Here is a 72,089-nt window from a genome sequence, read left to right as displayed (position 1 = left end):
ATAGAAAAATGGGTCATATTGAGAAGAATTGCAAGGCCAAGCAGAATAAACCACAACAACATTGTTCAGCAGGCAAATTACAGTGAAGAGTTGGAAAAGGAAGAAAGCTTGTTTATGGCTACTCATAAAGAAAGCACAACCAACCAATCCAAATGGTTCCTAGACAGTGAATGCACAAATCACATGTCATATAATGAGCTCATGTTTCACACACATGACAAGTCACTTAAAGCTAAAGTTAGGATGGGAAACGGTGCAACATTAGAAGCACATGAAAAGGATTCAGTTCCCTTTCAAACTAACCAAGGTACAAAGCTTACACATGATCTGTTGTATGTTCCTTCTTTAGCATCTAACCTGTTGACTGTTGGCCAAATGATGTCTAAAGGTTACTCCTTACTTTTTAAGGGAAAGCATTGTTTGATTTTTATGTTGATGATACTTTGATTGACCTTTAGAGGTAGAGGTATGGATTGCGTACATCTTACCCTCCCCAGACCTCACTATGTGGGAATACACTGAGTTTGTTGTTGTTGTTAATACTTTGATTGACAAAGTAGAAATGGTGAATAGGATCTTTCCAGTAGATGGAAAGTTTGATAGTGCCAATTTTGTAAGATTGGACGATTCGTGATTATGGCATAGAAGATATGGGCATTCTAACTATGCCACTTTAAAATCTATGTATGAGAAGGGCTTGACTAAGGATTTACCTGAGATCTCACTATCTAAAGAAGTGTGCGGGTCATGTCAGATGGGTAAGGTTCACAGGAAAGCATTTCCTAAAAGTGCTACTTAGAGGGCAACTGAAAAACTTGAACTTGCTCACGCTGATGTATGTGGACCTATGAAGACATCATCCTTGGGTCAAAATAAATATTTTGTGTTGTTTATTGATGACTTAACAAGGATGACCTAGGTGTATTTTTTGAGTAACAAGTCTCAAGTATTCTTAGTCTTCAAGAAATTTAAAGCTTTTGTTGAAAGGTAGAGTGGCTGCAAGCTGAAGGCTTTGAGGTCAAACAATGGAGGTGAATACAACTCAAATGAGTTCAATAAGTATTGTGAAGATGCGGGGACTGATCACACGCTGACAGTAAGTTATTCACCAGAACAGAATGGGGTTTCAGAGAGGAAGAATAGGACGGTAGTTGAAATGGACAGATGATTGTTGCTTAAAAAGAAACTACCGCAAAGTTTTTGGGCAGAGGCTTTTTCTACTTCAGTTTATTTGTTGAATAGGCTGCCAACTAAAGTGGTGGGTGATAAAACTCCTATTGAGGCATGGAGTGGAAAAAGACCATCTGTCAAGCACTTAAAAATCTTTGGTTCAATATGTTATTCTCATGTTCCTTCGGTGAGAAAAAGCAAGCTTGAACCGAAAGGTGAATTGGGGATCTTTATTGGTTATTCATTGCAAACCAAAGGTTATAGAGTTTTCAACTTGCAAACAAAAGGTATTTCCATCAGAAGAGATGTAGTAGTGGATGAGCATGCTTATTGGAATTGGAATAAGGAGCAAGTTGAGGAAAAAAAATGCAGGTTATCTGAACTTGAATCCGCTGCCTGAAAAACAACCATTCCGCTCTGAAAATTTGGAAGAAGCTGAAGAATCAGATGGTGAATCCTCACTTGATTCGCCAATTTTGAAGACAAGGTCCCTTTCCAAGATATATAAAAGATGCAATGTTGCAATCTTGGAACCCAATACATATCAAGAAACATCAAAACATGATGTTTGGATTGAAGCAATGAAGAAGGAGATTGGTATGATAGAGAAGAACAACACTTGGAAGTTGGTTGATAAACCCAAAGACAGAAATGTAATAGGGGTGAAATGGGTTTATAGAACCAAATGTAATCCAGGTGGTTCAGTTAATAAACACAAAGCAATGCTTGTTGTGAAAGGTTATGCGCAAGTTGCGGGTCTGGATTATGGAGACACATTTGCACCTGTTGCAAGACATGATATGATACTTCTATTTGCTTTGGCAGCTCAATCAAATTGGAAGTTGTATCATTTGGATGTGAAGTCGGCATTCTTAAATGGACCATTGCAGGAACAAATTTATGTCGACCAACCTGAAGGATTTCAAGTTGAAGGAAGGGAGGATAAAGTTTACAGATTACACAAGGCATTGCATGGATTTAAACAGGCTCCTCGAGCATGGTACGGTAAGATTGATGATCATCTCATTCATTGTGGCTTCAACAGAAGTGAAAATGAAGTCACTTTATATGTGAAAGGGGCTAAAGGTGGAGATGTTCTTGTGTATCACTCTATGTTAATGATCTTCTGGTAACCGAAAGCAATAAAGCTATGGTGAATCAATTCAAGCAAGAAATGGAGACCAAGTTTGAGATGTCAGATTTGGGTGAAATGAATTACTTTCTAGGAATGGAGATTCATCAAGCTACTGATGGAACCTTCATTTCTCAGAGGAAATATGCATGGGATGTTCTTAAAAAATTCAAGATGGAAAAGTGTAAGTCTGTATCGACCCCACTAGTTCACAATGAAAAGATCTCGAAGTCTGAAGGAGGTGATAGGTTGATCCAACAATTTACCGAAGTCTAATTGGTAGTTTTCTATATTTGACAGCAATAAGACTTGATCTCATGTTCGCAACAAATCTTTTGTCAAGGTTTATGCATTCTCCAAGTCAAGTTCATCTTTGTATTGCTAAACGAACATTGAGGTATATCAACGGAACTGTTAATTATGGTATTTGGTTTAAAAGGGAAGAGCAAGGGCAATTGATAGGTTATGCAGATAGTGATTGGGCAGGAGTTGATGACATGAAAAGCACTTCTGGATATGCTTTTACACTTGGTTCAGGCATGTTCTCATGGAATTCAAAGATGCAAGATGTGGTAGCTCAATCATCTGCAGAAGCAGAATACATTGTTGCTGCTAGTGCAACTAATCAGGCTCTATGGTTACGAAAAATTCTACGTGATTTAGAGCAAAATCAAGTTGAAGCTACTGTCATTAAGGTTGACAACAAGTCAGCAATTTCTATGGCCAAAAATCCAGTGCAACATGGTCGTAGCAAGCATATAAATGTGAGGTTTCACGCTATCAGGCAAGCAGAGAAGGATGGCGAAGTTAATCTTGTTCATTGCAGCTCCGATCAGCAAATTGCAGATATTTTGATCAAGGCTCTTCCTAAGGGGAAATTTAAAGTTCTAAGGGCTATGCTGGGAGTATCCAAGAAAAATCTCAAGGAGGAGTGTTAGACTATGAGATTTTTCTAGATAGTCTTTTGTTTAACATTTTCTTTTAATATTATGTTTAGTTTTATTTTAAAAAATAAATGATAGTCCTTATTTTGAAAAGTGTGTCTTGTAAGATAGTGTGTCTTGTAAGACATTAAGACATTATGTGAAGTGTGTCTTGTAAGACTCTTATAGCTATAAGTGTAGTCTTTTGTAAGATGTTGGTATGTATGAATGTATGAATGGAAGCTACTGTTGAACTTCATCTTTTTCCTTCTCTTAAGCTCCAAATTCTAACATAACCAGTGTTTGAGTGGTTGTTTTCAATTTCTTATTGTAATATCAGTGTATTTAGTATAAATATTAATATTTGTTACTTTATTTTGTATTTTCTTCAGAGAAGTCTATCAATTTGGTATCAAAACAGTAACGTTCGGAAATGGTGAGTAAAATGGAAGGATGATTTGAACAAGTGGAGACTAATTTAGCAGGGGTAAGAAAAGATGTCAGAAAATTGAAAGGATGGTTTCAAGAAATGAGAGTCTCTTGTGAGAATTGAAGCACAAGGGAGAACTATGATGGCAGAAGCATCCCCTTCTCAAACCAGATCTATTGGAAACCAAGAAGAGGGAAGCAGTGTCAACTTGGTTGGAGAAAAAGATGGAAAGATGGAAAAAGACGTATGAGATTCTCCACATACACATTCAACTTCAGGGAATTGGGTGTTCTTCGTATATAGTTATATTTTCATCTCCACCCTGTGTATCCATCTTGTATGCTAGAACTTTCCTCATTAATAGAAATAGTTATTTTATCAAAAATTCTGATTAAGGTTGAGTGTTCTTACTCTCAAGTTGACTCCAATTAAGGTGTGAGCTCGACTAATTGGTTACTACTAGAAGGTACCTAAGTGTATCTTCCACAGTGATGGGACTGCTGTAATGAAGCGGCACATGGTCTTGGGTTGGTAATCTTTTCCAATTTCTGATTGTTCTACAAGCATGGAAAGACTATGATATCTTTTTCTTCTTCTTACTTTTACTGAAATACTTCTGTTTCAAAAGAAATATATCCAATTGACAGAAAGTGGGGATACCCCAAAGACAAGCAATACCACTATAATCTAAAGTTGGTCAATAAAATATTTCACTGTTATGAAGTGTGGATTCCTCAAATACAAGCAACAGCCTATAATCTAAAGACCATAAAATCATCTTTATAAGTACAGATACTTCAGAAATAACATAAAGGAGCAGATTGATATGACTTTTTTCCATATATGGGAAGTTTCCCATGTCCACATGTTTAAACTAATCTTTGTGAAGATTTTTTTTTTTTTTGAAAGGGAAAGAACATCTTCACTGACCTAGTATTGTGAAAAAAAATACTAAAATGAAGATGTTGATGTACAACTACCATCACCAAAAAATTCCAAAATCTCATACTGAAGCTCCAATGTCAATTAGAACTAATGCACAATCTTGCATTCGTTTGTGCTTATGTTGATAGGTGCACACCATAATTTGGACTCTTACCTGATGGAATTCCTGAGGCTTCTGCAGTAGTAGCTGAGGACTTGTAGCTATCACCTTGCCCAACTTCTGGTTTCTAATGCCGAAGTTACGCAACTGTTCCACAACCAATTTCAGCTTGTTCACCGACAACCCCAAAAGGAGCGGGCAGCTTTTGATTGCCTGAGCTACACAAATTTTTGGCACCTGCCCAAAACATGCAATAGCAAAATGACAACCATATTATACTCTAGCTTACTGCAACACAAGGCGTATAGTGAAACAGAAACCATTCCACGGCTTCTTACAGTGGATACACCACTTAATTAGAGACCACAAGTCAAGGCTATAAAATGCAGAGGAACAAGGGACTTCCAGAAAGTTGCAATGACTTTACACAGAAGACCCACTAGAACCAAACATATTTCATAGCAAAAACTAACGGCTCAAATGAGAAACTTGGCCTCATGTGCAAAATAGTGTATTCAAGATTAATACCTTTTCATCATCAAAGAAACTCAGAATGTTCTCGTAGTTTTGCAGAATGCTCCTTGAAAGAATCCATGGATATTTCAGCAACATCTGCCCAAAGTCTTTTCCCTCAATACCATCCTTGCAATAAATGAACAACAATCACACCCTCTTAGAACTGAATGCTCCTAGATTGCCCAACTTATTCACATATAAATTAATTTTTGACTAAGAAAGTATGTAAACTATTTTAGACCTACACTAACATTTCTACTGAACTCTAAAGCTATGATTCAGTTCTCCTCAGCAGAGTTATAAAGAATTATGTTTGGCATATTAGTTCAAGGCTGAAAACTGATGTAATATCAAATAACTGTGAAAATTGTTCAAAATCATCTATAAGTAAATCTTTGCCAACGGGCTTCGGTGCAGAACTTCCACACATACCGGGGGGCGCGCGGGGGGATAAAGATCTAAAATGACCTTTGTCTCTCGTTCTAGGAATATTAACAGAAGTCAATAGAGCATATTGCTATCATATTTATGTGATAACCATCAGCCGTTAAACTTGAGGGCGAGTTGGAGATATGTAAGGAGGGAAAAATATTAGATCAGATATTAATAAATAAGCTGATACCTTAAGGATCGCCTGCAATCTTGGTCTAACATCCTTTTCAATGTCATAGAAAATAATAGGCGGAAACAAAAGAAGAATTTGTCTCTTACATCCTTCCACCACTCCAATATCATCAAGAAATACCATCAGACGCTTCATATGACTCTCTCCAGGTAGTAATAGAAGTCGTGGAAATGATTCAATAAGATGTCGGAAAGATGAATCTTGAGAACCTAACAAATGTAGACCTCCACGTCTTGCTTGAATCTACAAAAAGTACAATATCATTATATAGTTGCTGGCAGGAAGTATCATTCCAACTCGCTTTATTTGATTTAAGTGGACGATGGTGGAGAGTAAGGGATTGACTGGATGTTAGAGTTAGACAAATATGTTAAGATTAGTTGGAGCTGGATGAATTGCAGAGAAGCAGTCATTTAAAGGCTATGACATAAAGTAGTGGTTCACCATAAGTTATTTCAGTGGTCTGTAGATGACAGACTTCACAATTTAGGAAAAATAGTCATAAAAGGAGAATATGAGAGAGTATACCAAGATATAGTTGTAATAGATTTTAGTTCCAGAGACTTTAGGGCAGCTCAATGAAAGTGAAGACACATCGATACCACAAATGTCATGATAGGCGCAGTAAATCAGCTTCATTAATCATCCTGATTTTAGCAGGCAACTGACCTTTTCAAAAAATGACAAGGTCTGCTGGACATCGTCATCAATACTGATGGACAAGTGCATCATCATTTGCCGGGCATTTCTAGCAATAAGTCCTCCATCATCGCTGTTTGCGAAGAATATTTTCCTCACATACTTAACCTATGAGCAAGTACAAGAGGTATGAGGACATGTAAGAAAAAAATAAAAAAAGGGTTCAAGCCTCTTTATCTCAAGAAAGAGAGGACATTATGCCCACTCCTGAACCTTTTCAACTGCCTTGACCGTGGCATGAATAGAATTTATATAGGCAACTGTGGACCAAGATTTAGAATTCCAGAAAAATGTAGTGGTATTACCTTATTGATAAGGTTAGGCAGTGTCTGAGAGGAAAGATAGCGAGCTAAGTGGGTTGCGGAAGAGAGAGTGAGGCCAATACTCTCCAAGAAGGGAATGATGCCGTTATCACCTTTTTGTTTTGCGATGAGGTAGACCTTCCTCTTGAAAGGTGGAAGATATGGTTGTTGTTGTTGTTGTTTTTCATGGGTAGTGGTGGTCCAGGAATTCCATAAGGAAAAGTCATCGAGGTCACGGACGCCGTGTATCAACATGGTAAGGTAGTTGGGCGAGTTGAGGGCTATTTCCATGGATTCCTCATTAGAAAGGCCAAGTTGTTGAAGATAATAGCTGACAGCCTCCCTAGCTTCACATTCTTCTTCTTCGGCTCCGTTTGAGTTTGACCGAGCAGCAGCAAGCGGAACAGGTGGCGCAGAACTCAAGTAAAGACGAAGAATTGGCGGCTGTGGACATCGAATAAGATTGAAGTAGAAAGAGGTATTATTGCAATGGCAAGGGAAAGGGGAAGGTTGAGGTTTTGAGTTAGGGACCAAACAATTTTGAAGGCAATTTGAAGACATTATCCCTTATTATTATTATTATTGTGAAGGTAGGTCTCTCAGCTCCCTCATAATTCCTACTTCCACTCACACCGCTCCTAATCTGTTCCTATGCTATGTTTCTCCGCTCTGCATTTCTTCTCACCCAAACATACTACGGAAAAAGAGTGACGGAATTTGTGTTTTTTGTTTCCAACATCAAAATAGAACGGTGGTGGAGAGATTATATAGATTGGTACTTTCAGTTAGATAATTTAAATGGAAAAATTACAGTTTATAAATAAAAATTTTTTATAATTATCTGGGTAATATTTTAAATTATTATAATTCACAGATAATTGTTATTTAAAATTCAGTTTTATGTGGGTCAATTTATACAAATATAATTTCTAATATATATAATAAAGACAAATTAATTTTTATCTCTCATAATTAATATTTTATTCTCACTCCTATGTGATTGGGGTAATATGTGGCAATAGAGTACATGTTGAATTTTTTAGGTGGCAATAGATTTTTATTGTGCTAATCTCAAACTTCTTTTAATTGAAATATCCTAGAATATATTTCTTCCTATTTTTTCTCCCAAAATTTCTCAAATATTATCTTCTTCACCTACAAATATTAGCTGATTTTTGTCCATTAAAGATTACGTTGAAGATTTTTTTATTCCTATAAACTCCCATAGATTTGATTTTTGCGATAAATTTTATATCTTTACGGATATATATGTTTGTTCTTCTTTATTTTTTTAAGTTATTATCTACATTACCCACTAATTTTATCAATTTTTCATATATATATATAGTGTTAATTAGGTGTGCAAGTAACCAATTTCTAATTTTCAAATGAATGAGGAAACCCTTTTAGGAGAGTAAAAAGAGGTATTGAACATGTAGATAAGACTAATTGTGTACACCATTGTTTGATTTGAGAGTTTCTCAATTAGAAAGTGAGAATGCAGGTTTTATAGCGGAATTGAAAGAAGTCAAGTTGAGAGCAGGACTCGAAGGAAAAGTGGCAATGATCATGTTAAAATTTGAAATAGCATGATAGATTGTCAATCAAAAGACGATTCAATCAACGCTTCAAAAATATCAATGGTCAGCACAAGTGAATCAACGAAAAAAAAAAGAAATGGCAAATTCTAGCAATGGTGAAAGAGCAAAATGTTTCAAGCTTTATCAATCCAAAGCGGAGATTAATGAAGTTGAGATTCAACATAAGGTATTTTTGTATATTTATCAATTAGATTTTTTTGTAATTTAATTGTGTAGAATCTCATAATATTAAAGTTTTGTATATGTGCGATTGTATTCGATGTAAAGATATATACATATATCAACATCATACAGTTATACTTATGTAAATATAACTATATATGTACACACACACATACACACATATATAGAGAGAGACAAAGTTATATATTCAATTCGATTAGCATATAAAAATTTTATTTATTTTATGATATGTAGTTGTATACAATTAGTTTATGGATGAGGCTTTATAAATATTTGATAATTTTTTTGTGATCATTTATATTTTTGTGGTTGATCATTTTTGTTCTTCCTACAAATATAAGGTTGGGGGTGTTTCTTGAACAATAGTGCAACCACACCATGTGCACATGGTATGCCCTTTAACTGCCACAACCTACAACTACATGTCTTCTTCACAATATCCACTCTGTGTTGGCAAAGACCTTCTTTGACTTCAAAATCAGCCACTCCATTAAACCCAATGTTACAATCCATAGCCCTGTGGATGTTCTCCTCTATAATCTTCAAACACATTGGTGAATAATTACTACACCAGGTATTTGGAAACTCCCTTAGAGTGCCTATTCTTGTCATCATCTTCACTCTTATTTCTTCAAGCATGGAAATGATGGTCTTGTGCCTAGTTGCCAAGATCCATGCATTAAAACACTCACTCATGTTGTTATCCACTGAATCACGCTTCACTTCAGTGTTGAAGTAAAGCTTGCACCAATAATTAGTGTTGTAGTACATTAAGTCTTGCATCATTTTTTCAGGACCAAGCAACTACATCTTCTGTATGTTCTTCCTCAATTGAGACTCAAATTTACTTTTTGCTATCTTCCAAAACTGTTGTCTTCTTTGGAGGCCTCTTCAATCCTTCGCCCAATTAACTAAGATGTGCCTTACGCATCTTCTATGTTCAAATTGAGGTAAAACCTCCTCAATTGCTGCAAACAGTCCCTTAAGTAAACATACATGACAAAAAAAGGGTGAAGTTAGGGAATAATTACATATACTAAGTTACAGTAAAAGGAAATGAGTTTAAACATAAAATAATGTACATACCTTCTGCATATCTGTAATCAAGGTGAGACCTTCACCTTCTCCAAGTCTTAGGTCATCCCTAATGCACCTAACAAACCATGTCCAGGTATTTGTGTTCTCTTTTTCAATCACAGTCCAAGAAAGTGGCAGCATCTGGTTGTTTCCATCCTAGGCCACATCAACTAACAATTGGACTTTACAAATACCCTTAAGAAAACAACCATCTAAACCTATACACTTCCTACAATGTACCCATGCATTTTTCAAAGCATCAAAGCAGATGTAAAAAGTCTAAAATTTTGGTTTACCAGCTTCATCAGCCTCACCAAGTTTGACAACACAACTGGTCCCTGGGTTTGTCCTCAACAGTTCATCTTTATAGTCAAAAATTCTTTCAAATTCTACAACACTCTTTCAAGACTTTAGCCTTTGCTCTTCTCACAGTAGTCTTACCATAATAAAGTTTGAACTTTTTCCTAATCAACTCTTGCAACTTGAAAACTCTTATGTTGGGTTGCTCAACTATTCTTTCTCTGAAGGTTTCAGCTAAGAACTATGCATTGCACAAGTAATTTCTAGCTGTCTTATTGCAAGTTACTTTGGAATGTAAGTTTTTATCATGAAATCATTTGTTGTCTTATCAAGACCTGCATATAAAAGCCATGGACAACCATCCTTGCACCTAACTCTAACTTTTTTAGGCTCATTAACCCACTTCTCCATAGGAACCCTTTTTCTTACTGCATATTTAGTCACTGCTCTTCTAAATTCACTCGCATCTTTAAACACCATACCCAACTGCCAAACAACTTCCTTTGCAGTTGGGTCATGAATGATTTTTTGATTTGTTATCCTCTTTTTTGACAACTTCACAGTTCTTGCTCTACCAGAATCAACCACTTCATGTTCATCATCATCACAACAATCATCTTCATCTAATACAAAACTATTCTCATCAGAACTCGCAAAGTAAGGCTCATCTCCTCCAAGCCTTCCTTCATGACTTACTCTACCTGCTTCAATTTCATTAAAACCTAGATTTAGTCCTGCTTCACCTACTGGTACCTCTGCATTGTCAGCTGGTACTATCTCACTTCTTTTTCTCCTTTGAAACTTTCTCTTTTCAGCTCTCAACTTCCTAACCTCTTCATGTACATCACTACCATACTCATCTTTATCATCATCTCCAACTAATTCTCCTTGTGACTCAACACTATCCTCAGTAGAATAATCAGAACCCTCTACTTCTTCTTCTGAAAAATCAGATCTAGCAAGACCAACATCTATATCATCTACTGCAACATCACTTTTTGCAGAAGCACTAGGTGCAGCAGCACTTGGTGCAGTAACATTAGATACAACAGCCTTCGGTGCAGCACTTGATGCAGTAGTGAAAAGAGGTATGGTATTGAAAGAAAATATGGTTGGAATAAAAGAAGAAGTAGGGTCCTCCACATTTAAATAATCCTCACCTACCCTAAAGTTAGGACTAGCATTAAAAGATGCACTAAATTCCTCCAAATCCCCAAGACAAACATTTTTTTAAAATAAAGGTTTGGGGGGAGGGGGGCCACAACATCTGGCTTATCAACTAAATGATTGACAAAGACCTCCACTACATCCCCATCTTCCAAGGAACACATCATATAAAAAATATTCATATCATTATCAACATTTACCAAAATGCCATAGTTACGTGCTTTAATACTAAAACTGCAACTTGTGCTATGTAACAATTTTCTAATATAGTCTTTCAACTCAAAATATGACATCTTATGTATATCAACATCCAAAATTCTATTACTAACCCCCTCTTATAAACTGGTTTCCCCTACTATAATGTAAGACCCCACCATGGTACCATCTTAGAGTTTTCAACGAAAAATCATTCATGTCTTACCTGATGACAATAAAGAATCAAATAAGATGTAGTAGCATAGCAGAAACATTATGGAAAAATAAAAATAAAATTTTATGAACATGATACAAAATTAACAACAAAATAACAAGATATTAACAGGCACATGCTATTAAATACGATTAATTTTTAAATTTTGTCATGTTAACAACAAATCGGAGAAAAGTCCCAATTTCTAATAAATCAGTTTTGGAAAAAAATCACTCAAACTAACAACATATTTACCACGCACATCCTATTAAATACAATTGCATTTTTAAGTTTTCATATTAACAACAAATTAGAGAAAAGCCCTAATTTCTAATAAAGCCCTAATTTCTAATAAACCTACTTAAACAATCAACAAAAAATGTATTTACGAACCTATTATGCTGTTAATCAAACACTTAGACAACGTCATTAAAGAAACAATCAGTTAATTTCACTCAATTAATTTGTGAATTTGGAGATTAGCTAAAAACCCTAATTCAATTTTTTACAGTTTAGGGAAGAAATCACACCTTGTAACAGCAACAAGATGATTCTTTGAAAATCCACAATCAAAATGAATCGATTAGAACAAAAATTCTCCCCCCCCCCCCTCCAAAAAAAATTGATGAAATCGCGGTTTTTACAAAGAAGATAGATGAAAGAGGAAGATGAAACGTTTAGAGAAAAGAGAGAGGAGAGAAAAGAGAGGAGAGAGGAGAGAGGAGAGAGGAATTTAAAAAAGAAATGAGATGTGAAAACGATATTTTATTTTGTTTAGGCGTGGGCCAGGCGCGTGAAATGCACGAACGTCTTATTACTTGGTTTATGATGACAGGTCAGCATTTGGGGGTAATAAATATACAAAAAAAATAGATCAGGAGGGTAATAGGTCACCTTTAAAGGTTGAGTGTGTAGTTGGAATTTCGACTAAAGGTTGGGGGGTAATAGACCATTTTCTCTTCTTTTGGTTAAACAGGATAGTAGTTTTGTCATCACAGATCTTCCTAAGAAGTCACTGCGTGTTTCGTGTTATGTGGATATGAAGATATTTGATGCTTTAAAATAAAAGCTATCCAGTATTCAGCTTAGAAGATTTATGGGAACATGCTTTGGTCAATATGCCTAGGGGTGGGCATGGTATGGTATATACTGAATTACCATACCGAACCAAAATTGGTATTATGGTATTTGGTATGGTATATGGTACACATTTCAATTTTTTTTGGTATATGGTATGGTATTCGGCATTTATGAATGACATACCGAAATATCGAATATCATACCGAAGTATATATAGTTACATAACTTGTGTATATATATATATATATACACACACACACACACACTCATAAAAAAATACTTAGTATTAGTATAAAAATGTTTAGACATTGAAACTTTCGCTACTCTGTCTTGATTGAAATGTCTTTTTGGTGTAATTGACTAATAAAAGGAATTGTTTGTACTTCTTTTTCAATATTTCTACATGTGTAATGTGTATTTATGATACAATTAAGACATGCTTTTGAAAAGTCGAAGTAATAATACTATAGTATACGAGTATATTTTATTAAAGTTAAACAAACTATGGTTACCAATTACCATACCGCAGAATACCGAAATCAAACGTCAAAATACCGAATCATACCGAATTAATACGGTATGGTAATGGTATAATATTTTTAAAAACCGAATACCGAAATTACCGTACTGAAGTTTCAAATATCATACCATGCCCATCCCTAAATACGCCACTATGCCGGAACATGGGTTCAGTCTCAATTGTTTAGATGCGCTATGTCCCTTGAGTTGAAAACTAATTCAACAGATGCTATAATGTTGCAATTTAACGGAAACACATTAAAATTTTCACTGAGGGATTTTGCAATTATATCTGGTCTGAATTATGTTTCTTCAGATTGTTGCACAGGCTCAACAAACACAGTAGAAAAAGACATTCAAATTCTAAATATTATTTGTAAAAAGATTGGCACATTAAATTTTTCCAAATAAAATGAACAATATTTAATTTTAACGCCTACTAAGTTTTATATATATACATATATATTTGTTTGAACTGAGTAGTATAAAAAGAACTAGTAACATTTTTTTGAATGTTAAAAGTATGATTGAAAATAGGTGTCAATTTAGATATTGAATTCCCCAAAGTGACATCATTTTACATACGGAAGTTATTATCCTTTATCCTCGATCAAACCAAATTAAACGATCCCAAAACCCATCGAACCAGAACATTTTAGAGCTAAACAAAGTTGTAGATGTACATTTATATACACTTCCAAACTATAGCGTCCAATAATTATGGAGTGGAAGACATCGATCGGGATGCAGGTCTATTATATATATATTAAGCCTTCAGTAACTTAGTGAAGTATACAATGAAAATGTGTACAAACATGGTATGTAATGCACTGGTGGGATAAGTTATATATGTATGTATAGATAGGGGACTCATCAATTAATGTGTGTGTATATATATATATATATATATATATAGTTGGACGTACTATCGATGTCAAATTAAGCTCCAACGTCAACTGGATTGGCCTCGTCATTTAAGGCTTGTATACTTTCAACAGCTTCCTTGAGATCCCACCTTGTATCCAAATCTTCTTGACAACAAGCCACTCCAATATTGAAGAGCTTTCGGATCTGTCCTTGAGTAGTTGTATCCTTTGTAGTGATATCCATCTCTTTGTCATAGGTTGATTCATTATCATTAATGATCGTTTCTACCCAAGTAGCCAATTCGGTGCCATAGCCAGTGCTGAGAGCGAGGTAGTTTGTTGGGAGTTTACCCGTGAGGGTCTCTAGTATTAGAATTCCAAGGCTCCAAACGTCACTTCTCCTCGTGATGCGGCCTTGTTGTGCATACTCGGGGGCTTTGTAAGCGACTAGAAGATGTTGGACTTGCGAAAGATTCACCAGGGGCACTAATGTGTAATCCATCAACAAGGGATTAGAATATTTGTCCAGAAGAACATTTGATGACTTGAGGTGACCATGCGGAAGTGCTAGGCTTGGCAGCTCATTGTGAAGGTATGCCAATGCATTTGCAACTCCTTTTATGATCTTCAAGCGACTTGACCAGTCCAGCCTAGAGTGATTGCCTGCATGCAATATAATAAGGGAGTAAGTACGTAATTAATAATTTAGAATAATGTACGTACGTATACTATTTACTAGCTACTAACTACGTCCATATATACATACATACCGTGGAGGTGACTGGCCAAGCTACCATTGGAGGCGTAGTCATAAACAAGCAGCTTCTCTTCTTTCCTATAATAATAGGCTACAAGGGGAAGTAGGTTGGGATGGCTTAGTCTGCCTAACCTCCTCATGTGCTCGTGGAAGTCTTCTTTAGCTACATGGTTCATTTGCTTAAACCTTTTCACCACAACGGCTTGGCCATCCATAAGTAGTGCCTTGTAAGAGGACCCTAGGTTCCCACTGCCAAGCACCTCCGCTGATGCTCTTAGCAAGTCCTGTAGATCAAATCGAGGCCTGTCGTCTCTAACAAACGACAGCTTACCCACTACTGCTGTTGCTGGTGCCTCTATCGCCTTGTTGCTGTTAATATTGTTGTCGTGTCTTGGGTAAGTTGGGTTGCCGCTCATTGTCATGTGATCATGAGCTAATTTCAAGGTGTTTTGATCCCCATCAATATTATCTGATCCGACAGCCCGGCTGGTGAATTCTGGATTATTTTGTCTCTTGCTATGGCTGCGGCGGCGCATGACAAGAATTAACACAATCACGAGACATAAGACCACCAAACAAATTGCAACGATCAATATTACTCTACTCAGGAGAGAGGGCGAGTTCTTAATTATATCACCAGATTGACCGCTGTTCGTGGAGTTGAGGCTATTAGGAGTAGGACTATTTGCTTCTGGACTTGGGGAGTTGCAAGTTGATTCCAAAGGCTTCCCACAAAGGCCTTTGTTCCCTGCGTATATTTATAAACTAGATTCACGTTCACAGGAGGCAACACGTATTTCTTTGTGTCAACTAGCTAATTACAAAAAGAAAACGATTGAAGATATATATATATATAGTTAGTACACTTGGCTAAATAATTACTTACCTGCAAATGTTGATGGATCCATCAAAGAAAGAGAAGGGGGTATTGGGCCCTCGAGTTGGTTGTTGGATACGTTGAGGAGTTTGACAACGTCTCGGGGGAAATGAGGTACAGAGCCAGTGAATTTGTTGTTTTCAAGAGTGAGCTCGAAGAGCCTGGGACAGGAGGTGGCGAGGGAGGAGGGAATGTTGCCTGTGAATTGGTTATTGGCTAAATAAAGTTTTTTGAGAGAATTCATACCCTTGAAGGCGTCATCGGGGATCTGACCTGAGAAAGTATTATTGGACAAGTACAATGACTTGAGGGCACCAAGTTTATTCCAACGAGGCATTGTCCCCTTGAAGGTGTTGTTCATAAAGCTAAGGGTCCGGAGGAAACGCAAAGGGAGTAGGGAATCTATATCAATTGCTCCGGACAGGTCCAAGTTTTCGAGTCGCAAACCCCATACGTCCCCTTCAAAGCAAATTACTCCCAACCAATTGGCATTGTTCCCGTTACACGGGGTTGTGGATGAGACCCAAGAAGCCAGCAACTCCTTTCCTTTAACTGAAGATGTAGATAGCGAGCTTTTAAAGTTGAGGAGGGCCTCCGAAGAGCTCTTTGCATCCGCAACATGATTATGACCAGCTGCATCGTCGTCATCGTTGTCGTCATCGTCCACATCTCCTCCTCCTCCTGGTTGAGCCGATACATGAGATACAAATGCCAACGACACAAGAAGAAGAAGGAAAATGATCATCAAGTGATGACGGGAAGATGATGATGATGATAATAGACGACGGCGATTATAGTTATTATATGATGTTGATCTTGATGATGAAGAACATGCAAACGACGTAATGGGTGCTTCTTGCTGCGGGCGGTCTCCTCCGTCTCCGTCTCCGTCTCCGTCAAAAAGCACTCGTGTCCGGCCTGCATCCTGCACCTCCGTCATCATCCTTCCTTTGCCTACCCGCAACAAACCACCATTAATTTGAGGCATAACCACTGCATACCTCTCTAACCATAGATTTTTACGGCTTTTCTTTTGGTTTTTGTTATAATAATAATAATTACTCTTTTCTCAATGTCTTCCGTCCCTTCTTTTTTTTTTCTTCAAAAAACAAAAAAAATTAAAAAATTATATATTCTCAGCTTTGTGTTCTCTCTCCTCTACTTTGGAGAAGGAAGAGAGAGCGCTAGCTATCGCAACGAATGAAAATTGCCAAGTAAAAAGCCTCAACTTATTTGAGGGTACTTAATTTATTCATCTCTACTTCTGATATAGTTTATGGAAGATTCCAAAACAACTTGTCTTCGAAATTTGATTTGGAAAGATCCTAAAAAGATGTTAAATTTAATTTACTCACAATCAGATTTGAACGGCTTCTGTTTATTCTAAAATTTTTATTTTTCAAAAGAGTTTAAATTCTGTGTGCACTACACTTTCGGTTAACTTAAATTTGCTATTGCAGTTTATTCAATTATATAAATAAATAAATAAAAAAGTCAAATTTGATCCTTTTCATTTAGTTTTTGGCTTATAGACCTAGTTAATCGTCCAACGTAGAATATTTTATACACTGACTGACGATGCAAAAAACTTAAATTCTTTTCAAAATTTTGTTTGAGTAAGATTTTCATATACTAGTTTAGCAATATGTGGCTCGCAAGTGTAATTTTTAATTATTTAAAATTAGACAATTTTATTTATTGCGAATATATTTAATGAAGTGCAAAAAGTTCAAATAATATCTTTCATACTTTAATACAATAATATAAGAATAACATATATATTTTACCACAAAAAATTTTAAGTTTTAATAATAGCACGTAAATGTTGAGACGATCAACTTCATTGATCGATTGTGCTCGGTGTAAATGAATGATGATTACTACTACAAATAATAATTAGTTATAGATAAATTTTATCGAAAAATAACAAATTTTCTTTTGTTGCTTCCGATGATAACATTGCATTTAGGGTTGGGGCCGGGGGAGCAGAAAGTTAGTTTTTAGAGGTAAAAACTATAATGGTGTGGAAGTTTGATGCCTAAAGATGAATTTCTGGATCGTATGGGATTTCCTGTCAAAGGGAATTATATATTGCTCAGCAAGTTAAGCAGCTGGGAACACAAAGGGATGAGACTTCTTTTAGGGTTTGAGGTATATCCAGGACTGGAGGTGAGCTAGCTTCAGAGATTGATTGCTAGATTTACTCCAAAAGCAATATGAATTAGTCGACAGATCCGATGCTTTAAATTGGGAGTTGGGAAATCAAAAAAGTATTTTCAACGCAAGTTCGATGATAACAAGTTCTGGTGACTGTATGGAGGATGATATTTTTTCATATGGTGCGAGGACGGTGTGCTTCGTCACTTGGTTAACTACTCGAGGGTGATCATTTTGATGGCATAGAATCTTAGGAAGTGAAAGGTTGTCCACACAAGCTGGTGTTTCTATGTAAAAAAAAAAATAGGTTGGTGAGGATGTGGATCATATTTTGTTACATTGCAATTAGCTACGAGGTTATCAGATGATATGTTTACATGGTTTGGCATCACTTGGGTAACGTCAAGACCAATGAAGGAGTTGATGATCGGCTTGAAGAGTAGAGTTTTAGAGAAAAAGGCACAAAGGTATGGAATGTTACTCCTCTCAACTCTAATTTGGGTTATTTGAAAAAAGAAATAGGAGAGAGCTTTTGAAGGAATGTCCAATTCCTTTATTTTCTTTTGGTGCACCCATGTGTTTTCTATTTTTCTAATAATCTTGATTAATATGATTTCATTGTTACGAGATATCGCTTCTCTCTCCACCTCCATAAATCAACACTATCAAGCACGGATTTTTGCTCGTATAATGGATCATCTAAGTTTTGAAATTCTCAATCCGACATCTCATTTCCCCCTCCATTTGATTTTTCGCATCTAAGAGAATTGTGTAAAATAAGTGAATTTATTTAACTGAGTCACTGAGACAAAACGCAAATAAGTATATCTCATTATGGTTTCTTTCCCTTCATTTTGATCAGAAGAATTGGATCGCTTTCGTTTTGCTTTATTTATGCTTCCTTGTTTTGAAGAACTTGACTTTTAGCTGGTAACCAATTATGTACTGGGAAATGATTGTGGTGATTTTTGTTTAAATGCTAATGAAGTTGATGTTGAATCTTGGGGTTTAGCGGGGCCGGCCGTCGGCTAATTAACTTCACGAAAATTTGGCATGGGATTTTTTTTTTTTTTTTGAGAAAAATCCTCTCAAGTCCTTAATTAAAAAAAGGAATAAATGGATCCACGCAATATTAGACTTAATTTTTAAGACTTGAAGGACTCTTATCTAATTGAATAACTAGATTGTCCCTTTTTTAACAGCATGTCTCGATTTTTTTCTTAAAGAAAAATATATGTACACAAATCCTTTTTCCATCTTGTCCGATAGTTTCAACTGCGAACTCATTGCAGGATGCCTAAAAACCAATACAAAAGTATAAATTGAATACTCTTTAAGGGGTTGTTTGGCGTGAGGTATACGGGATAAGTAGTCCCTGGATAAAATGAAGGATCATTTTATCCCATATTTTGTTGGAGACATTAGTCAAACCGGAATAACTTATCCCACCATTTACACCATTAACCCTTCTAAAAAGAAAAGGGGAAAAACAAAAACTAATTTCCCAGTCAAACCCATCATTTCTGCTCCCTCCACTCCTTCACTGGGCATACATCTTCACTACTTCCTCTTCTTTTTATCAAATGTCCAAAAATAATTTGAAAGCAGTGGATTGTTATTCAGAGAACCAAATAAAGACTTATTTGGGGAATGAAAAGTATTCATGCGAGTTGTGGTTTCCATTACTGCTTCCTGTCCTAATTCAGATGACTGTTTTCCAAAATTGTTCGTTTGTTCCCCCTTCTTTTCACAAGCAATTTGGAATAGTTTATTATTTTAACGTGAGTATTAGACATTAGAGAAAGCATAATAACCAAGAACGTGCAGTCACCAGATTTTTTGGAACTTTAGGAGACTTCATGTGATCCGACAGTACCAAGTTTAGAGCGAGCTGTAAATGATTGATCAATTCAAATAGATGTGTTGTGCAGCTTTAATCAAGGTACAATATCACTCAATTGACGGCCCTTTGTTTCAAATGGGAAAAGAAACACACACACACCTGATAACAGCAGAATACTCTCAAATAGAATAATGGCTAGAAATCGATGGCATGCATGCATCAGACCTACTGCCACGAGGGGGCATATCATTCCTCCAATCCTTCCAACCGAGCTCGCGATACCAACACCAGTGGTCCTCACGGATGTAGGATATATCTGAAATGAATGCATTGAGACCAATAGTTATGGCTAAGTAATTAAATACTTTCAGCAACAGAAGCGGTCTTGGTTATAGTATAGCTGAATATGATTTAACGAGAGAGAAATAAACACGTAACCAGGTTGTCTCTACCACGTCTGTCTGTTGAATATTTTTATTCACAGGTAACAAAAAATGTTTTAGACTCTTGAAGATCTACAAGGCTTACCTCTGGAGCATAAATATAGACAATCGTGAAGGTTGCTGTAATACACGTGCGAGCTCCAAATAGGAGGCCTGTTGTTAATACTTGAGGTTGATGATACAGAAGAGGGATAAGGAAGATGCAACAAAGGCAGAACATAATAAACATTGAGAGCTTACGACCAATTTTGTCAATTGTTGCTGCAGAAAGAATAAGACCTGGGAATTCTTCAAGTAAATGAAAGCAACCAGATCGTCAGCTCTATCTAATGAAGTCAAGTGACAAGAAACTGAAATTTTCTCCGACTTCTATTCAAGTAAAATTAGAAGTAAGAGACAAATACCTGCGAAGCTAGTTATGAAGACATCTCTGTAGCTAACATCATGAGACTTTTTGAGTTGCAAATCAGCTGGTAGGCATTTATTTTGTCCACCGCTTAACTCTGTGGTCAGTAAAACAAGGCCATAGTACGAAAATGCATTTCCAAAGAAGACCACCCATAAAAGAATGGTTGACTTAGCTAACTCTGGTGAAAGGAGAGTAGCTAGTGGTGAGACTGCCCCTTGACTAGATTCCACTTGTCCGGGTGTCACATCTCCACTAGCACTTGGGGATAGCAACTCTTTATCTTCTGATACAGACAAATGTTCATCTAGCTCAATTTGGTTATCAGAGACAAGAATACCACAAGGAAGCTTTTTACCATTCATTCTCGCAATTTTCTCCAAAACAACAAGTGCCTCTGTTTTTCTTCCTTTCATGCATAAATATCGAGGTGACTCAAGTGTTGCACCATAAAACAAAAGAAGCAAAGAAGAGGGGAGAGCTGAAAATCCAAGTAGCCACCTCCAACCCAACCTTGGCATGACAGCCTGCGAGTAGCATAAAACATGAGTTGCCGAATATCTCCCTTATAACCAAAAAATGCATGCTTCATGTGGTTCTTAAATATTATTCATGGTATACAAAGCATCAAACTAGAAATCTGACTTGGATTAGAGAGCCAACGGATTTTGAGATTTTTATTTGCCGCCCCACCCACCCACCACCCACCCCACGCAAAAAAATAAATAAATAAAGATCTAGTACACTACACTGAATGATCAAGCCGCTGATTAAGGCACAAAATGAAGTCACTGATCTCCGGCATTGGAAGTTGATCTGGGAAAACTAAATTGCATCCTAAAATCATCTGTTTCAGCTGGACCGCACTCTATGAGAAATGTTTGACTCAAGACAACCTTATCAAAAGGAAGATTTAGTTAGTCAACAGATATCATGTGTCACAACAATCACTTATTTCTATATTGTCTAGTTGCAACAGATCTTTGGAACATGTTCTGTTCTCTTTTTTGGAGTTATTGGGTTATGCCAAACAGTATCAAGGAGGATTTTGAATCCTGGGGCAGTTGGGAAGTTGACAACTCCGTCAAAACAATTTGGAGGATGGTACCTGCCGGAATTTTTGGTGTTTATGGCATGAGCGGAACGGAAGATGATGGACAATAAACTGCCAGCCACACCCTTAAAGCTAGATGTTTACTTTATTTAGGTGGGCGTAGATTCCCCAGATTCCTTTGCAACTTTGTTAGCTCTCTGTATCTAAGATAGTGCACCTGTAATGTAGCTAGCAAGGATTCACTTTTGCTTTTTTGCAGCTACGGTGTAAGGTTACCACACCCCTTTTATTATTCTCTGTCTAAGAGATTCAGCAAACCATTGTGTCTGACAGACATGAAAAGCACAATGCCAAAGAAATTCAGCCTGCTATTATGTTTGACAAACAAGAAGGCACTTATTCACAGTGTATACTGTACCGAGAGTATACACCAAAAAAGCAAGACCACTTGCTTGCTTCTTTGTTAGGAGGATAAAAACAAATGAGAATCAATTCCATGGCCATAATACAAAAAAAAAAAAAAAAAAAAAGACGTTCGTTAATCCAATGCACATTGCCTTACCCAAGCAAGTGAAGCCTCAAGAATTGTACCAACAGTCCAGAAACCTGAAAATACTACCATCCAAGTGCCTCGCTGAGGAGCAGGAATAAACTCCAAAAACCAAGCAGAGAGAACAGGCCCCCCTCCTAAACCAATACCAACTAAACATCGGAGGATAATCAGCAAAGGAAAATTTGATGAAAAAGCACTTAGAAAGCCAGCTGTTGCAGTAAATACTGCTGTCATAAGAAACCCTCTCCTGAATGACAAACCACAGGAAAAGCAAAAGAAGAAAAAAATGAGTACGCCAGAATTGATTTCGATATAGGAAGAGAAATGTCCAGTACATGTAATCCACAATGCTGTTGATCATGATTACCAATAAAACTATAGATGGATATAGACTAAAAAATTATATGACAACACAATCTACGAAAGGAGGGAGGAGCTTCCACAATTACGAAGATTGGCTATAAGTGAAATCATATGAGTAAGCATTTGGTATAAAGGAAGACAATCAACAATGTCATGGTTACTATGTATCTCACCGGTTGTAACTGACGGAGACAACCAAGGACTACAGAAATACTTTTGGAATGAGAATGCTAACATGGGCTGTCAATAATTGTACATTTTTTTTTCTCAGACTCTAGCATTCATTCATGATTCATCAAATAAATGTGCAACCGAAGTGTTTTGAGTTACAAAGACCATGGCTGTTGTATCCATCACTGTCCAAAAAAGGTCCTTAGAGTTCTTCTATAATGAATTTGAAGTAAAAGAAGTTCAGTTTATTGATTGAATCAATTTTACTTATTTCTAAATTTTGAAATAGGATATAGGGTGTGTTTGGTATGAAGGAAAATGTTTTCCATGGAAAATGTTTTCTTGGAAAACAAGTTGATTTCTTACTTGTTTTCCTATGTTTGGTTGGTGGATGGAAAATATTTTCCGAAAAATATTTTGTAATGTTTGGTTGGAAAATGAAAAAATAATTTTTAAAAAATACATTTTAATCTTTAGCTAAAGCATAAAAATACATTTTAGAAAAATATTTTTTGACCTCAAAAAATATTTTTTGGGGTGTGTTCGATATGAAGGAGGAGAAATATTTTCTAAGAAAATAAGTTGTTTCTTACTTATATTTAGGGGTGAGCATTTAGTTTGTTCGGTTTGATTGTTGAATGTCGGTACGGTTTTTTGGTTTTCAGATTGACGAAAATAACAATCATAACCAAACCAAAATTATTTCGGTTTGGTTCAGTTTTTACAGATTCAGTTCGGTTATTTCGTATTTTTATTTCGATTTTGAAGATTAAAGTAGTGACCATTTAAAATTGGTGATTTTTCTAGAAAAATAATCTTTTTTCAAACTTATTTTCATTCTCAAATATAATTAATCCAATACGAATGAAATAATCATAAATATCGACTTCGCCAAGTCATCACCGTTGGCGTGACCACAATGGCCGCACGCGGCAGCGACTGTCGACGGCAGTGACGAACTGAGCAAACAAACTGAGCAAACGACTGCAACTGTTGTTGGCAATATTGAAATTTCAAATGAACTGAGGATGGATGAGCGTCGTTGCAGCCTTCATGTTACTATTACGGTCAAAAGCAAAACAACATATTAGGATTTAGGTTTACTAAATGATTAGAATTTATATATTTATATATTTATATGTTATATTAGATTATATTATATTTTTAGTAAATTTACATATAATACAAAATATATATATATATGTATAAATTATAATATATTATTTATATAATTTTGATTTTTCGGTTTATCCGATTTTTTTTTGAAATTTCGAAAACCAAATCGTTTAACCAAATTTCTAAAATTTGAAACCAAAACCAATCCGTAAAATCGAAAAACCAAACCAAAATTAAATTTCGATTCGGTTTTTTCTATTTAAACCAAAACATGCCCAGCCCTACTTATATTTATGTGTTCGTTATGCAAATTGGATAAGTATATGTTTTCTAAAAGTATTTGTATATATTTAACAAAAAGACTGAGAACGAATATGATAAAAAAGGTGGATAAGAAAAAAGTTTTGAATGGTAGGGGTTGGGGGTGGGGGTGGGGTGGGGGGTTGGGGTGGGACATTGAGGGTTGGAGTAGTGATGTTGAGAGTTGTATGAATATTTCAATTTAATAGTGATGTTGAAAGAGAGTTTTGGAAAATGTTTTCCTTACTTTTTTAAGGGAAGTCATTTAAACTAAGGAAAATGAGTTGATTTGGAAAATATTTTCCAAAACCTGCAAACCAACCAAACAAGAGAAAACTGAAAAACATTTTCTAGAAAATGTTTTCCTTCATACCAAACACCCCCATAATGAATAATTGTATCCATATAGAATTGTTCTCATGATTGCTTACTTACTTCAATGATATATACTGAGAGTGGTGATTGCTTCAATAGTGTCGAAGAAACAACAATAATACCATAAAATTAATGATAACGAAAAAAAGAACAATAGAAGGGACTATCCCTACTACCTACCTAGGAGTGTTGATCAAGTATCTTGCCACTTGGAATCAGGTCAGTAAAAGGGTACAAAAGATACATGTCCAAAGAAGTGCTTATTAAGAGCACGCTATCAAGTATCCCTACAATTATATGTCCCTATTCAACGAACCTTTCCTTGTTATAGGTAAGCTGGAGAGGTTGCAAAGAGATTTTCTTTGGGATGCGGTGAACAATGCAAAGAAGTTTCACTTAGTTTGATGGGAGTATGTGACATCTCCTACACTTAGGGATTGCTTGCTGAGAAGGATAAGGGATAACTAATCCCAAAATTAAATTTAGGATAAGTTTATCCCTTATTAGGTTGGGATATAGTCGCAGAACAATTTATCCTGAAATTAGTTAATTTTTTCCCACAATTAGGGTGGAATAACAATCACAGGATAACTAATATTGAGATAAGTTATCTCGAGTTAACTTGTTCCCCAACCAAACAAGCCCTTAGGGTTTGGGACGAAGGGAGAAAAGCTTTATGGAGAAGGGTGATAGCAAAAATATACGAAAAATGAAAGGGGGGTGGAGAACAAATGCGATCAGTACCTTTCAGGAGTGGTGCGAGGAGGAATATGATAATGGGTAGGATGATTTCAATGATAACATTACATTTAGGGTTGGGGCGGAGCACAGAGTTAGTTTTTAGAGGCAAAAGTGGTGTGGAAGTTTGGTACCTAAGGATGAATTCCAAGATCGTATAGTGTTTCCTATCAAAGGGAATTGTTTGTTCAACAAGTTAGGAGGACACAAAGAGACGGACTTTATGGGTTTTGAGGTATTTCCATGACTAGGAGGTGGCCTAGCTTCAGAGATTGCTAAATTTACTCCAAAAGCAATACGAGCTAGTTGGCAGATACCAGTCGAGATGCACCGCTTAAGCGGGAGATTCTGATCCGAAAGTATGGGTTTTTTCAGGCAGAGCGGTATTTCTACTTCCATGGCTTTTCTAAGGATTTGTGGCTCTCTCTTTCTTACCTTTACTTAGATGGTGAAGTCCTCGCTTGGTTTGATTGGTTGTATCGCAATAACCAGTTCTATGATTGGAAGCATTTCACAGAGAAATTGGCTTGCCATTACAGCAGACTCATTGCTCCAGAAATTAAATTGTCTCCCATTACTGATCTACTATTGAAAATGGATGAGATTCAATCTCATTGCGCCGTCACCTAGACAACTTCCAGAATACCCTCTCTGCTTGCTCCCAAAAGCTTGTTGATACTCAAGCATGTTCGGATGCGACTACATCTTTGGACGATAAGTAGGAAACAGAGGAGGTCCTAGTCTCGGATTGCGTCTGATTTGGACGATGGAAACTCACACTCTATATGCAATTTTGATGTCCCTTCTGAGATGTACGAAACTTCAATCGGTAATTTTCGAACACCGCTGAATTTCCTTCTTTATGATTTCAATTGGTCGCAACTGCAATATGGATACACCGATAGAAATTGAAATTGTGGAGGAGGAAAAGTTAAGAGGACGCGATCAATTGCTCAACAATTGGTAATTTTAAACCTCTGACTGTTCCAATCAAGCCATCTGTTGACGGTGATAGCGCAATCGAAGTGAACGGTGACAAAGCTCTAGGTTTATTAGGCAGTGGGCACCACCTGTTTGATGGATTTCCTCAAACGAAGACTTAGTCCCAATGTTTTTTCACTTGACGATCTTACATGTAAACATAAGGCAGTTGGCAGTGCACACAGTCTTTACCAATATATTATGGTTTGCACGTGATTTCAACATCTATTTGTGCAAATGGTACGATACTAGACAGTTTCCACAGACTGTATTGCCATTTAATGTTGCTACGACAAGGAGAGAACTATTTGGAGTAAACAATCTGGTTCTCTGATTAAGACGCAATATATCCTTGGTTCTGTTCATATTGTCGGGGAAGTAATGTTTTGTGTGAGGCTTGGAGATAATATTGACATTTCTAATCTCTATATGGTTAAGGAACATTACACAATGGAAACGTACTTTGATAAACTTACAGGAGCTTAGAGAGAAACCAGTTTCTGACATGAACACTTTAATTTACATGGGTGACACTTTGCTTTCCTCCAGTCAGATGCCATATTACCTCGTCTTTCGCATAGGTGCTACGTTGCGTTCCATCCCCATATCAAACACATACTTCCACTTTTGTTTGTGTAAGATACTCTTAATTGTCTATCAAAAGGGTCCTCAGAAGTTTAAGTCAAGTGGGGCTTTGTGCCTCAACCAAATTACTCTGTTGACTTTGTTGTTAATACTGATTCTAACATATCCTGGCATTTTGATATATGGATTTTTGGAATGGCAAGAGGTTGATCCAAGGGGCTGGTGTGTTTGTTGGACAACAATTTTACTGGAGAATCAATTGGGTTTTTGGAAAGCTGTCCATTCTTGGAAGTCACACCTGAAACTATAAGGAGCATCGCACAAGAAATATTACTTCCTATGAGGCCATGGTGTGAAAGAACTCGTTAACTATCGTCTTTTCTTTGTGCTCTTGAACTCATTGGAGAGCACATTGTATCTCCTCTTTCCTTCTACAGTCAAGTCGACAAGTCATGATTTTAGTTGGCACATGACAGGGGTATATGCACCAAATCGCAATCAGGAAAGACAAGAAGTATGGTGGGAACTTGGGGCTGTTAGAGGTCTGTTTTCAGGGCCTTGGGTGATAGGCGGTGATTTTAAGGTTGTTAGATACGCTACACAGAAGAAGAATTGCTCCAGAACATCTACAAACATGGCTGAATTTTCCAATTTTATTGAGGATATGGAGTTGATTGATCCTCAACTAGATGGGGGAAGTTACACCTGGACTGGGGGAACAACCTGGAAACCTCTTCCAGGATTGACAGGTTCTTATACTCTATTGAATGGGGAGAACATTTCAAGAATATTAAGCAGGAGATTCTTCAGATTCTAATCACACACCAATAGAGCTTTAGAGTGGCAGTTGGGAACACACGAAGTCTTATTTCAAAGTCGAAGGATGGTGGCTGGAAATTGAAGGGTTCAATGAGAAAGTTAAGGGGCAAGAGCATCTTGCTCTCGGAAGATAATTGGCTAGGAAATGGAAGTCTTAAGCAACTGTCCCCTAGCATTTATATTTTAAATCAGCAACAGAATTCTACTTTACATGATGTGTGGTTAAATCAAGGCTAGAACTTGACCTATAGAAGATTGATGCAAGACCGGGAGATGGAAAGATTGACCAACTTTTATTGCACACTAGACCAATGCAAGAGTCTACAGTAAGGAGAAGATACCCTAAGATGGAAATGCCACAGCAAGGGCATTTTTACTATTAGTTCTGCCTATAAAGACAAGAATTAGATGGGTCTCAGATCAATTTTTTGCCTTGGAGGCTTATCTGAAAAGTAAAAATTCCATATAAAGTAGTTATTTTCACTTGGTTGGTCGTGAAGGAAGCTGTTTTAACTCATGAGAACCTAATGAAGAAGGGCAGACATATGTGATCAAAATGTTTTTTTTGTGAACATAATGGAGAGACAATTAATCATCTGTTTCTTCACTGTAAATTGATCAGCCAGCTTTGGAATCTTTTTATCAACTTCAGAGGCATAAGGTGGACGATGCCGGGAAGAATAGGGGAGGCACTAACTAGCTGGAATTCTGAGGGTGGTGGTAGCACCAACAAAGACAGATGGAGAATTGTTCCGGCAGTAATATGGTGGAACATTTGGAAAGAGAAACTCTAGGTGTTTTGAATGCAACAGCAGCTCTCTTCAAAAGTTAAAGATGAGCTGCATTATGAGTTTTTGTTATTGGTGTAGCTCGGAGCATATAGATGACCCAGTTTCTATAGTAGACATCCTAGGATCCTTGTAAGATGAGAAAGGATTTAGTTTTAGTCTATTGTTTACTCTTTTGGATGTAGTTTCAATCTTTTGGATGTAGTTTCAATGATGTAATTTCGGCTTCCAGTTTTTTTGCTGATGATTTATATACAAAAAAAAAAAAAAAGTCTAGCCAAATTAGGAAAAATAACAGGTTCCTATATTAGCGGCTTAGCATCTGCTATACCTCTGAATTACAGGGCATTTGTTTGCTGGTTAGCTATGTTGAAAATTTTAAACGACTCATTGCTTTGGTCAAATTACATCTACATGGGTGCTTCAGGAGGTTTGTGGCCCCGAAGCGTGAACAGCTTTTGTGAGGATCTTTTGGAATTCAAGGTGACCATATTTTGTAGACTTCTAAGAGTTGCTAATAGAATGTGCACAGATGTTATGAATACTGCAGTTGGAGGTTCATTACAGAAGTTTATTTCCCGCAATTCATGTAACTACAAGTTACGGAAAATGGAGAAAGACCCCAGAGAATGTGCAACTACTTTTCAATGGGGCATTCTTGTCTTTGACAATGGCAAACTATTAATTTCGGGATGCATTCATCTTATGCTTTCAGCATCTGCTCTTTCATTTGTGCATGCCAATGAATTAAGGTGATTTGTTGTTGCTCTTGGTTACAGGAATATGTGTTGGGAAAGGCAATCACTATCATGGAGACGTTGCACACTCTACTCACTGGTTCTAGCAATTATTCAAAAGAGTTGCAAGCTATTTTGATAGATCAACTGTGTTAGGCGAAGGTTGCAGCATTTGGATCGAAAAGATTTTCAAGCCAGCATCACTCATATGCTTTTACTACACCAGGAACCGTGGAGTTATATGGTTATTGCATTTTGCTGCTTGATGTACATCATATCCAACTATTTACTATCACACTTTGGTCAAAATATAACTCACTTTTTACTGGATTCCTTATCTTGAACCTTGAGGACAAGGTTCTTATTGAGGATGGAGGTATTGTTATGAACCTTGTTATGGGCTGTGTAGACTAAACAAGTAATAACATAGTTAACAATGGACTTGGGCCTGAGGTGAAGTTACAGCCCAACAATAAAGTGGATTTCCTTTGGGATCCAGGTTAGGAGCACATTAAAAGGGGGCAGTGACCGATGGAAGGGATTATGTTTCTTATCTCCAATTCTTCTATGGCTTCTCATCCCCTTCTATCTATCTGTATTTCCCATTCTCTTAAGGACTTTTAGTTGTTATTGTTTGTTGATTACATTTCTCAATTGCACTTAGTTCTCAGTGATAATAATATATATTATCAGTGTGTTGGTAACTCGAATTGTTACAATGGAAGATATTTTTCTATATGGTGCGGTATGGATACCAAAGGTGTCGAGGAAGGTTTGCTTTGTCACTTGGTTAGCTACTCGAGGATGTTTTTGACGGCATAGAACCTTAGGAAACGAAAGGTTTTTTTACATAAGCTGGTGGTTTGTATGTAAAGAGGTTGGTGAGAACGTGGATCATATTTGTTACATTGAAAATTAGCCACGAGGTTATGGGAGGATATGTTTACATGGTTTGGCATCACTTGGGTAATGCCAAGATCCATGAAGGAGTTGATGTTCGGCTTGAAGAGTGGAGCTAGAAAAGAAGGCACAAGGCATGGAGTGTTACTCCTCTTAACTCTAATGTGAGATATTTGGAAAGAGAAATAGGAGAGCTTTTGAAGGAGTGTCCCATCCCTTTTTTTCTTTTGGTGCACCCATGTAGTTCCTAGGGTATCCAAATAGAATGATGTGGAAAGATTGTTTCCTATTTTCCCAACAATCTCGGTTAATATGATTTAACTGTGACAAGATAACCCTTCTCTCTCCACCTCCACAAATCAACACCATCAAGCGGTGATTTTTGCCTATAATAGAGCAACTAAGCTTTAAAAATTTTTCTCAAAACCCAATGAACTTCTCCGACATACATTCCACGAACTTATTAATTATTGATAAGGCATAGAGGAAGCATCGTCCTTATAAGACAGTTGCTAAACAAAAGCAATTCTTTTTACATTCAACCATGAGAGGGCAACTTGTGCAATCAAAGCTAAGCCCTCTCTACTGCCGACTACGAACAATTTACAGTTAATGATTTCTACTTTGATCCCAAAACCTCAACTCTATCTCTCCATACCACATGCGACCCAAAAACTTCTCCTACTTTCAACTCTTCGTCTAAAAATGATCTGATAACTACAATCTTACTTGCAAAACTTTTTCTTTCTTCCCCTTTTTTATTTCTTTTATTGCTTTCTTGTTTCCTTACCCAACATCTTCCCTACCAGAATATAAGTCCAGCGACAGCAAAATGGTCTGCTTGTCTCTTTGCACCTTGTTGAACAGATAAACTTCTGCAGGTGAAACAATGTAAAGGCGGGGCTCACAGGGGTCACAGGTGGTACTTTACTATACGTTTACAACTTATCACAACATAAAGCAGGTGAAACAATCAAGGTGAATTTTATTTTCTCTTGAAAGCAAATCATCAGCAATGACACTGAAAATCAATATGGTGGCCTTACAATCTCATAAAATGTAAACTTTTCCGGCTTCTTCAATCATATCTCATAGAGCTTTCATGGCTTTCAACACTTCCATCAATCTTCTGTGAGAGTAATTTCTTCTTTCTTTGAATTTTAAGCAAATACACATATCTCATTATGGTTTCTTTCCCTTTATTTTGATCAGAAGAACTGGGTCAGTTTTGTTTTGCTTTATTTAAGTTTCCTTGTTTGAAGAACTAATGTTTATGACTTGACTTGTAGCTACACTCACAACTCTCATACAAAGAAAAATGTTCTTATTATTGAAATAATTCTGGTAACCAATTACTAGGAAAATGATTGTATTAGGAAAAATACTTCTGGATGTACCAAACACATTGCATTCAACAGTGGATTTTTGTTGGCGATGGTGAGATTGGTGGTGGAAATGTAGTGGATGTTTAAAATGGTAATGAATATGATGTTGATTCATCTTGTGGTTCAGCGGGGCCGTTGGCTAATTAACTTTACAAAAACTTGGCATGGGAATAGAGTAAAAAAAAATTTAAGAATGTTGAGAAAAGTGAAATGCAAAAAATTGTGACGAAGATATTAAAAAAAATAGTAAAATAAAAATTATGTGGCAAGACTGTTGTGTGATAAGCACCTCTTTTCTTAAAACTGGGACACCCACAAAACTAAAGCGTGTAATTGAAAAAATAGCTTAAGATTAGGGGGTCTAATAAGATTTTCTTGATAGAAAAAATATATTTTTATTAAAGAGTATGGAGGTAGTGGTATGGACTGCGTACATTCTACCCTCCCCAGACCCCACTATGTGGGAATATACTGGGTTTGTTGTTGTTGTTGTTGTATGGGCAAAAAACACTCTGATACAAGTATTACACCAAAAGTAGTTATAAGAAACACAGTAATAAGTATCCTCAATTGTAGCATCTCTCTTATACAGACTCGGTTACAATAAACACTGTAGTTGCGATATTACTTAAGAGACATGGAGATGGAGTCACTAACCTCCTTCCATACTTGTCTGAAATGCTACCCCACAAGTAGGCTCCAACCAGCATGCCAGCAAAAACCACACTAGTCAGTAAGCTCTCTTCATGAGTAGAAAGACCCCAGGCTGATTGCACAGCTGGTCCAACAAAAGAGAGAAGCATCATTTCCATAGCTTCAGAAATCCAACCCATCCCTGCATAGATAAGCACAAGGACTTGGAAATTCCCAAAGCCAAGGGCAACAAGTGCTTCATCCACTGTGTATGTTGTACTCTCATCATTCATCTACAAAAGGAAACACATTGTTGCCGCTAAAAAAATAACAATGATTTATTAATGCATCTGGTGCAGGGTGAACAATCAACCAGAGAGAGAAGGGCACCATACCATAGAACAACAGGCAGTTAAACACAACAAATTATGAAAAGTAAGTATGTAAAGCAAATACAGAGCGAAGAACCCGTGATGAAAATAACAAAGAAGAAAGAGTGACACACTTCATCTTCAAGGGAGTCCTATTATCCCCATAACTCAATTTTAGCGTATTTTTGTCACCCTTTTGTGCTGACGTAACACCTTTTGTCAATCTTTTTAGCTGACACGGCACCTTTGATGTGGACCTCATTTTATATAATAAAAGTGACGTCAGAACAAAAGAGTGACAAAAATAATGCTAAAATTGAGTTCAAGGGTAACAGGACCCTTGTGAGGTTGGAATGTGTCGTAGAAACTTTGTCAATAATTCGAGGGGATACTGGATGCTTATCTCAAGAAGAAATAGTAGCACAGAAGAAATAATACGATGAGTCAATAACTGAAGCATAGGAAACAAAAGGTAAAACTGATGAAGATTAATAAACACATGCGGATATAATGTTGGTTTTTTTAAAAAAAGATGGGGCAGCGAAAAGGGGTTTAAAATGACTCTCAATGGATTGAATAACTTTCAATAGCTTTCAATAATTTTCTTAAGCTTAGAAGGGCTTTAAATAGCCAACATGAAGCACAAAATCTGCATTATTTGAAATTCAAAATTCTAAACTATCTCAACAAACTAATCAAACTAACAAATATTTAAAATTTAAATTCATCATGAAACTAAACAATTTATTAGACTAAAAATTACTGTGGTAACTAAATGCAAAACTCAACACTCCTTTGATTTAGTTACTGCAATTTAAAAATTGTTCCTCCTCAATTTGTGCTCTTGCAATTGATCTAAATTCTTTTTGATCTTTTTTTTTTTGAATTTGGATTTTCTTTTTTCTTCTTTTGGTTTTGTGCTTAAAGAACAACATCAACAATCTTTTCTTGTTTGAAAGAGCTTTCATAGGCTTCATTAAATATTGTAAGAATTTTTCTTTGATCACAACATCACATAAAAGCATAGGTTTCAAGATATGATTTCTTCACAAAGTAAATTTGATTATTTTTCTCTGTGAAAATTTTTGGGGCATTCAAAGAGAGACTGTTGCTTGACATCTTTTTGGTTGAAAATAGCCTAACGCTTTGAAAATAAGTACAGGTTGAAAATAGTAGCCTGACGGGTTAAAAATGGTATGGTAGCGCTTTGGAAGAACTCACAGATCTCGTAAGATCAATGAGGCTCTGATACCACTGTTGGTTTTTTTTTTAAAAGATGGGGCAGCGAAAAGGGGTTTAAAATGACTCTCAATGGATTGAATAACTTTCAATAGCTTTCAATAATTTTCTTACGCTTAGGAGGGCTTTAAATAGCCAACGTGAAGCACATAATCTGCATTATTTGAAATTCAAAATCCTAAACTATCTCAACAAACTAAACAAACTAACAAATATTTAAAATTTAAATTCATCCTAAAACTAAACAATTTATTAGACTAAAAATTAATGCGGTAACTAAATGCAAAACTCAACATATACTTGCATACTTCCTTGAGTAATGAAATTTCAGGTTCAGCTGTAACCTACAGTAGATCATCTGGTCTTAAATTTTGAATCTACAGAGTGTTAACAGTCTAACATATTCTATCAAAGGATGTGTTTGTTTGCTTGCAAAAAGGACATTGGATAAAACATTTTCAGGTTTGATGCGTAATTTAGAGAGAGAACCTAATTCCAAAAACAGCCTGAAAGCAGTGATGAAGTGCAAGCTTAAAAAATCAAAAAGAACACCCAACCCACTTATTCTACGATCTAACTGAACATTACCTTTGCAATTATCAATTATTATGGGAAAGAATGATGCAAGTCAAACCTACCTTCGTAACAATAGCAGATCAAAAAAGAATTTCAACAACCACCAGCTGATTTAGGTATGACCAGCCGATGACCAGAAGCGACTGTATGAAGCTGGAATAGTTAATCGAAAAAATTGTACCAGTTCTTTGCCACTTAGTTACAGTATTTATATATAGAATAAAAGTTAATTAACAAAAATTAAAAATCAATATTTGACAAACAAAGACTTTTATAAATGATACTGAATTAAGAATTTAAAATATATATACATATATATATATTGTCTCTTGAAAATATTTTAATTGATAAATGTATATTTTAAATTAATATTATAAAAGAATAATTGATATATATTTTTCAAGTTAGTATATTTAATTTAATTAATCATTAAAAAAAGTACATGATTTTTCAAACATCACAAAATGCATATTTTAAAAAAAAAAAAAATTATACTATAAATATAATGTCATAGAATTATTCAAATATTTGACAAAAAGATAATAAGTATTAAATTCCAACGGAAAAATGAATGCAACACACTTAAAATAGAAAGTCAATATTGCTAAAAGCAAATATATTGAAACCAAATATATAACATACATTTAAAAAGAATAACAAAATACTATTTTGTCAAAATTCTACATAATTTAAATAGACTAGATATCGATTTATGTTATCTACAAATCAATATATGTTGTTTTCTTATCTCAATTTAAATTAATAAAATAATTTATATTTTAATTATTATAATTTATAATTTATTTTTTATTTTAATTTAAAATGATGTTGGTATAATTTCGAGAGTCAGTCAAATATTTTATATTTTTTAAATTTCTTAAGTTGTTAATTATATGATTTACAATGTCTTTTACATTATTTTTCAATAATATATGAATATTCTCCATGTCTCAATTTATGTGGCACGGATAAAATTTCGACAGTCAATCAATTTTTTCTTTTACGTATATACTTTTATATTAAATTATTAATTATTGTGATTTATAATACTTTTTATTTCATTTTCAAATAATATATGTTATTTTATGTCTTTCTTTGTCATATCCCAGTTTATGTGCACCAGTATAATTTTAATAGTCAATGAAAATTTTTAAGTTGACATATCATTTTATGTCTCTTTTACCCTTTTTATGAAATATTATCAAATTTTTAATGCTTAGACGATTATAATAATTAATTGTGGGCGATATAGTTGTCACGATCCGATTTCTTAAATCGTGATGGCATCTACTTTAACCCAGTAGGCAAGCCAAGCCATCTTCCGAAATGATAGATAATGGGCTAAGAGACAAAGACCAAATAAAAGATCACGTACGATGATAACAATAACAATAATAAGTGAAAACTAAGAAGGGAGCATATATATTATATCAAAACGAGAGGAGGAAAAAGGACCAACTATACAAATGAATCCCTCCTAAGACCTGATAAGGTCAATACTACAACCACTACTAACAAGTACCTAGAGTACTAGACAAAAATCTAAAATGTATACAATATATACAAGTAATCTCGAGTGCAAAAGACTAACTAGAGTAGATAGAGAGGATCAGCCTCGGACGACAGCCAACTCACCCTACTCTGAATCAGTGCTGGAAGATAGAAATCACGTCAACGTCGACTAGTAGTATCCAGATTTGCATCAAAAAAAAAATGCAAAAGTGCAGTATGAGTACCAAAACAACGGGTACTCAGTAGGCATCATCGGCCGACTAAACTCAATACAAAAAAGGTATAACTACAATGCGAAGATGTAATCCAAGTCAACAGTGAAAGGACAGAAAGGTTAAACAACTGCCAAGCTACGCCAATGAGATAAAGGAATAAATGTAAGCGATACAGAAAACAAATAATGCAGTAATGACAGACAAGTCAAACATAACCTAGATGGGCCTCTATAAGCCCGCTAGGCACACTGAAGAAGACAATTAACCCAACATTACTCCCTATAACTGCATCGATTCCAATAAATCACGATAGTTATCCAAATGTGCACCGGACTTGAACCGATACCAATGGGTAGTAACAAAAGGACATGTGCCGGATTTGAACCTGACATAGTGGGTAATAACGATAGGCCACATATATAGAACTCATAATCAAATGCCAGTCTCGAACCAAAACTCAGAGGAACCACAACCATAATCAGATGCCAGACTCGAACTGAAACTCAAAGAACCACAACCATAATCAGATGTCGGACTCGAACCGGAACCCATAATAACATTAATAATCAAATGTCGGACTCAAACTGAAACTTATAGTAACAATAATAATCAAATGCCGCACTCAAACCGGAACTCATAGTAACAATAATAATCAAATGTCGGACTCGAACTGGAACTCATACCATACCATAACAATGTCAACGTCCAAATAATCATCTGCCAATCTTAATTTAAAAGGGATAAATTCAAGATTTTGTAATTTAGTTTCACGTCCTAAAGTAATAGATATTATATTATATTAAAAGATAATATTCCAATATTTACTAAAAAAAGGTCCTAATTCAAATAAATAAGACAATTTATATAAATCAAATAATACGCATCTACAAGCACTTATTCAAAGCTAGCATAATAGTTTACAATTTCAGTAAATAAGCTCAATCTAAAGGTAGGGTAAGCCTAGCCTACCTGGACGTCAAAGCTATAATATTTTTCTGTGAAATCTCCGAATAGTGACTTGCTGGAGTCCGAGCTTAAATAACATTAAAGAAATTATTTTCCGCAACACCTCTTAACTTATATGTAAATTGTATGACTAAGAACTCTAATCAATTTTTCTAAAACAAAAAGGAAAATCAAACCGAGAAGGGCCAAATAGATGAGAAAATAGAGACATGGACAAGTACATGTATACTCACAGTGATGAAAGTTCACTCTTTCTTTTGTTTTCCACTTTTAAAAGTCAAATGTACATATATAAGTAAAATTTAGGCGTAAGGTTTGAAGACAAGTGACAGCGGTCCATCCTTCCCATTTAATAAGCAAATCTGCACCACACACACATCAATATATATATATATATGAAAGATTAATAGTCAATCTTATGTGGTATGCCTTTGAGGTCTCCAAACATATTTATTTTTTTTATGATTTTTTTTGAGTTTTTATTGTCTAAATATATTTGTTAATTCTTTTTCCTTTTCTATAATTAATGTAATTAATTTGTGTTAAAATTTAATATAAAAAAATGGTGAACCATTTATCTTCTTTATTGGGTTGTGATTACCGTAGAAATTAATACCATCCACACTAGTTACCATATATCATTAATCTACCATTTCATATTTCTTATATTATTAATCCTTCTCTTCATATTCCCTAATTGTCACAACTCTTTAAATTAATCTTTACATCGCAACTCCTCCTCCTCTAATTGAAGAGAAAAAAAATTATTTCGGTCTTCTTTCTTCTTATTTGTAAGTTAAATCAAAGAAATGTCATGATCTAAATTTGTTCTTTCAGTTTTATTACATTTTTCTTAACCCTATTTAATATTCATCTTTTGAAATTTCAGAAATTTAGTTTTTTCAAGAATGTTCGAATAAATTAACGTCATGGAAGAAAGAAGAAACGTAACAAAGTGCGCATGAAAAAGCAAGCTTATTTTTTTGGTAACACTATACTCCTGTTTCTTATACCTTAAAAATAGTGATAATGAATTATTATTTTGGCATGTGATATTTGCATGTGTTCTTTTCTATTGGATCCGAGCAGTCCTTTGTATATATATATATATATATATTGATTAGCCACGTATAATCTATACACCATCAATCTCAATTTATAAAGGGGTTTAAAAATATGTAAGTGTAGACTAATCAACTTCTTAATCGTTATATTATTTGTCAATTAAATTATATTGATCCTTTTTGTACATATATACATGAGAAATTCTATCGACATCGTCACTTGTGATGATTATTACTTTGAGATAGCATATGAATTCAGAGAACACATTATACCATATGTATCAACATATCATAATAAGGCCACAACTATCAATATAAATTGAAATGTGTATAGACATTACTAGAAATAAATTTAATTTTTTTCACCGCAAATTCATAGAAATTTTGTGTTATAAAATGTGATTTTTTCATTCAATTTTCACCAATCTAGATTCTAGCATGCTCACAGAAAATACGCACTTTGAAAAATAAATTTTTATTGAAATATTAGGAAGCTTTCTAACTTTTTAGTGTGAAAACACTATTATTTTTTCCTTTTCCACTTATTGAATCAAAATATCTATTGAAATAGTCACTAAACATTGAAATTATATCATATTTTTTTTCTTTCTCTAAATAATTTAAATTACTACACTGTTTGTTGACTTTTATTTGTCGCTATATTGTGAATATATAGATGCCAACTTTTATTTTGTACAATCCACATAGGAGAGCAACATTAAGATCAACCCACCTATTCATGCATTTTGTAGTTGTAAATTGTAACTGTAAAGTTAAAGTTAATGAGGAAAATGAAAAATTATTAAGGCAATAAAGATAAATAACTACAATTAATGTCAAGAATAGTGAAGAGTCATTAGCATGGACCCTTCTTCCTCATCAATATAAATATTTCCTAAAGCTTACACATCATAATGTTTATATTTGGTGTCTTCGCTAGATCACATGTTATGAAAAACATTGTGGAATATATTTCATCTCAATCTTTCAATTTAATCTTTGTAAATTGATTAAGTGGGAGTTGTAGTGTATAATTAGGTCACCGCTTTGTTTTTTTTTTTTCTGTAAAAAATTTTTTGGGTAGAATTTCCATAGATTTGCTTTATTTAAATAGTGTCTTTTTATTTACTAAGATTGTTTTTCATTATTTTTTCGGTAGAATGCTTAATTTTCACCATCCGTTTGAAGGATATGTGAACATAGAGAAAGAAGTGTACTTCTTTTGTAATAAATGACAGAAGTATATATGCACGTCTAATTTCAAAATGTTGTTGCATGGAAAAATTCAAAGTGTGATGTCCAAAAAAAAATAAATCACGGGTAGTTATCTATAATTACTTTAGCACTTTATTCTAACAAAGATGTGCTAAGAATGTGTTTGTACTTTATATTCTTGAATATGTATGAAATCATTTTTTTATTGAGTTTATGAAACTTTTTTTACATTTTAACCTAGAATTTACATTTTTGTATTTTAAAAGTTTTTGAATCGTTCAACTGACAATTTCAATATATTTTATGATTAAACTCCTCTTGGTGATGTCAATTTTTTTATTTTTATGTTGTATTTGTACGAATAAATACGATAATTCTCATCACGACGAATACTTACCATCCAAGCAATTCCTCTTGTCCCAAAAACCGTTACTTCATTCTCTTCTATTTTGAAAATAATAAGTTATCTGATTTACTTTGAAGTTGTGTAATCTCATGAACAAATAGACTATAATTAGTTATTAATAATAGAGAAAATCATAGCCTACCAAATGATTTTTACATGATTGTTTGGTATTAGTTACATATTTTGTATTCTTGGCATTAGAGATTACATCATAAAGATATACTAATGTGTTTTTGTCTTCAATATAGTGTTCTCTTATTTTTTATTAACTTTATAATTCTACATATGTGTGTGATGCAATAAGAAACTGTATATTGCGTTGGAATTCTGATTGAGTATCTTTTATGAAATATGATATTTATTTTTAAGTTCATTTTTATCTAAATTAGATTATTTAATCTTCATAATTATATTTTATCACTATGATATAGGAGATCATCCAATTTTAATAAATGAGATAATATTATAAAAGAGTAATCAACCTTAAAAATATAACTAGATGAAGAAATAATATAGTCAATGTTCTAGAGAAAATTGAAGAAAATGTGTCTTTTAAGTCTTGAATAAAGGATTGGTGACATTGACCAGCAGATAGGGTCAAACATCATTAGGAAACTTGAGTAAGTTAATTGTGGACTTGATTAATATTTTCAAAACTTTCTAATCTTTTCAAAAATACAAATCAACCCAACCCACACCCCTTTTCAATCCAAATCAACCACTCTCTCCTCTCTCTCGACAGCTTCTCTCAACTCTCTCCCAACCAATAGTTCTGCAAAATTTCTCCCTTCAACCCCCGACGACTTCTACCTCCGGCGACAAATAGTTGGGCTTCGAGTTTCCCTCTTTTCTCCCTTCAACTCCCAGCGAATTCTACCTTCAGTGATAAATAGTTGGGCTTCGAGTTCCCCTCTTCAATTCAATCAACCTGTCTCTCATCCCTCTCTCAACATCTTCTCTTAACTCTCTCCCAATTAACTATTCTGCAAATTTCTCATTTCAATCCTCGACTTCAATATCCGACTACAAATAGTTGGGCTTCGAGTTCCTTTTCGACTTCAACCTTCAATCGACGTGACAGCCTTGCTCTCCGGCCATAACAACTTAGAATTCTTCATCGTTCCTTTTCTTCTTTCACGGATAAAAATTTATGGCCTTTTTAGTTTTGAAGAAAACGAGGAACTTAAGCCAACTTCTCTTATAGTATAGGTTAACAATTTCAATATTTATTGCACTAATTTAAAATGCGGAATAAAATGGACTTTTTATTGTTTGTGTTTATAAAAACAAAACGACAATTTGATTTGATTTGTTCTGTTCTTGTTCTTGATAAAAATGGTGAAATTGCTATTTTTTGTTGAACAAAATCGCGTTACTGTTTTTTCTTCCTCCGACAGATTACCCATCTGGTGCAATATATTAACCATCTGATGTAACAAATTTATTATATGATGCAATAGATCAACCATCTAATGCACCAGAGGAATCATCAGATTATAATTCTGATACAACAGATTAATAATCTGATGCAACAGATTAACTATCTGATGCAATAGCTTGACCATATGTTGCAAAAAATTAAGCATCGGATAAAAAATATGATGCAACTAATTAACCATCTGGTGCAATGGAAGAACCATCAGATTAATGATTTAATGCAACAAGTGAACCTCCTATTGGATAAAATCCCATTAACTCTTCCTCCAGGAAATGTCCAAGACTTCACTTTTCCAACTGATCATTCATCTACCGCGATAGACGACCCTATGTTGGAAGAAATCTAAACAATATTGACCGTTGATAACTGTTCCAATAGATCACTCTTGTGTTGCAACAGGTGTGTGACCTGTTGCACAGACCATTCATCTATCTCAATAGATAAGTGATATATTTTGTATTGTCACAACAGATTACTCAATCATTGTTGCAGGTTAGTTAACTTATCTGATAGATTACTCATATGTTGCAACAGATGTGTGATCTGTTGCACAAACCATTCATATTTTTCAACAGATGAGTGATATGTTTTGTATTATTGTAATAGATTATTTAACTGTTCCAATAAATTACTCATATATTGTAACTGTTGAGCAGACCATTCATCTGTCTTAAAAGATGAGTGATATGTTTTGTATTGTTGCAACAGATTACTCATCCGCTGCAACAGTTTGGTTATATGCTGCAACAGATATACTACCTGGTGCAATAGATCAGTGATCTGTTGCAACTGTTATTTTACTGTTTTGCTTGTTTGATTTACTGTTATCCTTTTTTAAAGATACATTAATCAACAATAATCTATTATTTTATGTTCCTGCTAATTTTAGATAATATGGTTCCCAAAAGAACAAAAACCGAATCAAGTCCAAGTAAAGGAACAAGTGAAGCAGCTAGGCTACATCCACCACTTTATGAGTTTACTTTACAAGCGTTATCTCAATCGGAAGCAGAATATGATGAACACGGGGAGGAGGGATGTTTCAAAAGAGATGATGTAGATGCTAATAGCTCTTCCACCGAAGAGCTGGTCAAAACCTTTAGCATTGATCGTTATCCTGTGAGAATGTAGTGCGATGGTGCCGCAGATTTAATGGGTGATTTCGTGGTTAAGTCAGCCATGGGAAAATCTTTTGATGCCTTCAGAAAAATACTTCGAGAACAAAAATTGAATGCTTATTTCAGGGACAACTGCTTTGGAAAATATCTTGATTTGCCGGAGGACAACAATGCTCGTTTCCAAATAAAAATGGTATATGAACTTCTTAAGCGTAGGTTTATGTATGAAAATAAAGATAAGATGGATGAGGTGTGGATAAATTACTGTGGCATGCCTATTTATTTTGGTTGGAAGGAGTTTGTCATAGTTACTGGACTAAAATGTTATCCTCCTTCTCTAGTTATACCTATTCTAACCCAAAAAAGTACCCTGCACACCCAAAAAAGGAAAAGAAAAGTCATGTGATCGTGATGACCTGGTGTCCATTGTTGGTCCAAGCTTCAAAAACAAAAATTTGATAGAAGCGTTGAAATGTAAAGGACTTTCAAAGAAGCACAAACAGTCATTGTGCTTGGTTTGGTTTGTACATAATATTCTTTGGGCGAGAGACGTTAACAACAACATAAGCCTTGGTTTAATAAAGCTCTTCGAGGATCTTGATGAGTTTAACAGCTATTCTTGGGGGTATGAAAGCTTCAAAATGACTGTCAAATATTTGTTGACTCTGTTAGCGCCAAAGACAGTCAACTTATATGGCTTCCCATGGGCTTTCGTGGTAAATATTTCTTTCTTCTATTGTGATATCATTTATTTTTTTCGCTCAATAATGGTTTTGATTTATTGGCGTTATTTTATAGGATTGGATGTTTGAAGCCATTCCTTATTTGAGACAACAAGTGAACTACCAGGAAGGAGTTTCCAATCCAAGAATCTTGAGATAGTTGTCGGCCAAAACTGATAAAAAGGCAAAATTTCTTGATCTCTTCAATCCCCAAAGGATGCAGTAAGTATAATTATAATTAATTTTTTATTTTAATTAATGATTTTTTTTAATGATCTAATCATCATTCTAATATATGTAATGATTTATGTTAGATTGTGCATCCGTCGCTAGTTCCGACCAATCAAGAGTTGAAGATGCCATTTTTTCTTACTTTATGATTTGTGCAAACTTTATCGGACCCTAAGATCATCGACAGAATAAAAATAGAATTGTTTGGAGTAATAGTCATTATATGAAAAATAATTTGGAGGGTGGGCTTGTTGTTGTTGATGGTCTTAGTGATGATGGAGATGTTGGTGGTGGTAATGATGCTGCTGTTGGTGTTAATGATGCTCCTCTTACAGTATTTAAAGCAAACCATTATGAGTATGATCATACTGGTTATACAGATTTTGCCTCTCCCAGCGAATGTTCGCATGCAAATGTCAAGACTGTAGGGCGAAACATGATGTAGCGATTAATGCTATTAACGCATTAACTACTTTTATAAAGGAATTGATATCTAAGAGGGGTCTCATTCCATCAAAAAGGATTTTATTTCCCTCCGCTCTATTAGAGATTAGGGCCAAGAGGAGAAGGAGAGTGATTTTTAGGGCATTATCAAGGAGAGCAACACACAATGTCTAAAGGAGAGCAGCACGAATTGAAAAAGGTGAATATATTATATGTCTTCCAACTGACAAAACAAACAGACACATATCTGTTTCAACAGATGACACATCTGCTAAAAATTATCAAACAGATATATACATCTGTTGCAACAATTGACTAGCCAGTTGCACCAGATAAACATATGTCTCGTCTATTTTAGCAAATCAAGCAGCTCTTCGTACCGCTTTTATTTGTACCAATAGACGACCTATCTGCTGCAACAAATGATTCATATGTTGCAATGGATGGTTCATTCGTTAGAAATTATCACACAGGGTCTTCCTCATGTAGAAATTTATTCCACCAGTTGATTCATTGTTGTAACAGAAATATAATTTGTTTGGGACAATTTAAAACGGGACGAAGACCTGTTTGATTTGCTAGAAGAGATGAGTTATCCTTTTTCATTTTATTGTATCTCCGTGATTAGCATTGACTAATTCTGATCTTCCAGGTGGATGTAGAAGAAGCTACTACTGAACAGCATTGACAATATCCTACTCTTTTTATGGAAATAGGGAGAACAGAAAGCGCAGAAATCATACGTAAGCGACAATAAAGATTCACGACGAGTAAAGCCGAATTCCATAGCACCGAATGAAGAACAACTTGTCCATACTGAGTAGATCTTTATAGCTTGAGCCTGTCAAAGCAATCCTTGGCAGTATACTTAAATTTTTGTTGATGTATTTGGTAAGATATGTGCCCATAATATTTTTTTTTTACATTTCATTTATTCGTTGACTTATTTTAGCTAATTTATGAAGGCTTTAATTTATTTTATTTTGTCTATGAATTTAATTTATTCCTTAGATTTGAACTTATTAATTGAAAAATAATACTAGATTCAAATATTGCAACAGATAATGTATCTATTGCAACAGACGACACTTCTATTGGAAAAATCAAACAAATTTAGACATATGTTGCAACAGGTAGGTGATCTATTGGAATTTATCAAACAGGTCTTCCCACTGTTGCAACAGATGAACTTTAGATAAAAACATCGAGATAATGCAACAGATGACCAACCTATTGCAATAGATAAACTATATGTCAGAACAGGTAGGATAACTGTTACAACGGATGGAGAATCTGTTGCATTATAAAAATTCAACTTTTGTTGGACATAAAAAATTGTCACTACGTGTAAAAAGGTTAAAGTGAATTAAATTGAAATAAAAAAGGCGCAACTCATCGACGGTGTTCAGTTCAAACACCTAAAATAAAATAGACATCAAGTAGACAGTATTCATTTTAAACACGTAAAATAACATTTCGCTGACTTGCCGTCACTTGGCCCCCAACGGTTATTTTTTCTCCCTATTGTCTTATACATTCATCTTACTCCTAAAATTTAACCCTAAATTCTCAAATCTTCTTCTTCATCGTCATCTTCTTTTATCTATCCAAATTCTTCAAATTATTTTTTTTATTTTTTTTTATAGAAATTGGGTGGATGCGATTACTTTGATTGGTATGAAGAACGACACCCTTCACAAGCAAATCGTGTAATCTGGCCGTTATTGCTACTAGTTTGGTGTTGTTGGGCACATGGATATTCAAGCCTAATTGTTGAAATTTTTATGGTGGTGTGTGTATTTGCTACTGGTTTGGTGTTGTCGAGCACATGGATATTCAAGCATAACTGTTGGAAAATATAAAATAGATTTAGGTATATGTTGTAATATTTAGGTCATCTGTTGGAAATTATTAAACAGGTCTTCCCACTGTTGCAACAGATTAGACTTAGATTATTAGATTATTCATAGAAATAACATCAGCGTAATGCAATGGATGACCAACCTATTGCAACAGATAAACTATCTGCCAGAAAGGATTAAATATATTTTATAACAGATTAACAATCTAATCTATTGCATTGTAAAAAACTCAAATTTCATCGAAAAAAAATTATTCCCACTACATGTACTGTAATAAAGTGAAGGGTGACTTGAAATTAAAAATTTCTATTTCACAGGCTCTTTTATATACACAGGATTCAAGTGTCCAGTTAGTACCCCATAAGCCCAAATCTCTTACAGGTTTGCCACAGCATTGTCGCATAGAAAAGTCGTTGGCTCGGCCATTTCTATGTCAGTCAGTAAACATTCGATGTGTTCAAGAGCGTGTGAGCCGATCGTTTTAGCGGCATCATCTTTTGGAAGGATCATTCCCCTGTTTCGACTTTCAAAATCCCATGATTTCTTCATCAACACTTTCTTTGGAAAATGATTCATCAGTTTACTCTCCCTCAACTAGATGGTCAACAGCACCATCAGTGGCTCCACAAGGAGAAAAAGATTGAAATCGTCGACGAGAGGTATGTTGGAGTCATAAACATTGATCTTTCCCTCCTTGAGTAGTATCTCAGCAGCCGAATAATGCATATCGTTCACGCTAATGATTGCAAAAATCCTTTTTTCCTCGGTCCAGCTCTTGCCATATGGATTTGACATATCCTGTCTAACATATTTTATCATTTCTTCTTCATCCAAGACCAACGTAGGAACTAGGAAATTAAGTCCCACGCCATGGGTTGACACCTCTCCATTGAGTTGATCATACCTATCCTTGAGCTTCTTGCAGAAGTCGAGGTCCATTATTCTATAGGCAGCATCATAAGCTTCCCGGTACGTTAAATGACTTTTCCTCATGAGGCAGAGAATTATGTCAACATGCTGTAAGATAAGAATTCAATTTTTAAATAGGTTAGTAATTGTAAAGATGCAACAGATGGTCCATCTGTTGCATAGGGTTCTCTGAATCAATAATCCAATGTAACTTATGCAACAGATGGATAGTAAGTTGCAACAAAACCACTACCAGTTGCACCAGTATACGCAGCTGTTGTAATAGATGTGAAATCTGTTACGTAGCTTCTTCTTCATGGGGTAGATTAGAAGAGCTACGTTAGAAAAAGTAAACTTGTCTTGTCCTCGTACGGCATACGCATATCAGTCATAGTCTGGAAGTCTTGGGGGGAAAAGGGAGGTCTGGGGTAATCTGGTGTGCCTGGCTTGGCATTCTTGGCCTGTCGCAGATCCCTCTTCTCTTCAGCGCCAAGTTCCGCGTATATGCCCACCTTCTTGACTGGCCCCTAAACTTCAACTGCTTTTGGAGAGGGAGGAATTGTCATTTTTTTTTATTTTCAAGTAGAGAGTACGTCTCTAATTGCTTTTTTCTTTCTCCTAACCAACACTGTAGGAGTGTGTGGCTCCCTCACTTTCTTGGATGGTATGAAATACCTCTTAGATTTTAATTCCTCGATATCTTTAGAGGTATCCTCTACCTTTTCAAAGAGTTTATCCTGTCTGTCCTTGCACTCATTGCATTCACAACGAGAACACGAGGGTGAAGAGGGGTGATAGAGACCTGTGTAAGGGCGAAAAGGGGTGTTTTCAAACATATTTATTCTTTATTGAGCATTAATATGATCATCATCACGAGTGGTAGCAGCATCAACATTCCTGCCACCAACACCAATAACTCCACCTGAAGAAGCACCCGGATCTGCCTTAGTAAAAGGTAGGTCATGAAGAGCCTCAATATTAGGCTGAACTTGCCTAACTGCTTTTCTTATGGCTGTTGCTCCAACCAATTCTTTCTTTATTAACTCCACCGTTGGGTCTGCTATAGTATCAACATGACTTAGAGTAATATTAAAAGTCATCACCGACTCCTCCTCAGTAGGCACGATCCATTGATGCATAACCTATAAAAAAAGACTGATGCATTTAAATCATATAATATAATAATTTTTACAGTTGGGCTATATTAAAAAAAAAGACTCATCTGTTGCATAGTTTGCAGTATATGGTTAAAATCTATTTGAGTCTGGTTCAGAGAAACAGAGCGACACATGGATAATCTGATGCAAAATGTCAATCATCTGTTATAACAGTTGCACAAGATGGGTAATCTGTTATACAGCAGATGATTTATACGTTGCAACAGATGAATAATATATTATCAGATTACACATCTATTGCATACTTTACAGTAGATAGTTAATCTTTTAGGAGTCGAGTTCAGAGATCCAAAGCAACAAATGGAAATCTAATGCAAGATATACCCTGTCGCAACAGATGTCCCATCTGGTGCATCAGATATAACATCTGTTGCACCAGATATAATATTTGTTCAATATCTTTCTTATCTTTGAGTAGAATTATTTTACTTGAAAAAGACGTACTGCATCATCCGAAGGGTTAAAGAGATCAACCTCCTTAATATTGGTGTTGCTCTTTGCAGCCAACCACCTAAACATCCTTGGATGAGAAACTTCATCCGGGTAATTTATTAACTGCTTTCGGAGGGGAAGAATGACTTCAAATGCCCAAGCCTAAAAAGTATAAACAGAAAGCAAGAAAAAAAATCATAATAACTATATTCAATAGAAATTAATAGATGACTAAAATTAGTGATTAATTTTTCCATGAAAGCCCAAGGAAAGCCGTATAATGTGGTCGTCCCAGAGGATAGCTTTGTCAGTAAATATTAGACAGTCAAGTAGAAGCTGTCATATCCCCAGGGATAATTGTTGAATTTATCAAAATCCTCAGCACGCGCCAACAAATCATCTTCTATGACCTTGTTGACTTCTCTTGCCAATATAACCGAATGGGCAAACCAAACTAAGCACAATTGCTCCCTGTACTGCTCTGGTATGGTTTTATCCTCGAGATCTGTCAACAAACCCGATGTTTTGTAGCCACGTCGAGCAATGTCAAACAACCCATCTATTTTTTCATTACATTTTCTTGCCTTGGGTCTTTTGCGGGGTGGTGGTCCTTCTAGACGATGGAATCTCAAGTCTATTACTATGGCAAACTCTTGCAAGTCAAAACAAACAGGCATGCCACAGTAGTTGATCCAGATTTCATCCATCTTCTTTTTGCCCCCCTCTTCTGGATCTTTATCATCCCCCGCGTACTTGATCCTACGCTTGAGAATATCATATACCATCGTCATAGGGAAACGAATATGGGCAGAGGGGTCCTCAGGCAGCTCGAGAAAGTGTCCAAATTAGCTCTTCTTAAAAAGTCCGCCTATGTTTTCGTTTTCATAATTTTCATAAAATGTTCAAAAATTTTCCCCATCTGACATTTAAGTACAATTTGACCAGTTAGTTATTTTCCTTCTGGGTCATTTATCGGCATCGCAACTTAAAACCTGTCAATACTAAAAGTTCTGACAGGATCATGCTGGGATGTCGATATTAACTCACGCCCCATCGGTGATCCATTATCATCATGTTAATGATTATCCTCTTTCTCTTTCTCACTCTTTAATTTCTCCTCTTTCTCTTTCTCACTCTTCAATTCCTCCGTTTTCTCACTTTCATTTTCTTCATCACCATCTACGGATCCTTGTCCACCTCCCTCAATGTTGTTTTTATATCTCTCCTCAGCTTCACTTTTTCCTGAATGAAATTGTTTAGGAAGCTCCTCCGAATCCCTTTGTACTGTAGCCTTTTTTTGAGTGGTCAGATATTGATCCACTTTTACTTTCTTTTCTTTTAGGAGACATGTTTACCTAGAGAAAAAGAAAAACAAAAATTACATTACAATTGATGTATGCATATATTTTAAAAAATACATTATAAAGACCACAAATACCGACACACCAACAGCCACCACCACAAACACCACCAACCAATGCCAACAAATAAATAAACACTATGAATATCGACACCATCGACAACCACCACAAACATCACCAACTAATGCCACCACCAGTGCCTCTACGACGACCACAAACACCACCACCACCAACGCAACCAACACCACAAACACCATCCAACAATACCATGACAGTCAATGGAACACTGCAACGGAAACTAGGAATTTTTCGAGTTCTTTCTACGATTTTACCATCAAAACTAAAAATTGTAAACCCATTCTCGAAGATAATACAACTAAAAGTTTTATTTTTCATCATTAACTTAAAAGCCCTTATTTTTTAGAAGAAAAAATAACAAATATAAAGCTCTTCTCAAACTATGTTGCCTACGAAGACAAAGAAAATGACCGATACAAGCAAGAATGAAGTCGAAAATAAAACCTATGTGGTCAGAAATGAGAAGAAAAATGATCTGTTATGGAGGGTTGAGCAAATTTATTGAGTAGTTGTTGTATGTACTGTATTGTTGAGTGAGAATGAGAGAGAAAGAGCGAGACCTCGAGATTTGAAATGATGAAACGTTTTGTATGGGTTGATTTGTACTTTGGAAAAGAATGATAAGCTGTTTTGAAAATGCAATTTGATCCGAATTGATCTTAATTATTTTTAAAATCATAAAATATATGCGTAATTTTTAACCCTCTCATCATGAAATTACCAAAATGGTAATTCAATTAAAATTGTATAAAAATAATTGAAGTTGTAGTTGATCGAGTACTCTAGGTAACCCGAGACCCCAGGTGACCCTACGAAAACTCACCTGTGGTCCTGGATTAGTCAATTTAGGTACTATTATTCTAACATATGAACTCAATTGAAGTTGTAAAAAACAAATGTTCAACATGTTGTGTCAAATTTCTCATATGTTGTAAATTATCAATCAGATTAGGTAACAACAGATTATGAATCTGTTGTAAATTATCAAAAAGATTAAATCATCTGTTGCGACAGATTACCCGTCTGTTGTAAATTATTAAATAGATTATGATATGTCGCAATAGATTACCTATATATTGTAAATTATCGAATAGGCGTTGCTCTCTGTTGTGGCTGACTCTATGAGAACTCAGCCCTAGTCCTAGATTAATCGATAGTTTACCCTATAAGAACTCACCCTTAGTCCTAGATTATTCAATTGAGGTATTATTACCCTAGTCCTGGATTAATAAATTAAGGTATTAGTCTAATATATGATGTAGTAAGAATCGATTTGGCTCAGAGTGGTAGATTGACGACTCTGGTTGGGAGGAACGCAGTACCGTCTCATTATGCAATTGTCAAAAGACTCAATTGAAGTTGTAGTTGACCCTATGATAACTCATCCCTAATCCTAGACTATTCAATTAAGGTATTAGTACCCTAGTCCTAGATTAATCAATTAAGGTATTAGTCTAACATATGAGGTAGTAAGAATCAATTCGGCTCAGAGTGATTGATCGCCGACTCTGGTCGAAAGGAACGTAGTACCGTCTCATCATGCAATTGCCAAAAGACTAAATTGTAGTTGTAGTTGACCCTATGAGAACTCACATTCAATTAAGGTATTAGTCTAACATATGAACTCAAGTGAATTATATATAAACAAATGTTCCACCTATTGCAATAGATGTCTTTTTTGTTTGATCAAATCAAACAGATTGTGTAATCTGTTGCAATATATTACGCATATGTTGTGAACTATCAAATAGATTATGTCATTTGTTTTGACAGATCACGAATCTGTTGTAAACTATCAAACTGTTTAAGTCATCTATTGCGATAGATTACCCATTTGTTATAAATTATCAAATAGGTGTTGTCATCTATTGTAGTTGACATTATGAGAACTCACCACTAGTCCTTGATTAATCAATTAAGACATTAGTTGAACATAGGAGGTAGTAATAATCGGTTCGGCTCAGAGTGATCGATTGACAAATCTTGTCGGGAGTTACGCAGTCTCGTCTCATCATGCATTTGCCAAAAGACTCAAATAAAGTTGTAGTTGACCCTATAAGAACTCACCCCTAGTCCCAGATTATTCAATTAAGGTATTAGTTGAACATACGAGGTAGTAAGAATTGGTTCATCTCAGAGTGATCGATCGCTGACTCTTGTCGGAAGAAATGTAGTACCATCTCATCATGCAATTGCCAAAAGACTCAATTCAAGTTGTAGTTGACCCTTTGAGCTCATTCATCCATCCCTAGTTCTACCTAGATCAATGTAAGTACTATTATTAATCTTAACATTAAGTTAATGAGAACTCATTTCAACTCAGAGTGATCAATCAACGACTCGGGTTGGGATGAACGCAATACTAACACCATGCAAATGCAATAACTCAATTGGATTTGTAGTTGACCCTGTGAACTCATTCATTCATCTCTTATTTCACCTAGATCGATGTAGGTACTATTATTAATCTTAAAATTAAGTTAATGAGGAGCTCATTGTTTCATCCCTAGTTCCTCCTAAATCAATTGCAATAAAATATATTGCAATAAACAACTGAGCTGTTAGAGAATTTCAAATAGATAACAATATCTATTGCAACAGATGACATTTCTGATTTAATTATCAAATAGACATTTGCATCTGTTTTAACGGATGACTGAGCTGTTGAAAATTTTCAAACAGATATTGATATTTGTTGTAACAGATGATGTTTCTGATTTAGTTATCAAATAGACATTTCCATCTATTGTCATATATGACTGAGCTGTTGGGATTTTTCAAACAGATATTTAAATCTATTGCAACAGACGACATATTGTTTAAAAATCTTTTTTTATTTTAATTTTAAAGTAAGCTACTGTCCGAGTAGATAAAGTAGTAGTACTACTAAAGGCAGTAAAAAATATTTCTTGGATAACTCAAAAATCTCATTGAGTAGTCTTGTCTTGTCTTTTAAATGTCACCTGTTTTCTTCCTCGTGCCCCTTAAATTATTAGTAAATATTAATTAATGAATATTGAAACCCCTAATACTTCTTCCATTTCATATTGACTTGGCACACCCTTTAAGAAAATATTAATTAGGGGTTTATTTTACTACCAAATTAGCCTTATTAATTATGCTTTGAAAATATAAATTTGAATAAATACCCTTTGTTTAGTCATTTAATATTAAGGGTAGTACATCTAGAAAATAGAATTATCTTATCTCTTTTCTCCCCTCTTTCAGTCCTAAATCCCTCATCTTTTTTCTTTCTATCCTCTTTAGGGTTATCACAACCTTTTTTTCTCCTCTTTCTCATAAATTTTCATTCGGATCTAAACTGATCGATATCCATATCTTAGATTCCTCGACTGAAATTGTTGTTTTGACCCTCTTTTGACATTAAGGTATGATATGATTCACTATTGTTCTTTCATTCTCGTCTTCTTCTTGCAAATTATTTACATATTTTTTTATTTAATTACCATTTTTTCATATCATATTTATTTAAAAATTTGAAGGAACTTTTAATTGTTAAATAAACGAACTGAGAATTTTTATTACAAGATGAGAAAAAAAGTCATCTGTTGGGAGAAGTTTAAAAGCCTTGTTGGCAGTATCATTTTTTTTATGTATTTTGTTTGTTTCTTTGTTGTTGATGCTGTTATTGATGTTGTTGGTGGGGTTGGCGTTGTTGGAATTTATGGTGTGGTGTTGTTGACAGTGGTGGATCCAGGTTTTTTAGACAGTGGGTGCTTCTTTGCTTTAAAATAGTGGAGTTCGAACAATCAACCCAAGGAGTAAGGAAGAAAAAATTAAAAAAAATTTAAAGTGAATTAGGACAGAAGAGTTGGTTACCAAAATTAAAAAAATATGTGCTGAGTGGGAATTGAATTCAAGACCAAAAGAAATAAATAGCCTTAAGCATCCATAAACAACAACTAGGCTAACCAAACAACTCTTACTATGGGTGCTCACTGATTAGATTATATACGTTTTTTTATTAATTTCTATATACATATATAAAGTTCGATACGAGTTCAGTCTGTACTCGCGCACCCGGAGGACTCCATGTGGGTTCGTCCATGATTGTTGATGGTGTTGGATCATAAAATGTATGCTTCTTTATTATTGATGATGTTGTTGGAACAAATGTTGTTGTTTTATTTGTTGTTTGTAGTTTATGCTGTTGTTGATGTTGCAACAGACAGAGAAACTGTTGGAACAAAACAAACCACTAGTAAGACTGCTATGTATTCCGACAGACTCCATATCTGTTGCATCAGACTCCATATCTGACGCAACAGACTCCACATCTAACACAACAGACTCCTCATCTGATGCAACAAACTCTACATCTGTTGCAATAGAAGGATAATTTTCTTTCTGTGACATAAATTTTTTTCTTTTTTTTTGTAGATATAGAGGAACTAAAAGTTGATCAAATTTTGCCTGACCATCACAAGAAGCTGCAGTAAAGATAGGTTCGGAGGAATAAGCTGCATGCAGATGGAACCACTTCATATATGGGAGGTTAGTATTACTGATAATGTTTCGTGGAAACACACATAGAGTATACTGATTTTGTGAATGTTGTTTTTACGGATTAGTCATAAATCATTCAAACAAGATATTTGTAATTTTACAGTTAAGTTTGGTAGGTCCGAACTGATAAGGCTGAGGGACCATGAATATGGTTCTGATACCTTATTAAGATTTAATGTCAGATGTTACACATGTTTATTTGTAATGCCTTCTCCAGACTTTGGTTTTGGCAAGCATTTCTGGCGACAATGTAGACTTTTGCATGACGAATATGTTGTCCTCTATATGGTAGAAGAATGATCAATCTTGCCCCTCCTTACTTATCTTGTGCATGCAAATGTGAAGAGTGCAAGGCAAAACATGATGGTGTGATTAATACTATTAATGCATTAACTACTGGTGTAAAAGAATGTCATTCGATCAAAGAGGATTTCAGTTTCATTCACTCCATTAGAGATTAAGACTAATAGGAGAAAGAAAGCAATTTCCAAGGCATTATCAAGTATTCAAAAAAAATCGGATCTGACAAAGGTGAGATAATAAAAAGGGGAAGGGAATAGGATGGAAAAACTGAATGTTAGATTTAGTTCATCTTGTTTCATTATGTAGAGATACTCCATCTAATTTTGAGTGCTTTTTCTTTTCAGGATGGTGAGAAAGGCAGAATATCCCCATCATTAGCTAATACCGGAAATAAGATATCTAATGTTATTGAACCACCAAATTGCCCTGTGAAGTTTGATAATACAGAAGATGTCTTTGCTTGAGTTAGTTAACAGATTAAACGATCTTAATCACTTGTTTTTCTGTTGATCAATCTTCTCCATAGAAGACAAGATATCAACAGAACTACTTGACACGGCGAAAGCTGATATCAATAGATTACTGATTATGACTTCTTAAGACTTACTTCTACCAGAAAACTGTTCTGCATTGAGTGTTGCACGATCCATATATGCTGCAGCATAGGATTTATCAACCAAGAGAGCGTTTGCCTTGGAAAATCTCAAAGTGAACCTTCGATAGTTCTCCTTGACCTTGTGTAGAGCTAAGAAGGACCAAGAGGAGTATTATAAGAAAGCTGCCAAGAAAGAAAGTGAGTGGTCCTCGTTGACAAACTCACAAAAGATCATGAGCTCCATATTGAGCTTAACGACCACAATGACAAAATGATTGAATTGAGTTTAGCCAAAAAGTGTTTAGAAAAATTGATTGCTCTCGATGAAATTGAATAAACAGATGACTAGCAAGTGCAACAGACGCCACAGCTGATGGAAAAGCAAACTGATATATCCATCTGTTGCAATAGATTGTCCATATGTTGTAAGTTATCTGAAAGGTGGAATATATTTTGCAACAGATTACCAATCTGTCTCTTTCCGAAATACAATAAAAAGATAAAATATTGTATTTAGATTTTTTTTTAATTTACATATTCGAAAAGGCACCAGTTTTATTTAATTAAAGGATATGAACAGTCGTGGCTTTTTGTTTGACTAAGTCCAGTCCCTTCCAATTCAATCATTTTATAAATACGTCCGTCCGGCCTCCTCTCACTTCTCACTCACTCATTCATTCTACTATACTTACAATACTAATATGGCTGATCCAGATTCGTACAAGAAGGTTCATATAGAGTCCTTGCAGGAACTTCAAAGGCAGTTTGATGAACTTTAAAGGGATTTGGTTGACTTCGGACAAGGCTGAAGAGGGCCCAGATGCTGCCGGATGAAAATTGTCAGGTTGACAATAATAATAATAATAATAATAATAATAATAATAATAATAATAATAATAATTAGGTTATGTTTTTTATTTCTTTTAGCGTATTATTTTCCTTTTTTATATCCGATCTACCTATAAGGGATTCAAAAAAATCCATGTATATGTTTGGTTTGGTTTGGTCGACTTTGAATTTTTAATTCTTATTCATTATTTAATTATCATTCTATTTATTCCCTATTCTCAACATGTCGGCGGTTAGAGGTAGGGATTGAGCACTTGTGGCAACAGATGGTGGTGAAATTCATGATAAGAAATTCTCCTAAAAATGGTTCGTTAATAAATTATAAGAAATTAAATGATATTATAATCGTTAAAGAAAGATTATTTAATTTAAAAAAGTCACAACATTGGATTAATTTAATTAAGATATATGTGATATGATTTTTAAGAAAAAAAGTTAATGAATAGTCGTGACTGTGACTTTTGTCTAAACATATTCAACAAATAAAAATAAAAAACGCTTCTGATGCATCAAATTCTTCATTTGTTCCGACTGATGAATCAGTTAGAAGAAATAAAAAAAGCTCCTTAAATATATGGTCAATTTATAGCTACAGATGGTATATCTGTTGAAACAGATGGGTTGTCTGATGTAACAGATATATAATCTGTTGCCACAACTCAATTAATAAAAATGGTTATTAAAGAAATGGAACGATTATTGAAAACCTGGTGTATTCAATTTTTAAATTGAGAAAAAGGTTATTTAAATTTAATAAGCTAAAAAATCATAACTTGTCACAATAATAAAAAAACTCACCACCAGCTTGATTTAATTAAGTCATTTCTTTTCACAGAAAAGAATAAGAAAATAAATGATAAACACAATTTAAACCGTAAAAAACTCACCAGAAATATTCTTGTTTTTAAATCTTCTTTATTAATTTATATAATTAAAAAGTCAGAAAATTTGGATGTCATGCAGATAATTTTTTTTTTAAAAATATATTTATTATATGCTGCAACAGATATATTATGTGATGCAACAGGTTAAATATTTGTTGCAATGGATGATATATCTGTTGTAAAAGCTGATTATCTGATGCACCAGATATATAATCTATTGTCCAAATCAGTGTAAAAAAATGATTGCTGGAAAGAACTAATTATTTTAATAATTATAAAGCTGAAAAGTCATGACTTATCATAATATTGCTTAATTTAATTAAGTCGTAACTTTTTACAGTAATCAAGAAAGTCATTAATAAATGGAGATAAACAGTTGTGCTTTTAAATTAACTTTATTAATTTATATAATTAAAAAGTCAAAAAATTTGGATGTCATGAAGATAATTTATTTTTTTTAAAAAAAATATATATTATATGTTGCAACAGATATATTATCTGATGCAACAGGTTATCTATTTATCGCAAATGATGATATATCTATTGTAATAGATCATTTATCTGATGCAACAGATATATTATCTGTTGTCCAACTCAGTATAAAAAAAATGATTCCTAAAAAGAACTAATTATTAATAATAATAAAACGGAAAAGTCATGACTTATCACAATATTGATTAATTTAATTAAGTCATAACTTTTTGAAATTAATAAATAGAGGTGAACAGTTGTGCCTTTAAATCTGCTTTATTAATTTATATAATTAAAAAATCAGAAAATTTGGATGTCATGAAGATAATTTATTTTTTTAAAAAATACATATATTATATGTTGCAACAAATATATTATCTTATGCAACAAGTTATCTATTTGTTGCAACAGATGATATATTTGTTGTAACAGATAATTTTTCTGATGCAACAGATATATAATCTGTTGTCCAACTTAGTGTAAATAAAAAAGGGTTCCTGTAAAGAACTAATTTTTTTAATAATAATAAATCTGAAAAGTCATGACTTATCACAATATTGTTTAATTTAATTAAGTCATAATTTCTTACAGTGATCAAGAATGTCATTAATAAATGGAGTTGAAAAGTTGTGCCTTTAAATCTGCTTTATTAATTTATATAATTAAAAATTCAGAAAATTTGGATGTCTTGAAGATAATTTTTTTTTTTTAAAATATATACATTATATGTTGCAACAGATATATTATCTCCTGCAATAGGTTATCTATTTGTTACAAATGATGATATATCTGTTGTAACAGATGATTTATCTGATGCAACAGATATATTCTCTGTTGTCCAATTCAGTGTAAAAAAAATAGTTTCTGGAAAGAACTAATTATTATTAATAATAAAGCTGAAAAGTCATGATTTATCATAATATTTATTAATTTAATTAAGTCATAACTTTTTACACTAATCAAGAATGTCATTAATAAATGGAGGTGAACAGTTTCAATTTTTTTCCGAACTCATTCAAGTTCAATCCTCTATAAATAGGTCCCTCCTTACTCAATCGTTCAATCTACTACACACTATTTATTCCTTACTCTTGTTACACCTTCAACTACTTTCTCTGCAAGGACTTGATAGCTTTTTCTTGTCTCTGGTAAGTTATTTTCTTTATTTTTGTGTAAATATTCGTTTTATATTACATTACATTACATTCGAATTCTTTCTTTTCTTACTTTTGTTTTTACGTGTGTTTTGTCAACTTATGCGTTTTCTAGAGATGGCTGATCCTGTGTGGGATGTTGCTATTTTACGAGATGCCATACGGGAACTGCAGAAGGAGGTTCATGACCTGCATTGGGAGTTGGCCACAATCAGAGTAAGGATGCTGCGGGAGATCCGCAAGCTGAGGAGGGCACTGTTGCTGCCCGTTGAAGATTGGCCGGCTGGCCATACAAATAATAATGATGTTAATAATGATGATAATAATAATTAAGCTTTTTTTTTCTTTTATCTATGTATTTTTTTTGTTTGTTTTAGAAAAAAAATATGTTTGATGTACTTGACTTTTTATTTCTTATTTAATTTTCGTGCTGTCTATTTCTATTTCTTAATGAATGACATGTCTACAATTAAGGAGTAATTTGATTTCAGTATCAATATCAAGAACATATGTTATCTGTTCGAAACATATTAGTAATATGATGAAACATATTATTTATTTGTTGAAATAGATTACTAATCTGGTGCAGCAGAATACCCATTTATTCGATTTATATTACGGGCACCTAGAACCCTTAAACATGAATCCAACTTGAGTCTACTGTTACAACAGAACATTTATTTGGTCCCGCAGATAATGGATCTGTTTAAACAGATTGTTCTTGTATTGCATTCATGTTGCGTGCAAACTATTGTTGAAAAAACAACACTAGCAGTTACCCAGATTCAACTAAAAAACATAATCTGACTTACCAAAGTCTCCTCTCAAGTAAATTCCAAAGTTGAAAGTGATTTACGAAATAAAATTTGACATAAGAATTTGGTCAAAGAGCAGTAGTTGGGGTAACAACAACAACAACAATGATCAACAAGAAGAATATGAAGATGATAACGAAGTATAAGATAATGATAATGATCAGAAGATGATGAATAAATCATCAGCAACAATGAACAACAAATATCGTGAAGAGAGAGAAAACAACAACGGATGAGGAGAGAGAAAAAGGTGCCTTTTTTCTCTCTGTTCCCCGTTATATAGTAACTAACATTTGAATCAAAGTGTAAATTTAAAAACTTGTGGGTTATTTTGAAATTTTTCAAACTTTCTTAAACCATAATTAAGTAATTGTCTCCTCTACTCAATTATTAAGACTTGTGTCACCTACACCTCATTTTAAAACTCTTTTGTCACCTGTGGCCCAAACCCCCATGTTACTGTTAGGGACATAAAGTTATAAAGTTGATCAAAATTGTAAAGATATGTATTTTATTAGAAAAATTATAACAAAATTATGTCATCATATATCGTTTTTATTTAAAAACCGCAAACATATTCACTAGCTATAATGCCAATGTTGAATGTATCAGCCAGACTAATGACGCAGGTATGATTAGAGGTATCTACTTGACTTAGAGTGGTGTCAGGGGCGGCTCAACATAATTGGTGGCCTAAAGCGAAATTTTAAAATGAGGCTTTGTATTTTTTTTACAAATCTATATTTATAAATTTTTGAGGTGTAAAATTATAAATAAAACTATTTTGCAATTGATTTATTCGAAAAAAATCTCTTATCAATTAATAGTATGCTTAATTCATTTGATATCTCTTGAAATATTTTTTTTAAGCTTAAGTAATATTTTTGAAATTTTATTTTTAAAAAACTTCTTCCAGCTAAGACAATTATATAGGATCAAGAAAAATATGCATTCGTAAAATAATAAAATCTTTTTATCGGATTGAAATACATCTTACCTTTCAACTTCTTCGATTCCACTGTAATCGTTGCTTTAATTCTTTTCGCATCCATTAATCAAAATAATAAATAGAAGGTATGATTTTCTAAGTTACCTCTATTTATTAGACGTTCTTTTTAGATTTGAGAATATTAAAAGAATTATTTTAATATTAATTATTAACTTTAATCTTGAATTTTTAAAGTGATATTTCTATTTGAGCTTAAGAGAAACTAAAATGTGATGAAGAAAATATTAAAAAATATTTGATATTTTCTAAAGAAAAAAATCTAAAAAAACTACAACCCTATAATGCTTTTAAAAAAATGAGGCCTCCAAAAATCGGAGGCTTAAAGCGCTTGCTTTGGTTGCTTCACCCTGAAGCCGGCCCTGAGTGGTGTTACCAAAAGAAACAATGCAATAGACAATGGCATGGATCAAAGGTAGACACTGAAAGTAGTTTTAAGGAGGAGTTGGTGGCTGTTATTTATGGAACAACAATTTATTATATATGGCAAGCAAGAAGCCAGAAATATTTTTCATAGATAAATATGAATATAAATTTTATAGTTGCACAGATAGAAAAGAAATAAGGGAGAGAATTGATATACTTCAGAGTCCAAAAAAGCTTAACATTGTTAATTTTTGGTACATAATACACACACACACACACACACAAATATATAACGAAGAAATTTAAAGAAGTTGATAAGAATCAAGAAATGCTATTTATCTTTTTAGTATTTTTTTTAGCTTTTTTTTTTTTTTTAATTCCTCATTTATGAATTCATGAAATATTATTAATCAATGAAATTAATAAATAATAATAATAATAAATACACCTTATTCATGTCATTCATTGTCATTGTTACTGTAAAAAAAAATTGCACCCATGTTCTTTGATGAGAACCGTTTGACTCTCTTTGTTATTACTCTTTTTTTTTAAAAAAAAAAAAATTATATACATACACTCCTTTTACATTAAATTCTATTTATTTGATCATTGCATACAATAAATAAGAACAATCATAAAAGGATGAGAAAAAAAAATAGGGAGATCAAATTTGTTGCCAAAGTCCAGAATGATATCATGGACAAGGACAATTTCAAGGAAGCAATTTTAGATGCTACAATTGAAGAAATAAATGTCGAAGAAGAAGAGTCATAAGTCAAGAAAAAGTAGATATATGAGTGTACGTATCCGTATTTATATAAGTTTTTATTTTGCACTTATCTTAGTTATTGATTAAATCTATGCATTGTTTCGTTGTTTTTACTCTGTTCATATATCTTAGGCATGCAAAAAACTAATGAATTGACATTTTTTGAAGTAAATTTATATACGTGGACAAAGAAAAAAACTTTGCAACGATATCAGGATATTTGGAGAAAAATAGAGTTAAAGTCAAGGATTTTGTTCGTAACTTATTATTGCAATGGACTACTGCAGTTGTTTTCAATGAGGGAAAACTCATTTTGATTAGAGATTTTTAGCTCAATATTCAATTTTTTTTTTTTGGGGGGGGGGGGGGGGTCTAAAAACCATTTCCTTTATGGGTCTTCATTTGTTGAGAAAAGTATTGAGCTCCATATAAACCCTGGAGAGCATAAGTCATTGAAATCTCTCATTAGTTGTTGAATGTTGTATTTAGATCTATTTCTCATAAGTCACAAAGATTTTTCATATTATATTTTTGAAATTATATATTTGTTTTAATTAGCGAAGATAAATAATAATGGTCCAGATATGAAGAATATACAAGAAGATCAGATTCCTATGTTTCAAATATCAAAAAGATTCTAATTTGTCTTGTAATGTGCCAGGTTATATTTTAATTTTTTTTTTATATTTTTTTGTATACAATTTCAGGCATTATGAGTAATAGCATATCTTTTTTAGCTTTTAGTAAAATCGCTCGCTCATATCAACAAGTAGTTAAGTTGATAAGAGTTGAATCTCTAATTTAATATTGATTTCTTTTTAAACTACTATTAGTAATTGACTCTATAACTTTTTCAATAAATATTTTTTTATCAAGTTTTGAATAACATAGAAATAATTTTTTTTTATTTTTATTTTTTTATATTGGCATGACAATCTTGAATTAATATGTATTGTATATTATGTAATTTCAAATGTCATTTATCAATGACTAAGGGCACAAGAAACCATTTTGAATTTTCTTTTTAGAAGAATCTCAAGTAAAACATCAATTCATCATTTTAATATGGTTAATCAAAACCGCGCGAAACGCGGTCAAATTTACTAGTATATATATATATATATATATATATATATATATTAATCTAATCCTATTTCGCATATATACGGGTATTATATAAATTCATGATAAAATAATTATAATATTTTAAATATACCATAATTAATAGAAAATTATTTCTGACAAAACCTCTATTATATAATAATAATAATAATATTTAAACATTTCTAAATTACTATCTCTACTTAAAATATTAATAAATCATAAATTTTTTTTATAAAATAATATAAATATATCTTTACTTAAAGAATTTTACCTATATCGAAAATATTATAGAAGGATACTAAATTATATTTCTACCAAATGCTATATTAAATTAAATAACCCATAATACATCTAGATAGTACTAAAATTATATGAAAATACAGAAAAATGACTGTAAGGGTCATTACAACATCCACTACTAAAAGAACTTTTGTTCGCGAAAGTAAAAGATACGGTCATACCTAAAGGATCAAACAGGTAGGGATACTGGGCGCGCATATCATGCTCGATCTCCCAGGTAGCCTCCTCAACTGAATGGTGACGCCACTGAACCTTAACTACGGGAATGTCCCTAGAGCACAACCGTCTAACATCCCTTACCAAAATAGATGTTGGCTCCTCTACAAACATCAATCCCTCGTCCAACTGAATCGAGTCCCACTGAAGTACGTGTGACTCATCTGGAATATACTGCCGGAACATAGATACATGAAACACTGGGTGAATGGCGGAGAAGGAAGGTGGCAATGCCAATACATAAGCTACCTCCCCAACTCTCTATAGGATCCAATATATCTAGGGCTAAGCTTGCCCCTCCTCCCGAACCTCATCACGCCCTTCACGGGCGATACTTGCAGGAATACCCTATCACTAACTCTTAAACTCAATGGACGATGTCTGCGATCAGCATAAATCCTCTGTCTGCTTTGAGCTGCTCGTAGCCTATCCTAAATCACTCGAATCCGGTCCAACGAATCAAGAATCAAATTTGTGCCACGTGGCCAAGCCTCAGAAGTCTCAAACCAACCAATAAGAGATCGACATCGCCTACCATACACTGCCTGAAATGGGGCCATTTAAATACTCGATGAAAGCTGTTATTATATGCAAACTCCGGCAAAGGTAGAATTTGGTCCACTGACCTTCAAAATCCAACACATAAGAGCGTATCATATCCTGTAAGACTTAGATAGTCCGCTCTGACTGTCCATCCATATGTGGATGAAAGGCTATGCTAAGGTCAACCTGGGTCCCCAACTCCTCCTGAAATGTCCTCTAAAATCTATAAGTGAACTGAAAGCCTCGATCGGAAATAATGGACACAGGGACCCCATGTAGGCAAACCCCCTCCTAGATGTAAACACGAGCTAACCTCTCGGCACTGTAGGAAACACGAACGGGGATAAAATAAACAGACTTATTCAATCGATCCACGATGACCCAAATCCTATCAAAACCATACGAAGTACGAGGCAACCCACCTACAAAATCCATAGTAACTCGCTCTCATTTCCACCCGAGAATGGGTAACTGCTGAAGCAATCCACCAGGTCTCTGATGCTCGTCCTTTACCTGTTGACAATAAATACATTGAGCCACAAATCCTGCTATATCTCTCCTCATACCACTCCACCAGTAATGCTGCCTCAAATCCCTCTACATCTTAGCTGTCCCGGGATGAATAAAGTATCTAGAGCTATAAGGCTCACGAAGAATCAAATGGATCAAATCTCTAACCCTTTGAACACAAATACGACCGTCAAACCTCAATACACCCTCAAAATATAGGGTAGCTCGCTGAGACTCATCACTCAATACCCGCTCTCGAATGCTACGAAGCCTGCTATCCTCGAACTGATGACTATGAATCTGCTCCAACAAGGTGAATCTGGCCTCAACACTAGCAATGATTCCTCGAGGGTCAGAAATATCCAAACGAACCATCATGTTAGCTAAGGACTGAATGTCCAAAGCCAACGGCCGGTGAAAAGCTAAAATGCAAGCTAAGCTATCCATACTCACTGACTTTCTACTCAAGGCATCCCTTACCACATTCGCCTTATCCGAATGGTAGAGAATAGAGATATCATAGTCCTTCAACAACTCAATCCACCTGCGCTGCCTCGAATTAAGCTCCTTATAGGTCATAATATACTGAAGACTACGGTGATCAGTAAATATCTCACAGCGAACCCCATACAAATAATGTCTCCAAACTAAGCTTAAATACTACCACTGCCAACTCTAAATCATGAGTGGGCTAGTTGCACTTATGCACCTTCAACTGTCTCAATACATATGCAATAACACGTCCATGCTGCATCAGAACACACCCCAAATCAACACCAGACGTGTCGCAATAGACAGTAAAATACTCGCCTTCAACAGGAAGAGTCAGAGTAGGAGTGGAGGTAAGCAAATTCTTAAGCTTCATAAAAATCGCCTCACAACTCGCAGACCACTGAAACGGAACCTCCTTCCTGGTTAATCTAGTCATAGGGGCTGCAATTGAAGAAAAACTCTCAATGAACCGCTTGTAGTAACCTGCCAACCCAATAAAACTGCGAACCTCAGAAGGTGACTGTAACACCCCATACTTAATTACGTGCATTAGCCATTGTTATATGCGTTGGAGTATATTTATTGATCCTAAGTTAGGTATATATGAGTTTAAGTATGAGTATTGATTATTTTGAGATGGTTTCAAGTGTATAGTTTGATTATAGGTGTATAGGAATCGACTTTATTTATATCGGAATTTTCCCGTCGATGGTTCCATACGAAGGTTATTGAATAAGCTTTCCAACGATATAAAGATTTCCAAAAACGGATAAGTTTCGGATATAAGCGAGCACGTTCGAAACTTTAAAACGGTGGCCGGGATGTGAACAGTAAATGTGCAGGAAAACTACTGAGGCCTGCCAGTTTTTTGGGTCAACTTTGAACGATCATAACTCCCTCAATATAATGAACTGGGAGAGATACCACATATCAAAAGAAAGATCTTTGAGTCTTCTTTCCAATGAAATTGGTTTCATCCAAATCCAACATCTGAGTAAGGAGTTATACTCGTTTTACTTCAGCCTCTCAAAACAGATTTTTAGGGTCAACTTCAAACGATCATAACTACTTGTACAGGACTAAATGGGTGGCCTACTTTATATGAAATGAAAGACCTTTGAATTATCTTTCTAGAGATACCAATTTCACCCAAATACGATATTGGAGCAAAGAGTTATGGCTGATTTACTTTAGCCTATCAAAACAGTCCACCATGGACAGATTCGGATTTACTTAAATTTTTAAGGGCAATATGGTCATTTTCCATCACCTCATGGACGAAAATTGGTCATTATATACATATAATTAGTCTCATATCCATCAATTATCATCAAGTTATTGAAACTAAGAAACCCTAGCCAAATTTCAACTCCAATTATCTTGTGATTCAACCGTAGAAAATCCAAATTGATTCCGTAGTTGTGTTCACCGTCTCAAGGGCTTCGAGAAGCACCCCTTATTTGTTCCAACAGGACTTCGAAATCAAAAGGGACATTTTTTTGGTAAGGATGTAAATTATGTTGGTGTTATTTATATGGATATGTATATATATATATGCATGTGAGCATAAGAAGTATGTTATTTGATTGTTGTTGAAAGATGATTGGAAATGATGTTGGATTATTCTTGTGCATGGTTGGATTATGTTAAATTGTGAAGGAATTTGGGGTGATGATGTGGTATTGAAATGATGATTATATATATACACACATAAACCTATTGTTCAAGTTGTTTTTTGGAATGTTTTGCAAATATTGGTAGTATGGAATTATGGAAGAGAATTGTGGTGTTGGGCTGCTAATACTAGATGCCAAACATTTCATTGTAGATAAGTGATTTGTAAAGGCGGGAAGTTGTGTTGAATTGGTATCTGAATCTACAACGAGGTATGTAAAACACACTCTAACAATGTTCTTTGGCATGAAAACACCAATGTTCCATCAAGTAAGATTCCGAGGTTGTCCTAAAACATGTATTGTTCTACGTTACCAACGAAGTTGTTTCCATTCTATAAAGTGTCAAAATGTTTCATTGATATACCAAAAGGCTCTTATTTCATTGTTGTGATATTGATGATTCTGAAACACATTGTTGATGTACCAATGAGTCTTTATTACATCGTTATTGTATAGAAGGTGTATTACTTGGTTCCTATTGATGTATCATTGTTTCAAAGTATCAAAAATGTGGTGGCGACCGAAATAACAATCTCAAAGATTAATTGAACTAAGTGATGGAAGTTCTCTCTTATCGGGTGGTATCCCAGGGGCATAAGCCTAGCATGGGTCGATCCCTATTTATGTGTTTATGGGTGGTATCCCAGGGGCATAAGCCTAGCATGGGTCGATCCCTATTTATGTGTTTATGGGTGGTATCCCAGGGGCATAAGCCTAGCATGGGTCGATCCCAGTTGATATGTACTGGAGGCATCCTAATGGTCACAGTACAGTACAGTAATGATTACAAAGACGATAAGAACGAAGGTAAAGTGATTGAATAAATACAATGTACAGGTTGTCACAAGTTCTAGTAAGTGTGGTCCACTCCTATTACGATTTATTCACTTGTTTCTGATTTCTATGGAGCTCCTATATCATATGTGATTATTTACACCTTTACATACTCAGTACATATTTCATACTGACGTCCCTCACGGGGGACCTGCATTTTATGCTGCAGGCACAGGTACCTCAGCTCATACACCGCACAAGTAGGAGCCAGGTCATACAGCTATTGTTGGTGAGCTCCAGTTTGCTTCGGAGCTTTCTGAGTCGATTTCTTATGTTTTGTTATTGTACATGAGTCATGTGTGGGCGGGGGTTTATCCCGACCCTAGTTATGTCATGTATATCCTAGAGGCTTTGTAGACATAAGGAAGGGTAAAGTCATGGAAGTTTATATAGTAACGTTATATTTGTATATGTGGTGGCCCCGATGGCCAAGTATTATATATATATATATTTGTGCGTGTTGTGCTGATACAGGTAATTAGACCTTTCTATATGCAGCGAAGTGCTGTCCAATTTTTTTGGTGACATGTAAGTGAAAGTACAGGTATTTGAACGGGTTCTCCCGGGCCTTCTCGGCTTTGGGTGCCAGTCCGGCCCGATGGGATTTTGGGGCGTGACAGTGACGTAGGCCTAGCCCAACTACGAATAGCCTCAATCTTGGATGGGTCCACCATAATACCATCCTTGGACACTATATGCCCCAAGAAAGCTACAGACTCAAGCCAAAACTCACACTTTGAGAACTTGGCATAAAGCCTATGGTCTCTTAAAGTGCGAAGTCCAATCCTCAAATGCTGCTCGTGCTCCTCTTGGCTCCTCGAATATACTAGAATGTCATCAATAAATACTATCACAAAGGAGTTCAAATATGACCTGAACACGCGATTCATCAGATCCATAAAAGTTGTTGGAGCATTGATCAATCCAAAAGACATCACCAGGAACTCATAATGACCATAACGAGTCCTGAAGGTTGTCTTAGGGATGTTCGTAGCCCTAACTCTCAACTGATGGTAACCGAACCTCAAATCTATCTTAGAAAACACCGTTGCACCCTAAAGCTGATCAAACAAATCATCGATATGAGGCATAGGATACTTATTCTTCACAGTCACCTTATTCAACTGCCTATAGTCGAAACACATACACAAAGAGCCATCTTTCTTCTTCACAAACAGAACTGGAACACCCCAAGGAGATACACTCGATCTGATAAAAACCTTACCCAGAAGATCCTAAAGCTGACTATTCAGCTCCTTCAACTCAGCAGGAGCCATATGATATGGAGCCATAAAAATAGGTTGGGTGCCTGGGTTGAGGTCAATAATAAACTCTATATTACACTCAGGAGGAAGGCCAGGTAGGTCGGTCGAAAATACATCAGAAAACTCGTGAACAATAGGGATGGAGTCAAGCTGCGGACTCTTAGCATTAACATCCCGAACATATGCAAGATATGACTCACAACCTCTTGATATCAGTCTCCTAGCCCGAGTGTACGAAATAATCCCCATCAACGCGCGACTTAGAGAACCCTGCCACACGACTAGTGGTATGCCAGGCAAAGCTAAAGTAACAGTATAGCAAAACAATCCAAGACTGCATGGTGAGGAGACAACCAATCCATGCCTAGAATCACATAAAAATCTACCATATCTAGGACAATGAGGTCAATCTAAGTATCAAAGTCTCGAATAGTCACCAAACAAGATCTATATACCCGACCCACTACTAAAGAATCACCTACTGGGTAGCCACACGTAATGACACAGATAAAGACTCCAAACATAAACCCAATTGTGATGCAAAATAATCAGAAATATACAAAAACGTGGAACGGGGATCAAACAAAGCAGAAGCTGGCTAATGGAACACAGAAATCAAACCTGTGATCACAATATCCAAAGCCTCATCTCCTGATCTACCTGGAACAGCATACAAATTACCCTATCCACTACTAGACTTAGGTACCTGTACGATCGCCTGCCCTATCTCTCTGCGGACCACCTCTAGAACCCTGGGAGCCAACTCCATGACTCTATACACCACCTCTACCTAATATAGATATTGATCTAATCGGCTGCACAGCCAGAACTGAAGGTTCAATCATCCTACGCTGAGGATACTCAGGGGTGAAGTGACCAAAAACCTCCCAGTCATAACATATATCGGGAACCCTACTCTGTCTAGAAGGTCGGCGGATCCAGAATGACCACCCCTACTCGACGATCCTGACTGAACAACCATCTGCGGCTGACTGCTGCTCTGACTATTGGAACTACTATAGACGGGTTGACCCCTGTCGGATATATCTGAAGTGATACTTGAACTGGCTGACTAGGTTGACCCTGATGCTGAGAAGGCTGCTAATGAGGGTACCTATCGTGAAATCCTCGGCCTGAGAACTGTGAACTAATGTAACTGCCTGGTAGCATGGTCTCTTATCGTTGCCCCCTTGGGCCTTATGATCCATCTCCTCTATGGAATAAACATGCCCGGGTATCTCCAAAAAAGACTTCCTTGAAGTCACCAAACTCTGTGTAGCCCTACAGAGTGACAATTTTAATTCCCTGACAAAGCATCAAATCTGCTCGTACTCCGTATCCAGAATCATAGTGACGTGTCTAGCTAACTCATAAAATCTCACCTCATACTCAGCCACAATCATAGAACCTCGTTTGAATATGATAAAATCATCCCGGAGACGCTCACATATGCTACGAGGCATATACTTCCCCAAGAAAGCCTCAAAAAACTGAGTCCAAGTCACTGGTGAAGATCCAGCTGGCCTGGAATCTAGATAACCTCTCCACCACTTCTTCGCTGCTGTGTGAACTGATAAGAAATAAAGTCCACTCCTCGTGCCTTGATCAAACCCAAATTCTGCAACCGCTCCTTATAATTGGATAGGAACTCCTAAGCATCTTCTCCCGGGGTCCCGATAAACCTAGGTGGAGTCAATCTCAAAAATCGATCTAACATCTTCTGCTCCTCTGCAGACATAACTGGATGGGATACTGCCAGCTATAGGACTACTGGTGCTGGCGAAATCTCTACCCTAGGCACTGCTGCTGCAGTCTGTGCCCCTAAAAATTAACACCCCATATGCTGCTAGCTAAACTCTCAGGGCCGGTGGACTGCCAACTAACCCCAATAACTGAACTAATGTATCCCGAATAATCGATGAGGATATAAAGCCGGGTGGAGCTTGAGCTGCCCCTGGTCCATCTGCTGATGTGGCGGAATACTTGGAGCTCTCTCAATCCCTGGAGCTATAACAGGATCGGGTGATGGATCCCTGGCCTGATCTCGAACAAGGGCTGCTGCTCTACCCTGCCCTTGATATCTGGGTTGACCTCGAGCCCAAACTAGAACTCTAGAAGCGGACCCAGAGTCCCGACCCCCTGCTCTCGAACCTCGCGTCTTAGCCATCTGCATAAAGAGTGAACCAAATAAAATATTCAACCAACCTAGACTCAACGCATAAAAATGGATCAAGAAAATGAGATTTTCCTTAAAAATACTCGATAGCCTCCCAAGAATAGGATATTGACATTTCCGTACCGATCCGCGGGACTCTACTAAACATCGGCTCCAGTACTAACAATACCAGTAAGACCTAAGCTCTGATACCAAGCTATCACGACCTAATTTCTCAAGTCGTGATGGCGTCTACTTTAACCCAGTAGGCAAGCCAAGCCATCATTTGGAATGATAGGTAACGGGCTAACAGGCAGAGACCAAATAAAAAATCATATACGATGATAACAACAATAATAAATAAAAACTAAGAAGGGAGAATATATATTATATCAAAACGAGAGGAGGAAAAAAGACCAACTATACAAATGAATCTCTCTCAAGACCTGATAAGGTCAGTACTAGAGCCACTACTAACAGGTACCTAGAGTACTAGACAAAAATCTAAAATTTACACAATATACACATGCAGTCTCGAGTGCAAAAGACTAACTAGAGTAGATAGATGAGAATCAGCTTCGGACGACAACCAGCTCACCCTGCTTTGAATCAGTACTGGAAGGTAGGAATCACATCAACGTTGACTGCTAGATGCAGAAGTGTAGTATGAGTATCAAAGTAATGGATACTCAGTAGGCATCATCGACCGACTGAGCTCAATACAGAAAAGGTATAACTACAATGCGAGGATGTAATCCAAGTCAATAGTGAAAGGACAGAAAGGGTAAACAACTGCCAAGCTACGACAATCAGATAAAGAAATAAATGTAAGCGATATAAAAAACAAATAATGGAGTAATGACAAAAAAGTCAAACATAACCTAGCTGGGACTCCATAAGCCCGCTAGGTACATTGAAGAAGACAATTAACCCAACCGTATCCCGATAAGCCGGTGGGACACACAAGTAATGAAAATAAACATAAATAATCTATAACTGCACCGATCCCCATAAATTATGATAGTCATCCAGATGTGCATCGGACTTGAACTGACACTAATGAGTAGTAACAAGAGGACACATGCCGGATTCGAACCAAACATAGTGGGTAATAACGATAGGCCACATATATAGAACTCATAATTAGATGTCGGACTCGAACTGGAACTCAGAGGAACCACAACCATAATCAGATGCCAGACTCGAACCGGAACCCATAGTAACATTAATAATCAAATGTTGGACTCGAACCAGAACTCATAGTAATAATAATAATCAAATGCCGGACTAGAACCGAAACTCATAGTAACAATAATAATCAAATGCCGGACTCGAACCGGAACTCATAGTAACCACACCCAACTATAATATTAAAATCCATACCATACCATAACAATGTCAACATCCAAATAATCATCCGTCAATCTTAATTTAAAAGGGATAAATTCAAAATTTTGCAATTTAATTTCACGTCTCAAAGTAATAGAAGCTATATTATATTAAAAGATAATATTCCAATATTTACTAGAAAGGGATCCTAATCCGGATAAATAAGACAATTTATATAAATCAAATAATACACATCTACAAATACTTATCTAAAGCTAGCATAATAGTTTACAATTGCAGTAAATAAGCTCAATTTAAAGATAGGGTAAACCTAACCTACCTGGACGCCAAAGCTATAATATCTTTCTGCGAAGCCTCTAAATAGTAACTTGCAAGAGTCCAAACTTAAATAATATCAAAGAAATTATTTTCCACAACACCTCTTAACTTATATGTAACTTGTAAGACTAACTAAGAACTTCAATCAATTTTCTAAAAAAAAAGGAAATCAAACCGAGAAGGGCCAAATATATGAGAAAATACAGATATGAACGAGTATATGTA

At 35.1% G+C, this 72,089-nt stretch overlaps 3 protein-coding genes across 7 annotated transcripts in view; all 3 read right to left on the bottom strand.

Annotated features, from left to right (window-relative positions):
- LOC107861579 (transcription termination factor MTERF2, chloroplastic) overlaps positions 1 to 7,603 on the bottom strand; it is an 11,246-nt gene extending 3,643 nt beyond the window's left edge. For both annotated transcript variants that reach the window (XM_016706854.2, XM_016706855.2), the window contains exons 1-5: positions 6,846 to 7,603; positions 6,511 to 6,648; positions 5,839 to 6,084; positions 5,229 to 5,342; positions 4,755 to 4,937 (exon numbers count right to left, since the gene is read on the bottom strand). In XM_016706854.2, the coding sequence (XP_016562340.2) occupies positions 4,755 to 4,937; positions 5,229 to 5,342; positions 5,839 to 6,084; positions 6,511 to 6,648; positions 6,846 to 7,403 (1,239 nt within the window). In that variant the 5' untranslated portion in view covers positions 7,404 to 7,603. The remainder of the gene's footprint in view (positions 1 to 4,754; positions 4,938 to 5,228; positions 5,343 to 5,838; positions 6,085 to 6,510; positions 6,649 to 6,845) is intronic.
- A 6,099-nt stretch (positions 7,604 to 13,702) lies between these two features.
- LOC107861577 (pollen receptor-like kinase 1) lies at positions 13,703 to 17,058 on the bottom strand. Its single transcript, XM_016706849.2, has 3 exons — positions 15,688 to 17,058; positions 14,815 to 15,549; positions 13,703 to 14,707 (listed from the first exon to the last, which is right to left on the bottom strand). Exons 1-3 carry the CDS (start codon positions 16,664 to 16,666, stop codon positions 14,118 to 14,120), a joined length of 2,304 nt encoding a protein of 767 aa, XP_016562335.2. The 5' UTR covers positions 16,667 to 17,058; the 3' UTR covers positions 13,703 to 14,117.
- A 2,311-nt stretch (positions 17,059 to 19,369) lies between these two features.
- Positions 19,370 to 34,501, bottom strand: LOC107861578 (organic cation/carnitine transporter 7). Of its 4 annotated transcripts, none has more exons than XM_016706853.2 (7): positions 34,274 to 34,428; positions 32,050 to 32,318; positions 22,144 to 22,381; positions 20,526 to 21,054; positions 20,362 to 20,400; positions 20,207 to 20,274; positions 19,370 to 19,994 (listed from the first exon to the last, which is right to left on the bottom strand). In XM_016706853.2, the coding sequence occupies exons 2-7, from the start codon at positions 32,316 to 32,318 to the stop codon at positions 19,773 to 19,775; spliced, it is 1,365 nt and encodes a 454-aa protein (XP_016562339.2). In that variant the 5' UTR covers positions 34,274 to 34,428; the 3' UTR covers positions 19,370 to 19,772. The 4 variants fall into 4 exon arrangements, with proteins under 4 accessions (XP_016562339.2, XP_016562337.2, XP_016562338.2 ...); XM_016706852.2 differs by having other exon boundaries at positions 19,376 to 19,994; positions 20,362 to 20,409; positions 34,274 to 34,453; XM_016706851.2 differs by having other exon boundaries at positions 19,375 to 19,994; positions 20,207 to 20,400.
- Between the last annotated feature and the right edge of the window lie 37,588 nt (positions 34,502 to 72,089).

Source organism: Capsicum annuum, chromosome 3 (genome assembly GCF_002878395.1).
Source record: "Capsicum annuum cultivar UCD-10X-F1 chromosome 3, UCD10Xv1.1, whole genome shotgun sequence".
In the NCBI taxonomy this organism is placed as follows: Eukaryota; Viridiplantae; Streptophyta; class Magnoliopsida; order Solanales; family Solanaceae; genus Capsicum; species Capsicum annuum.
Note: the sequence above shows the minus strand (reverse complement) of the source record. Positions and strands in the feature narration are given on the sequence as shown.

Bases quoted from the DNA above. Each gene is read 5' to 3' on its own strand.
- LOC107861578 (XM_016706850.2), bottom strand. From the start codon at position 32,318: ATGAATGATGAGAGTACAACATACACAGTGGATGAAGCACTTGTTGCC. The intron at 22,382-32,049 runs GTTAGTGACTCC...TTTGTCATTCAG, and splicing joins TCAGACAAGTATGGAAGGAG to GAGAGGGTTTCTTATGACAG. The intron at 19,995-20,206 runs GTAAGCCTTGTA...CATTCATTTCAG, and splicing joins TCTATATTTATGCTCCAGAG to ATATATCCTACATCCGTGAG.
- LOC107861577 (XM_016706849.2), bottom strand. From the start codon at position 16,666: ATGCCTCAAATTAATGGTGGTTTGTTGCGGGTAGGCAAAGGAAGGATG. The intron at 15,550-15,687 runs GTAAGTAATTAT...AAATATACGCAG, and splicing joins GGATCCATCAACATTTGCAG to GGAACAAAGGCCTTTGTGGG. The intron at 14,708-14,814 runs GTATGTATGTAT...TATTGCATGCAG, and splicing joins CTTGGCCAGTCACCTCCACG to GCAATCACTCTAGGCTGGAC.